Below are 72089 nucleotides of genomic sequence, written 5' to 3'. Positions count from 1 at the left end.
GTGGGCAAGTAAAAAAAAATAATAATTTTTTTTTAAAAAAAGAGAGAACGTAGCCACTTTACCCATTCTCTTCACCTTCCCCCATCGAAGTGAGGGATGAGTTCTCCTCATTATTTTACCTTGTTCTCCACATCCCTGGGTCCCTTCGAAATGAAACAGATTTAATGATAATACTAGAAGGTAAATGGAGCTGGAATAATATTTACTGTATAATCATTTGGGTTCTGTATAAGCGCAGCACTTCCCTTTATCCCAAGAATCTCACTAATTGCTTCCAATCTGAAAATGACCACCAGGCAGACTTATTTTGCTGGAAGGTTCCTTTGCACTTAATTTCAAAAAGAAAAAAAAATAGTATGTGGTGTTTTTAGTTCCTTCTCATTCACTCTCCCCTCCCATTCAATTTTAAGTAGCTGATGTTTTGTTTGGCTCCTGTTTTATTTGCTGTCAAAAGGAATCTGGTGCAAAAACCATTTAAGCATGCCTACAACACATGGAGGGGCTCATTTGACCTCATTATCCTGCAATAAAGAAGGAATCCAGTTTGTTAAATATCACCAAACGCCACACATTTCACATCAGATCATAAGAGCAAGGCTTCAAAAGCTTATCCCAGAAAAGGGCTTAGAAAGATGGAAAGGGTTAAACTTGACTTGCCAGAAGGTGTTCTGACAAACCCAGGAAAAGAGAGATATGTGCACACTCCCTCCCCCTCCTTTAAGAGCAGAGAAACTGAAGAAAAAAGAGATTTATGCTTTTAATTAATGGCAATTAAACCATGCCTGTTGGCTTGGCCTATGGCAATTGTTCCCTGCAAAAAGGGAGGCTGAGCTGGTGACAAGCATTTGAATCTGCTAAGTTCTGTCAAGGGAGCTGACTCTGCAGGCATCAAAACCAAACTAAATCAATAAAAGAATTAAACTTTTATAAATTGCATTTTGACAAGTATCAGATACCGTTAAGCTTTGATATTATGAATTCCTCGGAGGTGCTGCAAACAAGAAGCACCGCAGTTAGAGACTCAAACAATCAAAGAGGCTTGTTAACATGCGCTGTCAAATGCATCAGTGCTATTAATTACTACAAATTAATGTGACTCTCTCTTCCTCTGGTGATTGGAATAATAATCACCCAGATTTGTGGAATGAGTGCAGAGAACATATGCAACCCTGCCAAAAATAATAAGTTCAAAAACAAAACCACACACACACACACACACACGTGCACACACACACACACACACACACACACACGCACACACACACACACAATAGTAGATACTGACAACAATCTTGACGTTCAAAGACTGGATAGATTTCTTGTTGCTAGTGGTGACCTCATTTTACCCCATCTTCCTGGTTCCTGAGATCTTCGGTGATAACAGGAAGAGGCACTTGCCAATGATTATTGGAGCATAAAATAAAATCTTTATTGTGCTTCATTGAGGTGTAGGGGAATTACAGCCCTATCCAAATGGATAGTTTTCTAGGAAATGAACCCAAACAGCATGATTTGGTTACTTCCTCAGATGAATACTTTGCAGGAGGGCTGAAAATTTGAATTAGATGATGCTTTGTCTCTGGCTGTACAGTAGACAGAGTTGTTTCTTTTGGGGGGGGGGATAGGAGCCTTAATTATTCCTAATTAGCATAGTAGGTTTTTACAGTGCTTCCCTTGTTGGGCCATGTTCCATCTCTTCCCAAGACTTCAGCAATATCTTGTCAGATCCACACAGTAACATAAAAGAATGTGATGAAGAATCCTGACTCTCATCTCACCCTAACCCACTCAAATGCCACAGCAGCCCCGAGCTAGACAAATACTCTTGTCATTAAATATAATAATTGGCATTATATATCCATATCTATTCGAAAGGAAATAGGAGAAAGGATGGGTTGATAGGGATGGGTGAAAAGGATGGCATTGGTCAAGATGCATTGTATTCATAAACTGCTTTGATGAATGAAAACTCCTTTGTATAACAGCTTAAAGATAATTTTCACAAAGGCAAATATGTTACAAATTAATTAGCAGTCCCATGTCTTTCAGCTTTCTGAAACATACTTTAGAGCTCATTTTTTATTACTTCAGACATTAGAATACTCTCATTCTCAAAGTCTCTGCCTCCAATGTTTTATTTTACGAAGCAATAGCATATGGCTTCTTCTATCTGAAAAGCTCCCCAAATGTTTAGGCTACTACATTTCTAGATTAACAGAAGAATGAAAAGATCTACAATATGGGAGATCCTTTAGCATAGCAGAGGCTAACAAAGCATCTTCAAAGTTATAGTAGGAATAATGCTAGGTATGCATAGTGTTGGGCTAATTACTATATCTAAGTGTGCTTTTTTTTTTTAACACAGAGAAGAATTATCCTGACACCATCTGGTAGCAGTTTTTCATGTCTGACAAAATTTAAAACTCAGTTTGACGCTTGGCCAGTGATAAATATGCTTAGTATTCCTTGTCACCTTGGCCAACCTCTGACCTTGGATATAACAGGGCATTTGTCTCAAACTGTGGTTACAATATTTTATTGATGTGCCTAATCTATTACCCAGGAGTCACAACCCTTGTGATAGATAGGACATTGGCTTGGGTAGTGACAAGACATTTGGGATGATTCTTACCTCTGTCATTGTCAGGAAATAGATCCTAGCTTGAAGTCTGAACTGAAGTTCACTTTTTGTTGTTGTTAAATTTCAGAGGTTTCTCAAAATCTGTTCAGAAAGAGCATTTGAGGGGAAGGCACAGGGGAAAAAGACACTTCTCAAACCTCCTCAGAAATGTCTGATCAAGTCAAGTTCTCCTGCTTTAACTTCTTTTTTGACCTAGGTGCTTCCTCAGGATTTGCAGAGAGAATTAATTGTTTGGACATTTTTTTCTCTAATTATATGGCAAGATGTTGCATGAGCTCGAGCTTCTGTGTATTTTAGAATTCTTGTTCTCTTGTAGGCATGCTTTATTTCCTCCAAATGCCTGTATAGAGTTGACATCGCTAACGCAACCCTTGTCATTTATTTTTAACTATATAATTTTCTAAAAGAAGAGCACCTGCAATGCCTGTTGCGCAAGATGTGAGCACATGTGGACCTCTCTTACTTTAAAGCTTCCTGGCAGCAAGAGGAGCCAATATGTTTGTTTGAAGTTCTGTAGCTACTCCCATCGAATTTGTCAGCCTTGAAAATTTTAATACTGCTTTCCATTTTTATTAAATTTCACATTAAATAAATGCCTTGTAAAACTGACAACATGCCTTGATAAAAAACAATCCACTTTCTAAGTGGAGGAAGAAAGGAACCTAAAGACCCGTTACATATAAGAAAGAATGTGATTCTCTTTTTTGAGCGTTAATGGACAATACATTTAAGTCCATTTTTCAATAGTTTTGAAGATCATTTACTGATAAACTGTGACGAGTGTTTTTATTGTGCAAAGAGATATTTCTTCCCTACATACTCCTTACATTTTGCCTTTACATTCCTTTTCACTGCTAGTTTAATGCACCCATTTGATGTCAATCAAATTTGCAAGTGTGCACAGGTCTTCTGCATGTGAGGATTTAAGAATATCCAAAATCCTCTTCTATAGAAAAAATAATAGTGGTGGTGATGTAAAGTATTCATAATTTCACACACAGGCAGAAATATCCAGATAGATAGATAGATAGATAGATAGATAGATAGACAGATAGATAGATAGATAGAGGATAGATTTACAGATGCATTTATTTACAAGCATGTATACCTAAATAATCTATGACTGTTGGTTCTCAGAGCATATGTCTTCATTTGAAAAGTGAGTTATCTCTTTTTACTCTACTCATGGAGAAAATGGCAGATGGATGCTGAGCTGTCGATTATTCTTTACTGGGTGGAATGACAGATGAGCACGGGCTTTAATTTAGCCCCTTTGTGTTGGATCCGAGTTTGCAACTTTTGTTGTTTATTACAGTGTTTCAGGTGCACGCAGCACCATATACTTTGTTCAACTTATAATGAGACAAACTGCAAATATAAATGTTGATGGTTTTCTCTATTTATGACACTGCAAATTGTCCCAAGAAGAGATTTGTAGGAGAGAGATTGGATGTTTCATAGATGGATTAGTAACTAATGAAATACACACACACACATACCTATCCTGTTATTGGTTTCAACACAATAAATAGTTGCTAAAATCGACCATACATCTCTTCCATATGACAATATTGTGATTTGGCAAGAAGAAATGACAATTTGTACTTTATGCCACTATTCTTGTGGTACTTTCTTAGGCAAGGCAGTATAGAAGCTGGATGTTACTGTTGAATCTGGTGTACATTTTTGTGATTATTATTTTTACAGTGGTAAAAAATAATGTTGAAGTTGTATTAAAAACATGTTAATATATATATCAAAGGCTGAATTTTGTGGATACATCCTTCATATAATCTTGAGTTACTGAGCAGTTTCTTTCTTTCTTTCTTTCTTTCTTTCTTTCTTTCTTTCTTTCTTTCTTTCTTTCTTTCTTTTTTAGCTGAACAAAAGACCTTTATGATCTGACCTTTTCATGACCCAAATTCTAAGAGGGCCTGAGTTTATTTTTCTTAATTTACTTTTTTATCTGTAAATGGTTGTACATTGGTGTTACAATTTAACACGCCCATTTATATGGACAGTGCATCTTGATTAAGTCATCTGTTCCATCATTCTCCTCTGCCCAGAGGAGTGAGGTTCAAAGCCCGCCCACAAAGCCAGCCCATGTAGGAGAGTCCTTATGATTCTTATCTCTGATTAACTACCAAAAAAGCAATAAGTGGAGTTGTGGCTCAAGGGGCAGGAGCCTTGAATAATAAAGCTCAGGGACAGCATCTGAGTTCAAGCCCTAGGACCAGTGCGAGACACACACACACACACACACACACACACACACACACGCAGATAGGTGATAGATTAGATAAACAGATGTAGATATAGATGTAGATAGATGATACTGGTTGATTCAGTAGCTTTAAAGGTTGGTCTGTACCAGGTGCTGGTGGCTCATGCCTGTAATCCTAGCTATTCGGGAGGCTGAGATCTGAGGATCGTGATTCAGAGCCAGCCTGGGCAAGAAAGTTCATGAGATTCTTATCTCCAATTAACCATCAAAAAACCAGAAGTGGCACTGTGGTTCAAGTGGTAGAGCACTGGGCTTGAGCTGAAGAGCTCAGGGACAGTGCCCAGGCCCAGAATTCAAGCCCCAAGACCTGTATGGCTCGACAGAGAAAAATATTAAAGAAACTTAAATATATTCTCTTATTTGTAAACTTTTATATTTGTATAGCAGATGACCATTATAAAGCCCTTCCTTCTAACATATTAACTAATTCATTCTTCAGGACAGCACTGTGAAGCAGGAAGTAAAGGGTTAAACTTCAGGATTACATCGTTTCAAAGACTCAGTAGCATAAAAAGGGCTAGCTGAAAAGGTAGGACTAAACCTGCCATCCACCCTGGTGTCAACTTCTAAAACAAATGATAGGAATTAGAGACTTTTAGTTTTCATTTGAATGGTAACTAGAAATCTGATCATCTGTTCCATTTTATTCCTATCATAGATTTCATATTTCTTAGCAATGAAATCTCTTCTCCATTTCAAAACCAAAATGTTCTTTCAGGTTTTTTTTGCCTGAATGCTGAATGCTAAAGATATAAAGATCAAATCTGCCATCTAGTAATTTGTCTTCATTGCATCCTTTCTTTCCTTCATCAGCCTATACATTCATAGTTCATCTATGGCTTCTCCTATGATGCTTTTTTGGGTTGACCAAAGCTCAGCTCTGACATCAAGAGCTTAGTCTTTTGCCTTATAACCTCTGTCAGCTCAGACTTTCTGATCTTCTACTCTTTCCAAGGTACTGGTGGCTCATGTCTGTAAATTCCAGCTACTTAGGAGGCTGAGATCTGAGGATCTCAGTTCAAAGCCACCTGGGAAAGGAAAGGTCGTGAGACTCTTACCACTCACTGATCATCAGAAAACCAAAAAAGGAGCTGTGGCTCAAAGTGGTAGGGTGCTAACCTTAAGCAAAACAGCTACAGAACAGTGTCCAGAGCCTTAGTTCCAACCCCAAGACAGGGAAGATAAAATAGTGTAAGGATGAAAAGTAAAAACCTTTATAGTATGCTTGGCACAGGACTTGTTAAGTGGTTTTTATGAATCCTATCTTTTTTTTTTTTTTGCCAGTCCTGGGCTTGAGCTCAGGGCCTGAGCACTGTCCTTGGACTTTCTCAAGGCTAGAGCTCTACCACTTGAGCCTCAGCACCACTTCTGGCTTTTTTCTATGTATGTGGTACCGAGGAATCGAACCCAGGTCTTCATGCATGCTAGGCAAGCACTTTAACCACTAGGCCAAACTCCCGGCCCCTATGAATCCTATCTTATGACTATTATTAATCCTGGCCATCCTGTGAACTCACTCTAGTTTACCAATGTGCCTCTTAAAATTCAGCCTCCAAATGCAAACAAAATATTTCAGATGTAAGCCATATGTTCAGTCATTAATTAATTTGATTAATGTTCCCCTAAGGCTTGTCGGAAGAAAAAGACTTTCAATACAATAAACAAACCATCAGCCTAAGTACTGAGTCAGGTATGTAAATGGAAACAGGAATTTTAAGCTTGGAGCTAGAAGGGACTTGCTTCCTAAGGTGACAGAAGCCTGAATGGCTTGACTGGTACTCAGGTAGCCACATGAGATCCTACACGAAATGGAAGCAAAAGACTTGTTCACAGCACCATGTCCTCCTCTCCTTACTTCAGCCGTGGGTGTTCCCAGACAATGAAATTGAGTGCTGAGACCCAGACAGGAGGATACTGGGAGGCAGGAATCTGTAATCTCGTTGTCAATAGCTGGTATATTGTGGCTATAGTGGCCTACTGTTTTAATATTGTGGCACACTAGGTTGTTTTCAACTGCATTGCCTTCTTCCTGGAATTACCTATTGGAAAAAAAATTCATAGATCCTGCTATTGTTAGGATGCTGTGTTATAGACTAAAACCTTTTTCTTTTGTCAGGTAGGAGCCCAAACAAACAAAATCAATTGCCCAGCTGTTTCCTACTCCCCTCCTCCTGTTATCTCTAGAACGACTAAAAGGTGCCTTCCCATATCTTCATAAAGCTCAAGCACTGGATGGGTAAAAGAAGACATCACATGGCTAGAAGAGGTAGATGCAGAATGATAAAAGAGTAGGTAGATGGAAGAATAAGAGGAGGGATAAATGGATGGATAGATGATATAGTATATCAGTGGATGATTTATAGCCAGATGACACAGTAAAGATTTAAATAGATGAAATGAATAGGTGATATATTAGATAAATAGACATAGATAGATTAGATATACTACGTAGACGATAGGAAAATAGAGTAGATTGATAGATGATAGATAGACAGACAGGAAGTAAGAGATGCTAACATAGACAGATCCAGTTTGATTTTGAGTTCCATTCTTAACTCCTTATGTTGCTCATGAATTCTCTTCCTTTTTGCTTTTGTTTGTTTTGCCAGTCCTGGGGATTGAACTCAGGGCCTTAGCACTATCCTTGGGTTTTCTCAAGGCTATAGCTCTACCACTTGAGTCACACAACACCATTTCTGGCTTTTTCTACAAATGTGGTACTGAGGAATCAAACCTGGGTCATCGTGCATTCTAGGCAAGCACTCGATCACTAGGCCACACTCCTGTGGCCCTCTCTTCATTCTTTAAACTCAGAGCTGCTGCCATGAGAGTTGTCAGCAGTTGGGTGGCCTTGCTAGGTCTTCAGCCCTTGAGAGGCAGTTCTGCAAATCCATCATCACTGGCCTACTTGTCCCCATTCCTTCCTGTCCCACTCTCTCTCAGGATTCTGTGGGAGGTGGACTGTTAACCCCCCTTCCCCCAGAGACCCCATGTTTCTGATGAATGAGAAGCAGACCACAGCTAGGGTCTTTCTAGCTTAATACCATTTATACATAAAGGAAACATCCTACATTTTGTCCTTTGTAAAATGCTATCTGTGAACATAATCCTTTGCAAATCCATTTTTCTAAAATGTCAGGAGCAGGGCTTAGTTTGACAGCTCCGGAGTTATCTTTAAGACAACTGAAGTTGTTGCAATCTTAGAGATGATGATGATGAAGTAAAGTAATAGAGCTGCTGCCTCCTTTGTTTGTTTTAGAAACAGGATCTTGCTATATTGATCTCAGATTTCCCTGGGTTCAAGTGATCCTTCTCACCCTCCCGAGCAGCTAACAGTTTGCAGTGGGATTCAGGTGACAAGAGGGAATCACTTGTTTTAGAATGACACACAAGGTCACTGCTGGTAGAGTCCAGATTTGGGTTCTTTTACTGTTAATCTTGCATTAAAGCCAGTCTTTAAAATTTCTTTTGCGTTGGTCCTGGGGCTTGAACTCAGGACCTGGGTGCTATCCAGTACCATCATTTTGGGTAATTAACTAGAGGTAGGAGTCTCACAGTCTTTCCTACCTGGGCTGGTTTTGAACTGCAATCTTGAGATCCCAGCCTACTGAGTAACTATGACTACAGATGTGAGCCACTGGCTCATTCTTGAAATACATGGGGTAGCTTCTGTTTCCTGTTGGCCAGACTGTGAGGCACCACCATTACTCAATGCATGGTGGGTCCCTTTGTGATGTATCAAGTGGCTCCAGTACTAGCATGGTTTGAATACAGCCTGAACAGAAATCTCAATGAACCAGGCCAGTAGTGGAGGTGTGGTTCAAGTGGCCAAGTGCCAGCCTTGAGTGTGAAACTCAAGTGAGAGCTCAAGGAGCTGCAGTCAAGCTCCAGGGTCAGCATGGAGAGGGGGAATTCAAAAACAAAAACAAAAACTACATTTATAAGTCATCTTTTCCTGATAGTAACCACAAAATTGTGTCAATCTAACTTTCACCATTGGGCCCTATTTCTCCCTTCTAGGACATGCGTACACAACTCTGGGTAACCCAGAGAATGAGAGAGAGGCTCACCTCGCTTGCAGCATGCAGCCTGGAGAGCGGGGTTTCAGCCTGGGCACCAGGCTGTGTCCTGCGGGAGGGTTAAATGTATCCCCACAAAACTCCTCCGTATATTTGAAGACTTCTTCTACTTGCTTTTCCTCCCCAAACCAAACCAAACCTGTTCACGTGGACCAAAAGGACTGTCCCTTAGGAACACAATCCCGCTCTTCATTAATGAGACTCCAGAGGTGGATGAACTGGAAGACTAATTATACCAACTCAAAGTCATTCCCATTAAGGTGTTACCTTAATTGTGCATTTGCATTTGTAAATGTTACTGCGGAGTTTTCGCCTCTTGTTAAAGATTGTTGGACTTCAGTGAGAATGAGAGGAGGGATGTGTATGTGTCTCCAGCTGAGTAAGAGAAAGAGGAGGTATGTGAAATCACAGCATGGCCGCCTCTGATCTTTTTTTGCTCAAGGCTAGAGCTCTACCACTTGAGCCATAGCTTCATTTCTGACTTTCTGGTGGTTAACTGGAGATAAGACTCTCCTTCCCAGGCTGGCTTTGAACCGTGATCCTCAGATCTCAGCCTCCTGAGTAGCTAGGATTAAACAGGTGTGAGCCACCAGCACTCGGCTAGTTTCTGGTCTTTTTACCTTGACAAATAAATATTCACAGTGACAAAATTGAGAAAATATGTGTAAGACTGGTTTTACATGTGACTGACAAGTCAGCCAAATATCAAAGATGACTGAATTCATTATTATTGCGCATGTCTCAGCACTCTGTTGATAAGCTGATGATGCTTGGATGAGCGATGGAGATATACATAATTCATTAGCTATTATATATTTATTACATAACATTAATTTGTCTTTATTTCAGCAAAAGAGCTCATTGTGTTGACACGGCCAAGATTGTAATGTGCGTTCTATTGACATAAATCACATTTCACCAATATTTTATCTTGTCTTTGTAGTTCATATAAAAAGCAGCATTAGCACAGAAAAATATTTTTGACACAGGCAGAAATCTTTTATTTATCACCTGTAATTAGAGGTAGGTATACATGCATGATACGCCATGTATGTATATTAACTATCTGCTTGCAGATTTTTTTTTTGTTTTCTTTTCTTTCTTTCTTTTTTTTGCTAGTGCTGGGGCTTGAACTCTGGCCTGGGGCTTTCTTCAAGGAGGTGCTCTACCACTTGAGCCACTGCACCACTTCTAGCTTTTTCTGTGTATGTAGTTCTGAGAAATGAACCATGCTAGACGAGCACTCTACCACTAGGCCAAACTCCCAGCTGCTTGCAGATATTTCATTGACGTGTAGTCCATTTTCTTTTCTTTTTTTTTTTTTTTGCCAGTCCTGGGCTTGAGCTCAGGGCCTGAGCACTGTCCTTGGACTTTCTCAAGGCTAGAGCTCTACCACTTGAGCCTTAGCACCACTTCCGGCTTTTTTCTATGTATGTGGTACCAAGGAATTAAACCCGGGTCTTCATGCACGCTAGACAAGCACTTTAACCACTAGGCCAAACTCCCAGCCGTGTAGTCCATTTTCTTTTGCCAGTCTCTCTGAGAAGCTCCTCTTCTGAAAAGGAAGTATGAACCAGTCAATTAGTTTTAGCACAAAAAAAAATATGATAAACTTTAACATCAAGAAAGTCACTATTGCTTGTACATGAACATCTTTTTTAAGGAATATCTAAATACACAAGTGTTGTTTTGATTTTTTTTTTCCAGTAACAAGGTTTAAACCAGGTTCTCATGACCACTTGACTTAGTTATTCAACTAGGCCTTTACTAAGTGAGCCGCATTTTCAGCCTGGCTTGTTGGTATATGTTTTGATCCTGGGGTTTGAGTTCAGGGCCTGGGCATTATCCCTGAGCTTTTTTGTGCTCAAGGCTATAGAGCTTTACCACAATGGTGTCGCAGCCCCACTTCTGGCTTTTTGGTGTTTAATTGGAGATAAGAGTCACACAGACTTAACTGCCTGGACTGGCTCTAAACTGGTATCTTAGCACTTTTCCTCTGGGAGTACCTAGAATTCGATGCTCTGGGTGCCAGCCACCAGCACCAAGAGACACATTAGCTTTTTTAAGCTAGGATTGGCACCCAGGAATCACCGGCTCATAGCTCTGACTCGGGCAGTTTTGGTGTTTACTCTACTGTATAGTTCTCATTAATTAGAGGCTTCTTCTTATTTATTTTTTAACTTTTTTGTCAGGCATGGGGGTTGAACTCAGGGTTGAGTGCCATCCCTGAGCTCTTTTGCTTATGGCTAGTGCTGTACCACTTTGAGCCACATAAGAGTCTTATGATCATTATTGCCCAAGCTGACTTTGTACCGTGATCCTCAGATCTCAGCCTCTTGAGTTGCTAGGATTACAGGCGTACGTCACTGGTGTCCGGCCTATTAGAGGGTTCTTCTGTCTTGCTTGGTTATGCTGACTGCAGCCTCCTCGTTTTGCCCTCTCCACACCTCTTGGTTACATCCACACCTGCACCATGAAGCCTGTGAAAATGCAATCTATGATATCCACACATGACATGACAAAAATTCTCAGGGACACATTGCTCAGAACCTGTCCCTGTCCTTAAGTGGTATGTAGCTTCGTAAATCCCTATCTCCATACCATTTCTTCACATGTGAGGTATTTATTATTATTGTGCCAAAACTGGGGATAGAACCTCAAGGCTGAAGTCCTACCACTTGAGAGTCACAGCTCCACTTCTAGCTTTTTGGTACTTTCATTTGGAGACAAGATCTCACAGACTTTCCTGCCCAGCTGGGCTTTGAACCACAATGTCCTTATCTCAGCCTCATGGGTGTCTAGGATTGCTGGTGTGAGCCACCATCCTGCAGCTCGGGGTATTTTTTAAATAGCTATTATTATTTAGATTTGGATGAAAACAGACTCTTTGAATGTACCTGAATGTACATGGGAAGGATCTGCCTGCTTACTGGTAACTCAGTGAGACTTGGAGAAATCACAATCAAGGAGGTCAACTTGACATTTTATCTTTTGGTGTCACTGTGTAAAAGAAAGCAAGAAGGGAGAACCCCTGCCTTTTGCCACCTTGCCAACTTTTGGAAGATTTCAAAGCAACCAAGAAATAACTGATGCTATTGGGAGATTAGATAGGCCAGAAATTAGGGCCATCCAAAGACAAGGAGCAGGGTTCACTGGGGACTGTGTTTGTTGTGACACCAATGGCCGTTTCACTTTCATGATTCTCTGTGAAGATCACCAAAGGGACCGTGGGAAGTATGCAGAAAAGCTAACTGCTGACACCTTGAAGATGGTACTTAAGGGAAAGCAGAGTAGTAATATAATATAGTCGCTCAGCTCCCAGATAGCTTGGGTCAAACCCTCACTCTTACACTTAATAACTCCAGAAAGATGTTTTGACCTCTCTTCTCTTCTTCATCTGTAAAATGAGAACCATTGTGGCCTTAAGCATCTACAGTTGCTGTGAGGTGGCAGCGGGCTTTACTCCACATGGCCTGTCACACGAAGAGCGTTATGTTATGGTGTGGATATGAAGTGGCCCCCAAAGGGCTCGTGTGTGTGGAAAGCTTTGTTCCTATTGTGTGGATCCCATTGTGGAGAAGTAATCGGATCACAAGGACTCCCACCTAATCAGTGATTCATCCACTTAAGGATATATAATTTGATGGCATTATTAGGGGTGATGATAACTTGGGGTGTACATCCTGATGTACTGGATCTTATTTATTTATTTCTTGCCAGTCCTGGACTTGAACTCAGGGCCTGAGCACTGTCTTTGGGCTTTCTCAAGGCTAGAGCTCTACTACTTGAGCCTCAGCACCACTTTCAGCTTTTTTCTATGTATGTGGTACCGAGGAATCGAACCCAGGTCTTCGAGCACGCCAGGCAAGCACTCTACCACTAGGCCAAACTCCTGGCCCGAGTACAGGATCTTATTCCAGCTCCTCTGTGCCTTATTCTCTCGTTTCCTGGCTGCCACGAGTGACTTGGCTTGATGCCGTATCTTTCCTCCCTCTTGCTCTGCTTCACCACAGCTCAATCAGGCAAGGAACTGAAACATCCCTTATATTGTTTCTCTCTTGCATCTTGTCAGAGTAATGAAAAGTCTTGTCTAAAAGGTATTGGCTGTTATTGAATGGCCTGGTCACTGTACCTAAAGGCCATAAAGAAGTACAGATATGAGTTCTTTAAATAATCAGGTGCTTTGTCCTCAGAGAAAGTTCAATTTCTTTCCTAATAGCCATCCCAATACATTCTGGCTTTATTTAGAAAAAAATCAACATAACCCCTTATTTCCTATTTTTTATCTTGACCAAATTTGAACCCTTGGATTTATAGACATAGTACAACTAAAGTTTTCCCACTCATGTATACCCTGGACTTGAAAACGCACTTTTCCCTGTAGCCTATTGTTTTTCAGTGTCATTGGAAAGAACTTACAAAAAAAAATTCATCCAAAGCACCAAGCCTCCCCTAGCAAAGCCAAATTCAATCACACCTCTCTGTGAACAGGAACCCCCTCTCCAGAAAGAAGGGGACAGCCACTCCTCAGCACAGCGTAAATTAGTATCACAGCTGCCAGTTTCATAAGGAAATCAAAAATGAGCCTTTTCAGTTTGTAAACATAAACTTCACAGACCCACGGTGGGAAGGCTAGTGTTCAGTAAGTATTCAGCATTCTCAACACCCACGAAAACCCTCCAGAGTGTTATTTACAGTATTTGTTTCATAGGGAGGAGAATTAACGTTTCAGTGGTTTAGGGAACAAATACACACATGGGAAAGCAAGCAAGCAAGCAAATTATTTAATGATTACTTTAAAAAAATATGTCACTGTGCAGAAAAGTGTTTGGAGAGGCATTCAAGGCCTATGTCACTGGATGACACATCTTCATTATCACTTCAGTAAAAGTGATTCCAGAGGGTAGGAGCACAAACTTCGACTATTTATGCCTTCCGTGTAACACTTCATACAAAAATAATGACTGTAGTCCTCGGAGCCCCACCCCAATATTTTAGAAATCATGGCGTTTTTGCCTGAAAGCTGTGCTTTGCTGGAGCTCAAGCATTTGCTGCAGTGTTTGTACCAGGAATAAGAAATGAACATTTCTTTGCATTTCACCATTTCTGATGATCCATATGCATTTTCCCTATCTCCTTACAGTGGGATGAAACAAGAACATGTCAACAGAAAGATCGTCTTCATTTCACCAAGCTGAAAATTTTCCTCCCCCCCCCTGCCCCTCACAGGACAGCCAAACCTCATGGATGTCTTGAGGGCAGATGAAGGCTTTTCAGATACTTATATGTATCAGCACAGAGACTTTTTTGCCAACACCAGCTGCCGCAACTTTCCCTGACGGAGAAGAATGACAAGCATTACTACCTTGATCATTAAACCAGACTCACGACATCCTCTACCAATTCATCCATGAGAACTTGAAGCCAGCTGGACCCCCCTCAGTGAGGACTTGACTTAATTGGCCAATAAGTGGCTGGAAAAAGGTGCCTGCTATTTGATAAAATTACCAAGTGAGCAAGTGATTACAGTTTGGAAAGGCACCGAGGTAGGCCATAGCTCAGCCCTTTTGGAGAGGGCTAAGTTAATGTCCACTATTAAGAACTGCTGTGAAAAATAGTGGTTTACTTGAAGCTCAGATGGAAAAGAGGCCCCGGGTCAGACTCCACTGAGGGAGGGGCTGAACACAGCACATTTATCATCTCGTTGCCCTCATTGCTGCCTGGGCAATCGTCATACCCAAAGCACTCCATAGTTGCCTGGTTTTCTCTCTCCCTTTCATTTTATTGGCATCAGTAAAAATATTGCCCTAGACAACAAATCCATCTGGAAGAGAAAAAAACAAAACAAAACAAAACTACTTTTTCCTCAACAGCCTCCCACGAGTCTTTTGCATGGGAAGGCTTCAGAATGAAGAATTCAAAGGATTTAGCTATGTGTAGTATTAAATGATTATTCTCTGCCACTGGTGAAGAGATGGATATATTATTGTTTGCATATTTGATGTCTTCATGTTCTCAGCATGGATGAAAACAGCCAAATCACAATCAGAATAATTTCAGAATAATTTAGCCGCTGGCTGAAATTATGGAATTAAAAACAACAATTCTCTATGTTGAAACAAAGGCAGCTTTTCATATCACTGCTGTGACTTTTTTCCCCCTCCCTCTGCCACTAAACATTTAAGCCAAAAGGAAACACACACACACACACACACACACACACACACACACACACACACACACACACAAAACAGAAAACTTTTGACAGATTTAGTTCAAGATTTCAGGTTAACAGACCTGTAACAACACATTGTCACTTGAATTATGGGCGTTAGACAATAATACAGTATTCTTCAAGGGGAAACAAGATGAAAGATCCAGTATACAATATACTCATTACTCTAATACAGAAATCTACCTTAGTTCAAGCATTTTTTGACTAAGCAATGCAATTCTACTAATTACTGTTTTTAGTTGTAGTTTCTTTCTTTCTTTCTTTTCTTTTTTTTGCAAGTCCTGATGCTTGAACTTCAGGCCCTGGGCACTGTCTCTGAGCCTCTTTGTCCTTAATCTAGTGCTCCACCACTTGAGCCACAGCACCACTTGCAGCTTGTTTGAAGTAATTTATTGAAGAGTCTCACAGGGACTTTTCTGACCAGGCTGCCTTTGAACCATGATCCTCAGATCTCAGCCTCCTGAGTAGGTAGGATTACAGATGTGAGCCAACAGTGTCTGGAAGATGTTTTGTTTTGTTTTGTTTTTTGCAATGAGAAAGTTGGAGGATAATTCAAATTCAAGTTTGTACTACAGCCTAAGCAAACAGACACATCTTAAGCCTGCCAGGGGGCTCATAAAATAAATGAATGCATTTGCTTGCAAAAGACAATTGCATTGCTCATGTCCTTTCTGCTCTATTTGCTAACTTTCTTTTGGAAGCATGATGAATGATTCTGATCTTTACTCTTCAAAGTGCCATTTGGGCAGACATGCTGGTGTGCAATGGCAGAAATCTGCACGGGCCATTCTGGTGTCCAGGAGTCGTCTTGCCCAGTGGGAACAGTCATCTCACCTTGGAGTCCTGAGAGCTGCTTTTGTCCAAACTGTTCTACCTGAAATACCCTTCTTGCAGGTTTTAGTCCTGTGTTTTAGGTCACAGAGATCCTCCATGAAAAATAACCATGCTTATTTGCATGCTTAGTTTATGCTTGTAGCTCAAAGATAGCAATTCACTAAAGCTCTATAAAACTCAGGACAGGGTCGGGAGTGTGGCCTAGTGGTAGAGTGCTTGCCTAGTGAGCATGAAGTCCTAGCTTCAATTCCTTGATACCACATACATAGAAAAAGCTGGAATTGATGCTGTGGCTCAAATGGTAGAGGACTAGCCTTAAGCAAAAGTGTTCAAGGACAGTGCCCAGGCCCAGAGTTCGATCCCCAGGACTGGCAAAAAAAATGCCCAGATGCCAGTGGCTCACACTTGTAATTCTAACTTCTCAGGAGGCTGAAATCTGAGGATCCTGGTTTCAAGCCAGCCCACGAAAATGAAACGAAGAGACTCCTATCTGCAATTAACTAGCAAAAAACCAGAAACAGAGGTATGGGCCAAGTGGAAAAGCGTAAGTCTGGGGCCAAAAAAGCTGGGCAAGAATTTGAGGTCCTGAGTTCAAGCCCCAGTACTGGTACACACACACACACATCAGGATATAGTTTATCATGTGTGGCTCTATATTATATGCTTAAGAAACACAAATGGACAAATATTTTATCCAACCATCACTAAAAATATAATGATATAATGTGTTGGTCGCCATCAAGGCAAGCCAGCACATGTCCCCAGCAACACTCATCTGCCAGATAACCAGGGTAGTTTAAGAGCAAATCTAGTATAATTTAATTGCCATGCAGCTCATCACACTCTCAAGATCCTTTGAGTCCCCTGGGGGCCCTGCCCCAGCCTCATTTACTCCTCCTTGAAGTCCTTCCCCACTGTCCCATCCCCCCCATTTGTCCTCTCTGTCCCCAAATGATTTGATTCATCTGATTTTGATCATGTTCTTTCTTCATTATCCTTAATAGTTTCCTCTTCTGAATCATTTCCCCAATTAATTTGAAAGCTCACGCAAGGCAAGGAAGAGACTCCAGAACACCTTCTCCCATCCTTGCTTTCACTGTCTCCACCCCAAACAAGATATAGGATAAAATGTATGTCAAACTGGGGGAGAAAGCCATTCATTTGCATACCAAGAGTGGCTAACATTTACCTAGAGCCTAATTCAGCCAGGCCACATGTTCTGGCATGGAATTTTTCTCATTTATTCCTTCCAGCTACCATGGAGTGTTTTGCTTTGTTTTTATAATGCTGGACAAGACCTAGAGGAGCAAGAATGTGGGGTATACCCAGATGCCAAGCCAGCTCTTCCACCTCAGCTTCTGTTCTTAAGCCTATTGTCTGTTGATTAGCAGCTTCTCAGCACTTCTGTGAATTCGTCCTTACTTAGGTCCTGAATCTTCCAAGGACAAGTGGAAAGTCAAAACTCCTCAGCAAGTATCTGTTGTAAATTGTCTCATTTTCTTCATAGCCATGCGTAATGAGAAAGCAAGTTGTTGCCCACAACACAGCAGCATATAAATCAACATCTCCTTATGAAACCTCAATGGGCATTGATTTTTCTGAATAGGAGACTGGCACCTCCTCACCAAGGGTCTTCTGCTTCTAAAAAAAAAATGTTGTTGTTGTTGTTTTTTTCAGCATGATCTTGATTATCTTCACAAGTTTTTTGATGATCACATTGTTGCTCTAACAGCTGTTTGAAATGGAAATTGCCTTCTGGATAAGAAAGGGGATGGGGGAGGGGAGTTGTTTCCTACTCCTCTCCTTTATTCCTGGAGTATTTCTGCAGAGTTAAATCAGAGAGCACTGGACTGGTACACACATTTTTCTCTTACCCTGAGATCTTTGGGGTGAAAGGGCAACACTGAATTAAGCATTTAGTGTATTCAGAATCTGTGACCCAGAGCTGGTGTCTGAAAGCATCATTGATAATAAGGTTGGAAGCGCATTATACTTTCCTGGTACTTACCTCATGTAGCCTCGGACAATCTACTCCAGGAGTCATAATTATCCCACTAGGAAAACTGTCCCATTGTCTGCTACTTTTTACTGGCAGGAAGTTTTTCTTTCTCTGAATCTGTTCGCAGCAGGGCCTGGTATTCCTCATTTAATTAGAAGCACTTGATAGAAAGAGCCTTTTCCTCATCATTTATGTTATTTTCATTTCAATAATTACATAATAGAATGTCCTCACTTCCAGTAGGCATGTATTTTGTAAGCTGGGACAAAGGACTACCTAAACCATGCCTGGGCTGGTTTTTTTTGGGGGGGGGTATATGACTTTTTGGGGGGGCGTGTGAGTCCTTGGGCTTGAACTAATAATCTGGGCACTGTCCCTGAGCTCTATCTGCTCAAGGCTAGTGCTCTACCACTTGAGCTACAGCTCCACTTCCAGCTTTTCGACTAGTTAATTGTCTTATGGACTTTCCTGCTCAGGCTGGCTTCTAACCAAGATCCTCAGATCTCAGCCTCCTGAGTAACTAGGATTACAGGAATGAGCTACCACGACTGGCTCTCACAACTTCACCTTTTTTTTTTTTGCCAGTCCTGGGCTTGAGCTCAGGGCCTGAGTACTGTCCTTGGACTTTCTCAAGGCTAGAGCTCTACCACTTGAGCCTCAGCACCACTTCCGGCTTTTTTCTATGTATGTGGTACCGAGGAATCGAACCCGGGTCTTCATGCATGCTAGGCAAGCACTTTAACCACTAGGCCAAACTCCCGGCCCGACAACTTCACCTTTTAGATGAATAAAGCAAAGATGTGTTGGTCGTAGCCTATCACATAGAAAATGAGGCTGTCTTTTCTAGGATGGAAACAGATACTAAGTGCTTGGCATGGGGGTGGGAAAGAGGAAATTGTCCCAATATACTGTTCCATCCAGTTGTGGAGGAAATCCTGGAAGGCACCTGCTCAGGGATGGGAGCCTGCTGAGGATTGATGACTGACAACAAGATGCAGGCCTTACTCTCATGGGCCCTATGGTCTAGACTCAGAGAAGAGTGGCTTGGATCAAAGAACTTGACATGTAAGTACATACAATTTTAGAGAGATTTGGTTCAGAGATTCTGATTCTCTAGCTTAGTATAAGGTCTGAAAGTTTAAAAATATATTTTTTTTTTCAGTCATGGAGCTTGAGCCCAGGGCCTGAGCACTGTCCCTGAGCTTTTGGGCTCAAAGTTCTACCACTTTGAGCCACAGCTCCACTGGCAGTTTTTTTCTTGGTTAATTGGAGATAAGAGTCTCACAGGTTTTCTTGACTAGGCTATCTTCCAATTGCGATCCTCAGATCTCAGCCTTCGAAGGAGCTAGGATTACACCGAGGTTGATGGGTTGATGGTCTGCATTTTTGGCATCTTTTGTCAAAATCACTTGAACAGTATTCACTTCCAGATCTCTTAAACTGGACTTCCAAAATATTTCATTTGAAGACCAGATTTGCGGTTGCTTGTTATAAGGTCGCAGTAGAAGAAGCTGGGCCTCTATGGTGGAAGGCACTAGACATTCTGATTTCACTGGAAATCCCCCTCTCCTCTTTAAATGAAATCATGCTGTATTTGTCTTTTTTGTGACTGACATATTTCACAGTATAGGGACCTCAGGATTTGTCCACTCTGCAGCATTTATCAGAACTTTCTTTTTCAAGCTTAGTAATATTTCACTGCATACCACAGCTTTCTCGTGCATTCAGCTGTTGGTGCACACTGTATTTTTTTCATGTTTTGGTACAGTGTGTAATGCAGCTGTGAGGATAGGTGTACAAGAGTCTCGTTAGGACCTTGAAGATTGTCTGAAGATTCTATCTTGAAGAATCTTGTAATGAGGATTATTTATTGTATCCAGAGTCATATTCTCCAGGTGAAAACGTGCAGTGAAGAGAAAGAAAAGGGAAAAGTGAGCTAGGGGCTACTAAGCATTACCACTTGCTTACTGGGCTCTGTGTTCAATATAGACTTGTACAGAATTGTGCAATACAGACTGTGCAGAACTATAGGTGGTACTTGAATACATCTATCTTTTTCTTTTTTATTTAATTTTTATTGGTCATCAGGCTTGAACTCAGGGCCTGGGCACAGTCCTTGAGCTTCTTACGTCAAGATCGGTGCTCTACCACTGTGAGCCACAGCTCCAGTTCTGGTTTTCTGGTGTCCAATTAGAAACAGGAGTCTTATGGGGAGAAAAATCTGCCTGGGCTGGCTTTGAACCACAATCCTCATATCTCAGCCTCCTGAGTAGCTAGAACGGCATGCGTGAGCCACCAGCACTATCTTTGATTTGTAAATCAGCGTCATGTACCCCATCTCAGGAGATGCTGGCTCAGTGGGAGGGGCAGAATCTCTATCTGTCTCCAATGCCACTGAAGAGGACATCAAGGCCAAAACACTCAGGGACTCCCTGCTGCCTCAGTGGCCCCTGAGCAGCAATGGCTTATCTGAAGGCTGTGGCTTACCCACGATTGTAGGTTGAAGTCCCAAGGAAAAGACCCTTGGGTCTGTGCGTAGGGGATTCATGAGAGGATGCTCAACTTCTAACATGTGGAACAACATCTGTGAGGAGGGGGCAGGGTGCAGAAAATGACCTCATCCAGTTTTGCCAGGCACTATGATGCCAAGATGGCTCCTCTCTCTCCCCCCTCCTCTCTGTCTCTCTCTCTGTCTCTCTCTCTGTCTCTCTCTCTCTCCCTCCCTCCCTCCCTCTCTTTCACTCTCTCTCTCTCTCTCTCTCTTTCACTCTCTCTCTCTCTCTCTCTTTCTCTCTCTCTCTCTCTCTCTCTCTCTAGTGGGTCATGGGGCTTGAACTCAGTCTGGGTGTTGTTCCTGAGCTCTTCAGCTCAAGGCTACCACCCTACCCTTGAACCAATTCCCACTTCCCATTTTCTAGAGGTTCATTGAAGATAAGAATCTTAGGTCCTTTTGTGCCCGGGCTGGCTTTGCACCGTAATTTTCAGATCTCAGCCTCCTGAGTAGCTAGGATTACAGGTGTGCCCCGTGGCTCTTCTCCTTTTATGGACTGATTGATTGATTTACTGACTGACTGATTCTTGCATGTTGGGGGGACTGGGGCATGAACTTGTGTCCTCTCATGCTTAGATTTTTTTTCCCCTTCAAGGCTGATACTCTACAACTTCAGCCACACTTCCAACTTGTGGCATTTTTTGGAGATCAGAGTGTCTCAGATTTGTCTGCTTGGGTTGGCTTCAAACTGAGGTTCTCAGAGCTCAGCCTCCTAGATAGCTAGGATGAAAGGCCCTTTGCAGTCACAGGCCTGGGAACAAGCAGAAACAGACTTTTCCTACTGAGCAGTTATTTTCGCCAAGATGTGTGGTGTTGGAGATAAGGGCAAGGATGTGTCTCAGGATATTGAGGTGGCACACAGGGTGTTCTGCCAGGAAACCAAGTAAACGAGTGTATTGCTGGGAAGGACATTTAGGTTTTATCCCTGAAGTACTGTTGACTTTTGTTCTGATTGGTCCAAACTTAAATCCACAATTTTGTGCCATTGGCTACTTTGAAAAGGATTAAAAGTTCATCAGCTGGCAAGATTTGTCAGCAAAACAGTTCTTACTCAGCTGCCAGTTTACCATATAAACCATCTCCAGCCCCCAGAAAAGCAATTCTTATAACAGAACATGGCTTACCTATAGCAGCTTCTTATAAGCTGGGGATGCTTACGTCAAGCAAGCACTTTGACAGAAAAGACTGTCACTCCTACAGTTGTGTGTGTGTGTGTGTGTGTGTGTGTGTGTGTGCGCGCGCGCGCGCGCGCGCGCGCGTGTGTGCGCGCCAGTTCTGAATGCTGTCCCTAAGCTTTGTTTTCACTCAAGGGTACTGATTTATCACTCTACTTTGGGCTTTTTGCTGGTTAATTGGAGATTAGGATCTCACAGACTTTTCTGTCCAGACTATCTTTGAAACATGATCCTCAAATCTCAGCCTCCTGAGTAGCTAAGATTACAGGCGTGAGCCACCCAAGGCCCAGCTAGTCTTAGTAGCCCAGATAGAATGAGTCTGCTGAGTTGCTGCAGCAACTGCTAGAGGAAAAGAATGTCATTTGCAAGGGAATGGGGTAACAAGCCAAAGCCTCCACTGCCACAGTCTTCTGCTCCTTGTCCACCGCCATTCCCTGCATTCTCTCCCTTGTGAGGAGTTGAATGCTAGAGATTGCAACTAGAGGGCGTTTGCATTTCCAGAGATGTTTCAAGCTGCCTCAAGTCCTTTCCCCTCTGATAAATGATGTGCTGAAGACAGGGGCAAGGACAAGGAGGGAAATGGTACCCTGCCTCCTGCTGAGCTTGCTTGTGACCAGCTGAGAGCACATCGAATCCCAAAGCACTGTACTTGAGCTATTTTATATTTGCATCCTTGAGATTTTTCAGGTGTTTTTTTTTTAAAGTGTTCCCTTACATGAGAGGTTAAAAAAAATAGGAGCCAGAAAATAGTCTAAAAGCACATTACCAGGAAATTGTTTCTACTGTGTTTATGACTGTTCTTAATGTTTTATGAATATGCTAAAAAGAAAAAGTGCCAGGGCATATTTCCTTGGGCACTCTAGTTAATTACTTATTCTGAGTGCTTCTACTCCATTCCTTGGCAAAATGTGTTGTGCATTAATTCTGATTATGTACAAAAACCCACCTGCAAGGAAAAACTCTGAATCAGTAATGCTGGTAAAATGAGCAAGCCTCTGGGGGCTCCATTGAGAAGAGGCTACTGGACAGAATTAGAATCTTGTAGCTAAGGCTATTCATAATGTCATTAACATAAAAGCAATTAAATGAGTTTTTAACCTCCAACCCTTTATTGTTATTAATGAACATTAGAAAAACACAGGAGATAAAATTGGTAATTATCTCTGCACCAAGCTATGCAATAATGTGTTTAAATATAAAAACAAAACAAATGATTATTGTTAGTATTTTCAGTAGCAGAAACCCCAGGAGCTGCTCCGTCATATTTAATCACCATGGGCCCACACCAAGAGGGTTAATTAAAAGAGGTTTTTACCTTCTAGGTGCCTGGTTGTTGAGTTTAATATGGAATCAACAAACGGAAATGTAAATTGCAAAATGTCCTAAGCAGTAGCCTAAGGGTTAACCACCTTTACAGACTCGTAGACTGATTCCTTTCTTCTGCTGGACCACAGTCTAAAGCTCCAAAGTCTTACGATTTTTTTCCCTCCTTAAAAATAAAATAAAATATAATTACCATGCAATGTTTTCAAAGCTCAATCCAAGAACAGCGGAGAACTCCAGGCTCATTACTTAAGCATACCATTCCATAAAAAATAATTTAAGCGTTTGGAGAGAAAAAAAAAAGACATGTAGATTTAAAAAGTAATGGCAAATGCAACCTCAGCACTCTGATATTGAAAGAACCTCTAGTTTAATTCTTTTCTTTTATGCAAACTGTAACAGCCTATAAACAAGCGGTGCCAGCCAGAGCTTGTTTACGAGGACACAGCAGTTAATGGATGGTGAAACAGACTGCATCCGACAATAGTTTCCCACTAATTAATTCAGTTTGTGTTTCTTCCGATTGAAAATGTGAATATTACATCGTTTATAATTTGCTCCAAACTAGTTTTGTTTCCAAAGCCCATTTTTTTAAGTGATGTACTCTTCTAATTTGTCTTTGTAGCGGCATTCGGGGCTAAACAATACCATAGAAATGAGATCCTAGAAGTCAGACTTACACAAAACCAGCTATGTGGCAGAGTGGATGCCTTTTGCATTCATTGGATCTTAATTTTTACTTTTTACTCGATCAATATAAAATTAATCATTTTGCCTTTTTTTTTTAAAAAAAAGTATTTTCTAAGATTAAAAGCAATCATGGCAAAACCATTTCAATTTGAATGTTACATTGCAAGATGATTTTGGTCATTTTGACCCCTAGATGATGATAGTCACATTTACTTTCAAAGATTGCCTCTTTCCTTCAGTTCCTTCTGTGCTCAGCATTTTCCTCTGTCCTTCCAAGCCCTTTACGGGGGGACGTGAGGATCAGAATCAGAATGTAGACATGGGAAACAGAGTGAACATCCCGTTTTGATCATACCACCCAAAGTTGCTGGGACTGGGGATGACAGGCCAGCCAGGAATTCCACATACTGAGCTCCTGACAGATGATTAGAGATGACATGGAGAGACCAGAGTGTGAGGGAGGATGAAGAAGGCCTTCCTGTAAGGCCTTTCTCCTCACCTGCCCAGCTCTATGGGTTGGTCTGGGGTGTAGAGAAAGGGGGAGAGGTCGCCTGGCACCATCCCAGCCTCAGGAGCACAGCCGCTCACCCAGGTTTTCTGTTTAGGTCCAGGGTACAAGTTAGGTCAGTGCATGGCTGCCTGGCTTTATTCTTCTGAGTACCATCTGATCATTAATCATTCAAGGAAGAGGCCGTGTACCCTCTTTGTCTGCACAGATTCATCTCTCAGCCACTGCCTAGAACTGAGACTAAGTCACAGCACACTGTGCTAAGCTCCCTAGGATGCAGGAAAATTGGTTCTCAGACAAGGAGTAGAGGTCTTGGCAGGATGGGTGTCTGTTTAGGGAAGATCCACATGCTGGAACTGCAACCAGGGGAAGGAGAAGCAAGTGAATTTTTATTATAAATTTTTTTAAAAAAAAACATTTCTTTTAACACACAGATTTGGAGGTAGGGGAGGGGTGAGTGAAGGCATATTCATTAAGTAACATTTGCATTTTCAAGTTCTATTATTCCTGATCCCTCTGAACAGGCTGCCCTGCTGGTGCCCCTGCCATGTGGCAGACGGAAGCTCAAGGTCAACGTCCGGCTGTTAGCCAGACAATTGGCAACCACAGCCCACTAAACTTTCCTCTTTCTTGTCCCCCTCCCTGGCTATTAACCACCCCCAGGGCACCCGTAGGGGCCGCAAATTTTCTCCTGGCACCTCCTTTGACTGATGAAAATTCTAGAGGCCTGTGAGGTGAATGATGAACAAGCGGAGAGCCATATGCAAAGCCTTTGATGAGCTGACATCAGACAGTTGGGGGGGGGTGGCAGGGTGGCTGCTGAGCTGTCGACCCTTTGATTTTAGTCACTCTGGCTTTCCTGTGTGGCTGCTGCCAGTGGGCCAGCCCAACAGTCGAACAATGGCACAGCCTTTCTCCACTGGAAAAATCATTCTTTGAAGACCTCCAGCTGTCACCTGATAGCTGATGTGGAGAGTATGATTCTGCAGTTGATACCAAAGGAGATCTCTCCCTGACCCATCCCTGACTGCTAGCTGGGCAGGGGAGCTGCTGGCTGAATCACCTTCTGGTCTCCTCCTCTGGCCCCCATCCCAACTCATTTTTCACAAAGCCTCACAAGGATGGATGATAAATATTTTTTACAGACTTCTCTGAGGAAAGAGTGATGTCAATGGCCCATTCCAGATACTCAGGAAATAGGAAAAATGTTGTGAACAGTCCTGTTTAGACGATCTTGATGGCTGTTCAGCTAGTCTGTTTAGAATCCATCTCAATCCAAGTTGCTTAAAAAGAACAAGTAAGATTTTGTATGTGTGTGTGTGTGTGTGTGTGGCCAGGTATGGTGGCTCATGCCTATAATCCTAGCTACTCAGGAGGCTAAGATCTGAGGATCACGGTTCAAAGCCATCCCAGGCACTAAAGAACGTACGACTCTTATCTCCAATAAACTACTTAGAAAAAACCAGAAGTAGTGCTGTGGCTCAAGAGCTGGAGCGCTAGTCTTGAGTATAAACAGACTCAGGGACAGCACCCAGGCCCTGAGTTCAAGCCCCAGGACATGTAAAAGAAAATGGGAAGATGGGTCCTAAGGCACATACAAGTTGACTCTGACAGTCTGCCTAGTTGGAATAGTGGCTCAACAGGACACCTGTACATCTGTAGACTATCTCAGGGAATCAAACTATTTCCGAATACTACCAAGATGTTATTTACCCTTTTCTCTCTCCTGTCATTTGTATAGAAGCATCTTTAAGGCTACGGAGGTGTGATAGTTAGCAGGATGAGTCTTTGGATATTACAGCACTCCCTCCTGCAGGTGTTTGATTTCCTGTGTTTCATACACCTGCAGTGGCCTGAAAATAGCAGGTGAATGTTCCAGTGATAAACTGCATATCATTGTGCCTACTGTGGTAAAATTTTTCTTCTATCTCGATATATCTGGCCCAGAGTGAGAACCCTGCTCTTGTCCGGCATTCTCATACAGCATAGATCACCCACCTATATAGATCACACAACAGTAGTCATGTAGATGCTATCTATGTTATGGTAGTGTTGACGCTCACATAACTATTATTTTACCTAATGATGGCCTCAAGGTATAAAGACAGTGATGCAAGACATTCAAATATGTCTGAAGAGAGACTGTGGTGTCAGTGCTTCCAGCAAGTAGAACAGCCAAATTTCTTGACAACAAAGAGGTAAGTTGAGGTTGCTAAGAGCTCTGGTAAGACCAAACTCTTGTCTATAAAACTATGAAGAAAAGAAAGAAATTTGTGTTGTTTGCTATTGCATCGAACAGGTATGGCCACAGTGTATAAGAAGTACTTAATTAAATGGAAAGAGCATTAATTATAAGGTCTTATACTATCTGAAGTTTCACTCGTGGATCAGTGGAACAGAATACAAGACCCACAAATAAACACACAAACCTACAGCCATCTAATATTTGATAAGGGAGACAAAACCAGAATGGCAAAAGGACAGCCTCTTCATCAAATGGTGTTAGGAAAACTGAACATCCACATACAAAAAAAACAGAAATTGGATCCCCATCTCTTACCTCATATTAACACCAATTGAAAATGGACCAAACACCTCAATGTAAGACCTGAAACCTAGGACAGGAAGTAGCAGGGAAAACATGAGAAGTTCTTGGAACAGGCACGAACTTTCTACGTACAGTTCCGGGACTCAGCAAATCAAAGAAAGAATTGACAAATTGGATTGCATCAAACCAAGAAGGTTTTGCATGGCAAAGCACATAATTAACAAGCTAAAAAGACAGCCTACAGAATAGGAGATCTTTGCCAGCTATATATCAGACATTGGCCTAATGTCCAGAATATACAGAGAGCTTAAGAAACTAAGGCCTCAAAGAATCAATTACCCAATTAATAAATGGGCAGATGAGCTAAATAGAGACATTTCAGGAGAAGTAAAAATGGCCAATAGATACATATAAAGAAACGCTCAATATCTCTGGTTATAAAGGAAATGCGAATCAAAACAACACTGAGATTCCATCTCACCTTAGCTAAAATGGCTATCATCAAGAATGCAAACAGTAACAGATGCTGGGGAGGGTGTTGGGGAAAAGGAATCATAGTACACAGTTGGTAGGAATGTAAACTAATGCAATCTTTCTGGAAGGCAATTTGGAGATTCCTCAAAAACACTAAACATAGAACTACCCTATAACTCAGCAATTCCAATCCTGGCCATTTATCCAAAGGACTACAAACTAAGATACAGTAAAGCCACCAGCACAACCATGTTCATTGCTACTGTACTCATCATCGTCAAGGTATGGAATCCACCCAAATGTCTCTCAGTGGATGAATGGATCAAGAAAGTATGGTCTGTATACACAATGGAATTTTACTCATCCATTAGAAGGGATGATATTACATCATTTGCAACGAAATGGATGGACCTGGAAAAAGTTGTAAGTGAGGTAAGTCAGTCCCAGAGAGACAAAGGACTTATTTTCTCTCACATATGGGAGCTAGAACTAGTTCATGAATGTACAAATAAACACAGGCACAGTTGTATGCAAGTGTACACAAACATATTAACCAGAGTATAGTATTTGGAGGAGATAATTCAAATGGTATACCTCTTTAGACCAACGAACTCACTGTCTAACAAAATGAATACCAGGAAACTTATATTTGAAAGGTGGGGGTTGGAACAGGGTAGAGGGGAGAGGATTGAAAAGAGGAAAATGGGAATGTAGTATACTATACAGTGTATATCCTATGAAGCTAAGAAAATGGAAGGGAGGGGTTAGTTGGAGGAAATGGGGAAAAAGATGAGAGATGTGACGATGACCAAGATGAATTGTACTAATAAACTGATTTGTATGAATGAATGGTAATTCCTTTGTACAACTACTTAAAGATAATAAAAAGTATCTTTAAAAAAGAAGAGCTGCAGATCCCAGGCTTCAAGACCTCAGTCATGCCATTTGCATTTCTATAGATGCACTTAGAGTTAACACACACACACACACACACACACACACACACACACACACACACACACACAAATTTTTGTCTGCCATGAGGCATGAACTCAGGAACTGGGTGCGATCCCTGAGCTCTTTTGCTCAACGCTAGCACTCTACCACGTTGAACCACAGCTCCACTTCCTGCTTTTTCTGTGATTAATTGGAGTATGAGGCTCGCCAACTTTCCTGCTCAGGCTGGCTTCCACTTGAGATCCTCAAACCTCAGCCCCCTGAGAAGTTAGAATTGCAGGTGTGAGCCCCCACTGCCTGGCTTCCTAGCTTTCTTCTGTGTGCCAGGGTGATGGAAATCAGTACCAAACTGGGGTCAATATTCCACCATAGTCACTCTTGTTCGGATGGGCTGCATCATTACATTTTCATTTCCAAGTCTCTTCCCCAATGTGTATTTCTTTTCTGCCTGAACTTGTGGTCAGGTATTTATATGCTATCTTTTTCATAAGTTCTCCATCACCTCTATGTGTTTGAAGAACAGTGCTATTTCTTCATGAGCTGAACCTACCATCTTGACCCACAGTCTAAGCCCCTATCTTCAGAAAGGAGCTAAGGAGCGGATTTGCCAAAGACAGCAATACTAAATCTTTTTAACTTACCAAAGCAGATGGCATCCCCCACACACACCAGGGCCACCCAAAATGCAAAGCACTAATTAGATTTTGGTAAAGATTTTTAATTAGAGCTGAGCAATGCCGCCCTTGGATTGGCGATTGCAAATTAAACAGAACTATTTCGTTTACGTTAATGGTCATGGAGGTTAATTAAAATTTTCCTTTTCGAAATATAGAGCCCAAGTCTCTATGTAATTTAATAGGTTTTATATTCATGCAGAGCAAGAATGGCAGTTTCAATATTTAATTCTTGCTCCATAAACTCTGAAGGCAAAAACATATTCTCCCCAACTTGTGAACTCTCTTTATGCAGGAGAGACAAGTCACGAAGGAAAAGTTGTGAGTTGCTAGGTAACTTGATGCCTGTGGAAAACTCTGATGAAATATATTAAAATCAGATTTCTTGGAGCAGATGGGCAAACTGAAGTGGAAAATAAATTCAAATGATTGATATTGGCTTTTCATGCCCAAACTAAAATCTCCTTGCAGTGAAGGCCTTGCTACAGAGTGTGTCATGTCTTCTCGACGCCATGAAACCATCTGAGCTTCGGGAAGTGAATTACTTTCCAGAAAATGGGAAAGAGCCACGAAGAATGAGCACTGCGGAGTGAAGGAAGGGATTTTAAATGTGGCTGCTTCCCTTGTCTCTTACAGGGTACACCACTTTCCTTGAAGTGAATGGACTTGATCGATGTGGTTTTGCCTTTAAAGCTTCCACATCATAATTAGAAAGAAAAATCAGGGGCTGAGGTGCAGCTCAGTAGTAGTGTGTGCTTAGCATGCATGAGGGCCAGAGTTCAAACCCCAGTGTGAACACACACACACACACACACACACACACACAAATACCAGGTTCTTTAAAAACAGTTGAACTAGGAATTGTATCAGCTAAACCAGAATGCCCTAGTTTTCCATGGTTCAAGCCAGAAGCTCTTAAAAAACAGGAAGGAATAATCATAGTATAATGTAACCATCAAAATATAACTATCAGCTTCACACAGAAATTGAGTTGATAGTAGTTGAGGCTGAGAATGAGTAGAAGTTGTTAGTTATTTCTTCGTGGGGTTTTTTTGGGGGAGGTTGATTTTTGTATGTGACCTTGGGGGAAGAGGGTAAGCATGGTGGGGTTACCCAAAGTCCTGTTCAGGAGCTGGGCGGTGGCTCACACCTGTAATCCTAGGTATTCAGGAGGCTGAGGATGGGGTAGGAAAGTCTATGAGATTCTTATCTCCAATGAACTACAAAGCAAAAGCCAAAAGGAGGGCTGTGGCTCAAGTGGTAGAGTGTTAGCCTTGAACACAAAGAAGCTCAGGGACAGTGCTTAGGTCCTGAGTTCAAGCCTCAGGATCGAAAGAAAGAGAGCAGGAAGGGAGGGAGGGAGGTACAAAGGAAGGAAGGAAGGAAGGAAGGAGGGAGGGAGGGAGGGAGGGAGGGAGGAAAGGAAGGAAGGAAGGAAGGAAGGAAGGAAGGAAGGAAGGAAGGAAGGAAGGAAGGAAGGAAGGCAGGCAGGCAGGCAGGCAGGCAGGCTCCTTCAGGAATCTTTTTCTGAAGGAGAATCTTCCATCATCTTATAACCCCAGAAAGTTACTTTGTAACTCAATTATCTATAAAGCTTTAAGGTGGATGAATTTGCAGAAAAATGATTCAAGCAGAATCTGAGTTGAGTGCTGTGGCATGATCCATAGTCCCAGCAACTAGGAAAGCTGAAGCAGGAGGATCACTTGAGTCCAGGAGTTTGAGACCAGTCTGAACAACATACTGAGACTTTTGTCCCAAACAAGCCAAATCTGGTAGTTAACAGTCTTGAAACAAAGCAGGATACCCAAGTTCCAAGAAATGATATTTCTGGGAAGTGTTAACACCTCTCTAATGACATGTACAGAAAATCCAAATAAACAGAGGAAGAAATGAATTCTACAACTCCACCATACATATGATGGGTTCTCTTCTTATGTCACAATGACAAATTTCCCCATGAGAGTGAGGATGTAGTTCAGTGGTAGGGAACTTACCTGGTATATGCAGTCACAAGGCCTTGAGTTTAATCCCAGAAGCAAAAGCCACTAGATAAATAAATAAATAACACCAAGAAGAAGCACAATAGTTTGCTAAGAAATTGCAGTGAGAAATGGATTGCCACGTGTGGCTACTGACTCCAGCATGTTTATCACTTGTCACTATTTCATTAATTTATCATAGCACCCTACCCTACAGAAGGTGTTTGTTTTGTCTTGCTTCCAAGTTGAGAAAAAAAATCCCCAGGAGCCTAGAAATTGTTTTTAAAACAGAGCCATCGACCAACAAAGATTGTAGAACCATAATCCAGAAGTTCTCCTGCCTGATTTCCAAGACTTGGCTTCTCATGAGGGAGTTTAGGACTCATGGGAGGGGAAGACTCTGGGACCCTGCAACATGGGAGTGTAAATTGGTTTGATTTTTGGCACTATCTATAAAAATGTTAAGTGCCCATGCCAAATGTTTCTTCACAAAATTACCTTAATTTTTGTTTTTACCAGTCCTGGGGCTTGAACTCAGGGCCTGGGCACTGTCCCTGAGCTTCTTTTGCTCAAGGCTACCACTCTACACTCTACCACTTGAGCCACAGCGCTACTTCCGGCTTTTTCTGTGTATGTGATACCAAGGTATTAAAACTCAGGGCTTTGGGGCCAAGAACTTGGCCTAGTGGTTAAAGTGCTTGCCTAGCATGCACGAAGACCCGGGTTTGATTCCTTGGTACCACATATATAGAAAAAGCTGGAAGTGGTGCTGAGGCTCAAGTGGTAGAGTTTTAGCCTTGAGAAAGTCCAAGGACAGTGCTCAGGCCCTGAGCTCAAGCCCAGGACTGGCCAAAAACAAAAAAACAAAAAAACCTCAGGGCTTCATTGCAAACGAGGCGAGCACTCTAACACTAGGCCACATTCCCAGTCCCAAAGTCTGAGTTTTTTGGTTTTTGTTGTTGTTGTTGTTTGGGGGTTGTTTATTTATTTATTGTCAGTCATGGGGCTTGAACTCTGGGCCCAGGAACTCTTCAGCTCAAGGCTGTGCTCTACCACTTCGAAACACAATGCCACTTCCTCTTAAATTTTTTTTAAAATTTTTCTTTCTGTTAAGTGGTGTGTGTGTGTGTGTGTGTGTGTGTGTGTGTGCACCAGTCCTGCAGCTTGAACTCAGGTGTCTCTGCTTTCTCCCTCTCTCTTTTTTTCTTCCTGTGTATGTGGTACCGTGTAATGGAACCCTGGTCTTCATGCATGCTAGACAACCATTCTACCACTAGGCCCAATTCCTGGCCCCATGTGTCTCAGCTTTCTCGCTCAAAGCTAGTGCTCTAGTACTTGAGTCACAGTTCCACTTCTGGATTCTTTATTTATTTATTTATTTTTTGGGGGGGTAATGAATTGAGATTAGAGTCTCACAGACTTTCCTGCCTTGGGCTAGCTTCAAATTGTAATCCTCAGCTTTCACCCTCCTCAGCAGCTAGGATTACAGGCCTGAGCCACCGAAACCCAGCTCTTTTTGTTATCTTTAAGTAGTTGTACAAAGGAATTTCAATTCAACAAATTGGTTTCTAAGAACAATGCATTTTGGTCAATGTCAAATTGTCTGTGTACTAGAGAAAAACTGGAAGTATTCCATTAATAGAAGATTGGTTAGGTGATTTCTGGTTAAAACCATATGATAGGATTTTATGAGTGATAAAAACCATGAGGAAAATCTACACGGACCCATGAAGAGGTATTCTCAATACTGGCCAATAAAAAAATAAGTTGCAAAGCCTGCTGCTGGTAGTATAATCCTAGCTGCTCAAGAGGCTGAGATCTGAAGATCACGGTTCCAAGCCAGCCAAGGTACCAAAAGTCTGTGAGACTCTTATCTCCAACCAACCACGCCCAAACCAGAAGTGGCACTGTGGCTTAAAGTGATGAGTGTAGCCTTGAGCTGAAAAGCTCAGGGATAGTGCTCAAGCCCCATGACTGCCCCCCCTCCCCCCAAAACAAATTAAGTTGCAGGGCTGGGAAGTAACTTAGTGGCAAAGCACTTGTCCAACAAGTACAACATCCTGGGTTTGATCTCCAGTATGAAAGAAAAAGAAAGAAAGAAAGAAAGAAAGAAAGAAAGAAAGAAAGAAAGAAAGAAAGAAAGAAAGAAAAAAAGAAAGAAAGAAAGAAAGGAAGAAAGAAAGAAGGAAAGAGAGAGAGAGAGAGAAAGAGAGAGAGAGAAAGAGAGAGAGAGAGAGAGAGAAATGGAAGGAGGGAAGGAAGGAAGGAAGGAAGGAAGGAAGGAAGGAAGGACCAACAAAAGTTGCAGAAATCTAAGTTGCACAGGAGCAGATGCTTGTGAGCGAGTTGTATGTAGGGGTACAGGCCTGTTTGATGGACAGGAAGTACCTAGAATCAGAGGAGGTAGCATGGAATCTCTAGGGTGCTTGTGGGCGGGGTGGTTGGTTGGTAGGGAAGAGAAGGAAACTTTACTTTTCACTTTGTACCAGTTTCAGCTTATTGAGGTTTCTTTCTTTTTTTTTTTCTTTCTAATAAGCAAGTATGACTTTCATAATGAAAGAGGAAAAAAATTTTAAAGAAAGCCCTTTGAACTTAGAAAATAATGGAAGGGATTTATAACACAAAAATGAAGTGGGTCAGGATCTGTTGGAGAATAAATGGAAGGCAGATGATGATTAAGAAGCTAATGATTGCCAAAGGTCATTTATGTCTTCATGCTAATTGCCCAGGAAGATTCACAGAGAACTTTAGCATGGAGAGAGTGCACCTTGCAGGCAGAAGACCAAATAAAGGGAACTCTTCATGATATTTTGGATAACTTGTGAAACCAAGGCCCAAATACTTTTATATTTTTTCCTCCAATCTCTTCAGTGCCTGGATTCTTCCATGTAATTTTTCTGTTCATGCAAAGCACAAGCAAAAGGCATCTCAGGTAGGAAGAGAATAATAATTCTCTCTCCCACCCCTGCCCCACAAAAAAAATGAAGCTTGGCTATGGAAAACCATTCTATTCTCTGGATACATGGGGGCCACTGTGACAGCTGTGGCCCTTTCTACATAGAGATATTCGCCTGTCGAATCTGCAGAGGCAGATTGCTTTTGCCTGGCTAATCCAGCCATACGCTGGAGAAATGAGCAAAGGACCAAAGCTACCCATATGTGCAACAGATTCCAACAGGAGATGAGTGGCACAGCTCAGCCATTTCAGTGCTTTGCAGCATAATGTCAGCATAGCCATTTGTGTTGAATTCATTTTCTTTGCTGGAAAGCTAAAAGGCATCTCTGCTCAGTCTCTGAGCTAGCTCAAACAACTCAGAGCACTGTTGGGCAGGAAACATGCCTCAGTATAAAATTATGGGCTACCCATCCAATGTGTGCTTTTTTAAAACCAAGATCATTTTCCTTTAGACTTTAGAAGCCATTGCTTGCACTTTGCACTCTCTAATAATAATATTTATTATGTCAGCTAATATATACTGGGATTTATTATGTGCATTAATCTCTTTCTCTCTCTTTGTGCTCAAGGTTAGCACTCGACCACTTTGAGCCACCACACCACTCCTGATTTTCTGGTGGGTAATTGGAGATAGGAGTCTCATGGACTTTCTTGTCCTGGCTGGCTTTGCACCACAATCCTCAGATCTCAGCCTCCTGAGTAGCTAGGATTACAGGCATGAGCGACCAGCACCTGGCTTCATTTTTTTGCTGTGACCACAAAACCAAAATTATTGTTTGCTTAGATAATAATAATAATAATAATAAACTTCCTTTTTCTTTTTTTTTTTGCCAGTCCTGGGCTTGAGCTCAGGGCCTGAGCACTATCCTTTGACTTTCTCAAGGCTAGAGCTCTACCACTTGAGCCTCAGCACCATTTCCAGCTTTTTTTTTTTTCTATGTATGTGGTACTGAGGAGTCGAACCCGGGTCTTCGTGCATGCTAGGCAAGCACTCTACCACTAGGCCAAACTCCCAGTCCCTAAACTTCCTTTTTCTACTCAAATCTAACATTTCAACTATCTACCTGGTAAATCGAATTTTAGGGTCTTGTCCATATAGCATTATTATAGGGACTTCAGTGCACTTGTTTATCAGTGTGGAGAGGTGTCTGTGAGGATTATCTAAGTTTCCGAGTTTCTGAATTAGGAATGATTCTTTTAAATGAGTCGAGCACAGATTTGGACCAATAAGAAACAAACTTGTATGAGTGGGCCATGATTAATAATGAAATGAAACATCTCTTTTCTGCTTCCAGAGGTCTGGGGCCAATGTATGCGGGCCATTTGGAAAATACATCAAATATTGGCTGTTGTTTCAAAGTATATACTGAATAATACAGGGCCTCACTCATTCTTAGAACATTGTCCTCTCTGGGTATGCCATAACTGAATTTACTCTTCTTTAAGATCAACTGCTGCTCACCATAAAATAAGTTATTTGGTCAGGAACGAGAGCTTATATGATGCTGTGGTGGGTAGCATTGGCTGAAGTGTTTCCTATACAAGGTGTGTCTATTCCTGAGGGGAGAAACCATTATCTCCTTCACCGTGATGCAATCACCATTCCCTGAGAACCGTACACCCCCCCAATATCACGACTTTCCTACCCCCAAAGTTGACTCATGGTCTTGTCTGTTATTGGTAGGTTGAGCAGAGAGCAGGGATGGGCCAGCTCAACCTTAATGAGGGAAATCTCCTATCACTGACCATACCTTTAATCTCCAGCCATGACATCATGGTTATCCTATCCTGTTGCTGGGCTACTCTTCAAGCATTTTATATAAATTAATTAAATAAGTCTGCATTATATATCTACGAAGGGGTAGCTACCATCGGTCTCCTTTGATCGATGAGAAAAATGGAAGAGATATGGTTAAGTAAGTTACCTAAACAGGAGAACCCTGATTCAGAGAGCCTCAGCTACGTCCTGAGCCTGGGTATTTGATCGTGGGTACTCTGTGGATTAATAAAGGTAGTGGCCTATCTGTAGGAAGCAGCCAGACAAAAAAACTTGTCTAAACCAAGGGAATCTCCATATCCTCGCAATCTGGTGACCTTATTCTTTTCTTTGATTCCAGCCCTTTCCAGGGCAACTCAATTCAGCTTTCTTATCCTGGAAAGACTCTACTTAGAGATTTCCCCATCCGTGAGAACTCAAATCTCTGGTTCCTTACCTTCCATCTCTAGCCCAACTGACTGTTTCCATCATGAACAGCTTTTGCCTTCTTGTTTGGCAACCCCATCAATCATTACACATATACTTATTATGTGTCATGGTTTATTGCTATCATGCCTGTCCCCCCCTGCACTCAGGCTTTGCAGATCCACCAGATATCTTCTTGCCTTCCTCTCGGATCCTCTCAGCCACCTTTTGCTGTGGCCTCTAGCTTGGCCCAGGTTTAACCTGGTAAGGACTTTGTCTCAGCTGGACAATGAATCATTAGACTGTGTGACCTCAGCAATTCTTTCTCCAACAACTTGAAAAAAATGTGCGCAGGGATTTGTCTGTTTAGTACCCACACCTGCAAATAACCTACATGTTTGAAGAATTCATATCATTTGGAGCAAACTTCGAATAGTGAGAATAAACATGGATAGATAGAGTTGACCTCTTATGTCCAGGTGCACATATGGGCATCAACACCTACTTTGTCCTCCCTGATCTCAGTGCTGAGGCCTGACAGAATGTATTCCCCATTCATAGGGAATTTCATGCAGATTTGTTGCTAAGGGGTGTGTGTGTGTGTGTGTGTGTGTGTGTGTGTGTGTGTGTGTTCCCAAGAAGATGGCTCTTACACTGTATTTCACTCTCACTGAGTGATAGAATGATCTGCCAGAGTCAGATCATCTGGACCTCATCCTCCAGAGTGTAGGACATACCCAGAACTATTAGGGTCAATTCTTTTTTTTTTTTGGCCAGTCCTGGGCCTTGAACTCAGAGCCTGGGCACTGCCCTTGGGCTTTCTCAAGGCTAGAGCCCTACCACTTAAGCCAAAGCACCATTTCTGGCTTTTTGCTATGTATGTGGTACCAACGAAGCACACTTGGGTCTTCGTGCATGCTAGGCAAGCACTCTACCACTAGGCCAAACTCCCAGCCCCATCATTAGTGTCAATTCTTCTCTAGCTGTTATGTGTGGGCCTACAAATCAACAGGTGGAAATAGATGGGTTTCTTTTCCCCATCATTATCAGTGACCCATTTGTGAAATCTCTATTAGGGCAGCTGACCTTGACCACTGAGAGGAACCAGGTCACTGCTTGTCAATGAAGGGACAGTGAGGGACGATGTCTAGACCCAGGATGGAATGGAACATCTCTTAATGACAATTCCAATACGGCAGCAAACTCAGCCTGAAGGGGCAATAGCAACCCACATGCCTTGGGGATGTGGGTTGTTTCTCTGAGCCCCTCCTAGATGCCTCATAGGTTGCTGGAAAACAACTTAGGCCAATTGAGGTATTGACAAAGGGTGAGGGAACCTAGAATGAGTGGTAGGAGATGATTTAATAAAAAGTATCCATGATGGCATTGGGATTAGTAACAGTAGGGACTGGATGTCATGATGTCAACTTTCCTGTATCAAGTCTTGAAGGCTCTGTGAGGAAAAATAAACCAATGTAAGGAGTCAGAGAATAGGAGGGTTAGGCAACTATTTTTAATTTTGTTTTTGTCAGTTGTGGGGCTTGAACTCTGAGCCTGGATGCTGTCCCTGAACACATCACTGTAAGACTAGTGTTCTACCATGTTGAGCCATAGCATCACTTCTGGTTTTCTGGTGGTTAATTGAAGATAAGAGTTTCACAGAATTTTGTGTCAAGGATGGCTTTGAACCACAGTCCTCATATCACCTCACAGCTATAATCCTAGTAACTCACAGGAGGCTGAGATCTGAGGATCATGGTTCAAAGCCAGCCTGGACTGGAAAGCCTATGATAGTCTCATCTCCACTTAACCAGCCCAAAGCCAGAAGTAGAGCTGTGGCTGTAGTGGTAGAGCACTAGCTTTTTTTTGCCAGTCCTGGGGATTGAACTCAGGATCTGAGCACTGTCCTTGGGCTTTCTCAAGGTTAGAGCTCTACCGCTTAAGCCACAGCACCACTTCCAGATTTTTCTATGTATGTGGTACTAAGGAATTGAACCCAGATCTTTGTGTATGCCAGGCAAGCACTCTACCACTAGGCCAAGCTCCTGGCTCCAGTAGAGTACTAGCTTTGAGCACAAAGCTCAGGGACAGTTGCCCAGGTCCTGAGTTCAAGCTCCAGGACAAGCATACACACACACACACACACACACACACACACACACACACACACACACACACACACAGAGTTATCAAGGGATATTTCTCTGATCAGGTAATAACTGACCACATACAAGTCTAATTCTTGGAATTAGATCATTTCAAAGAAGAGGAAGCTGCAAGTCCAGTTCCAAAGCAAGATTGTGCTTGATCCGTTTGGGAAGGCTCTGGTGGCTGGCAGGGCATGGGCAGGGAGACCATGGAAACCACACTGACAAGGAAAGCTATGGCAGCTAAAACCAGGAATGGCTTTGCAGGTGGTACAGTAAGGACTTCTGATTTAATCAGATGTAAGATGTGGAGCCATCTGCAGATTCTGAGAAGGCAGTCTAGATGTATTGCTTTATCCCTGCTGCTCTGTGAAGAGTCTGTGTGTGGCCAACGCTGAGTAGAAAGGTCATTTAAGAGAGTGTGTGGATCTCATTTGAGATGGGCATTCTAGTTGAGTAAAACAAAGATATAGGGGTCGCTCAGTATCAAGTCTTGCATTAAGGATGGTGTTACTACTTTTCCAAGATGATCTTAAGCTACAGTTGAGTAAAAAACAAACAACTTCTTTACATGGTAACAAGTCTTTTCATAAAGCATAACAAAATTCACCAGGCCCAGGAACTGTGAGACTCTTATCTCCAACGAACCACCAAAATGCCAGAAGTAGAGCCTGAGTTCAAGTCCCAGGACTGGCGCCCCTATAAAAAGGGTCCCCAGGGCACCCAGCCCCGGCTTCTGTAAGAAGAATCTGGACAGCACCACTGTGGCTGTGCATGGGGAGGAGATCTTCTGCAAGTCCTGCTACAGCAAGAAGTATGGGCCAAAAGGCTATGGCTACGGGCAGGGCACAGGGACTCTGAGCACCGACAAAGGGGAGTCGCTGGGCATCAAGCATGAGGAAGCCCCTGGCCACAGGCCCACCACTAACCCCAATGCATCCAAGTTTGCCCAGAAGATGGGCGGTTCCGAGCGCTGCCCTCGGTGTAGCCAGGCAGTCTATGCAGCAGAGAAGGTGATTGGTGCCGGGAAGTCCTGGCATAAGTCCTGCTTCCAGTGTGCCAAGTGTGGGAAAGGCCTGGAGTCCACCACCCTGGCAGACAAGGATGGAGAGATCTATTGCAAAGGATGCTATGCTAAAAACTTTGGGCCCAAGGGCTTCCACTTTGGACAAGGAGCTGGAGCCTTGGTCCACTCAGAATGAGGCTGCTGTTGCCCGCTGCACCTGCCCACTCCTGTGCTTCTCATGGCCACCCCTCTCCCAGCAGCCTTGGAGACCCCAGGACCTCTCTCACCCAGCCCTGCCACACTAATGACTTGAACTTGGGCATCTGGCTCCCTTTGGTTTGGGGGTTCTGCCTGAGCTCCCAAGTCACTAAGGAGCTCCCCCTGCCTGTCCTCTGTTACTGCCACTAGTAGGAGACACGTGTCTTTTTAGTCTAAGTGGGACCAGACCCCCTTTCCCCACACTTCACCCCACATACCTCTGCTCTTGGCCTTGTGGGCTCAGTGTTCAACAGCAACTGGCCAGGGCACCACTGAGGCCCACATCTTGAAGCCCAGAGGAGGAACAGCAGCAGTAGGCCAATGGAGAGAAGGAAGCAGGTCCAGGAAGAGGAGGTGGAAGACAGTGGCTTACTGAGTCTTAGGGATTCCCCTGGGGTAGAGGGTAGGCCGCTGCTGTCCCTAAGATTAAGTCTGAGTCCCCCTGGGAGTCACTGTAGAAGGCAGAGATGTGTACAGGCATGGCCTTGCCCTTGCTTCTCTGGCCTGGGTCAGAACTGGGTGGAACTGGTGTTCTCCCATTTAGGACTCAAGGATTCAAATTTGCATGTGGTTCCTGGTTTAGGGAATCCTAGTAAAATACATCCAACGCACATTTGACTTTATTGGTGGTCCAAATCTTAGGGAAGTTGGGGCACTTGCCCTGACCATGGGTCTAGAGGCTGCAGTGGGCAGCTCCTCCCTGCTCCAGTGCAGCCCAAGCCAGTGCTCTGATTGTTTGCTGGATGTGGAGGCAAGCAGAGAGCCTCAGCCTTCTTTCCCTCTGTGCCCACTCCTCACACCTCCCCTTGCACCTCCATCCCTGGGCACCTTTGCTGGCCCTATAGCCTCAGGCTCACTGGAAGAGGAAGGAGCAGTGTTTCCAGTCACTGACAGCACACTGTCTGCAGATGTAGGCTGTGTTCAAGCTGATTTCCCATCTGGTCAATAAAGCTGTGTAGAACAGAAAAAAAAAAAAGGTCCCCAGGTGAATGACTGAAAAATCTTTATCCTTTTCTTAACTTGAACACCTAGACTTTGCTACTTATTTCTTATGAATAATGTCTCCCCGTTGAGAAACACAAGCAATGGGTACTTTTTTGAGAACCACATGCCCGGAGTATACACTTCACCGATGACACAAATCTTTCAGTAAACAGCCGTGACCGCTGTGGTTACTCTGTACAAGGGAAAGGGGCTGAGGAAATTGCCAATCTCTATTAGAAGTTAACCCAGCTCTGATTCAGGAGCCCATACCCCATGCCCACAGCTGATGTGACCCTAAGTAACACTGATGACCTCATCTGATTTTTATGAGCTTTCAGATCCTGAGGATTATGAGAAATGGCCAGCATTAACAAAAAGAGACTTTATTTTTCTAAGCCACATCTGCTTGGAAGAAAATACTTACAGCCATGGTTCTATTTATCTATGGATTGAGGAGAACTAAGTTCAAATGATCCTTTTGCTTTAGGAAGCTCATTTAGTCCAGAGACAAGAGTGGGAAGATACTTCATTCTGAGCTCCTTTGATGATGTCTGTTGCCGTTACCCTGCTGGGTGACTTTTTTTCCCCCCTAGAAATTCATAGTAGTGCCTTATTCGTACTTTAAAAAAAAAAAAACATCAGTGTATTGCATCACAGAAGAAAGAAAAAAAACAGATGTGTGATCTACCCATGAAATAGAGTTGTTGGCCTCACACGAGCTCAGCCTTTTTCTTCTGCTGGCAGCATGCCTGTGCTCATACTGTGTCCAAGAAGCTCATTAATGCTTAGAATAACCAAGGCACAGGGCTGGGCAAGGCAAGAAGGAAACTAAAGTCCCAGAGTGTGCCAACCAAATTGGATCCAGACAAGTCGTAACACTAAGATGTCTCCTACACTCATTTGGCAGAACCTACAGGGATAAAGAAGACCATTCGGATGGACTGGAACGTTGCCCAGTATTTTCCAATGGGTAGATGGCTCATGAGACTGGTGCTCAAGTAAAATACTAGGGGCAAATATAACAGATCACCCAGCTTTCCAATGAAGACTGCTTTGCTGTCTTCTTGGCTTTCCCAGAAGCAAAAGGAAATCTTCACAACTCAAAAGAGTAAAGAAAAAAAAAAGTCTTTCAAGCTTTGGGCATCTTAACTTTGCTTCCCCTTCCTCATCATTTCCATCTTTCTTGGCCACCTTCGCTGTTTTGCTTTGATGAACTTCTGCCACGGGAGTTGGTGGGCTCTGCCTAAATGGCATTTCAGCCTGGATTCCCCAGATGCCTAGCTTCCTTGCCTAGATTAATGTGTCCATGGCATATGGTGCAAATGGCCTGTCATTTGGGCTCAGAATCAGTTTAAAATATGTGCCAGGCTGCTGGCTCCTTTGGCATTCCGCCTGTGGCCCCAGTGTAGAAGGAAGGAGAGCAACATTGTCTGAAAATTATTTTGAGTGAATTTTCTTGTGGAAGAGCCAGATTCTGGCTTCCTGCCTCTGCCTCTATCTCTCTGTGGGTGTCTCTCTTCTCTTCCTCCCTCCGTCTCTCTCCACACACCCTCCCCCTTTCCTGGTATCTAAGCTAAGGAAAGAATTACATGGATCCCCAAATCTTGCTTTCTCTCTCTTCCCCCCCACAAAAAGTGTTCAACCTGTGCTTCTCAAGCATAGTTGCATTTGATTCTCTTTAGAGCGCCCTGTGTAGCTACTAGCTCCATTCTGCAGACAACATTTTGCAAACTAAGGCACTGAGACTTGAAAATGTGGCTGAAGCAGACTACAAAGGAGCGGAGTAAATAGTTCAAGCTGGTCTATCTGACTCCAGGGCCCAAATTGTTTTCCCTCTGCTAAGGCCCTATTGACTTCAGCCCGGATGAATGCATACTAGGTCCACATTCAGGCATCTCTGGAGAGAGGGCGGTGTTTTATGCTATTTTTGAACTAAATCTCACAGTGCAAGGTCTGCATCTCTGTGGGCACTGTCAGCAAGTGCTCGTGGATTCTTCTTACACAAACTCCTCACCACACTTTTCTCTCCATGTGTTTAATGGTGGGTCATTGTGACTGTTTAGTTGCCTGAAGGGTTTCTTACTCTGGATCCCCAGTGATGAGGCAAAGCCTGCTGTCCCTGGCTTAGCTACGCTTGATGTACACTGACCTCTGGATTAGGGGCAGCTGACCTGCAGGCAGAGACGACAGGATGGCAGAGGTTCCTCCAGCTCAATTTGGATTGATGAACCAGAATAATTCTGGCAGCATGACTTATGGAATTGGTCTCGACAGACCCAAATCCTTTCAGAGGTGCTGAGAGAGAGAGAGAGAGAGAGAGAGAGAGAGAGAGAGAGAGAGAGAGAGAGAGAGAGAGAGAGAGAGAGAGAGAGAGAGAGAAGGAGGGAGGGAGAAAGAGGGAGGGAGAGAGAGTTTGAGGGGCATTTTTTTTTTTTTGTCAGCCTCACATCCTCTCTTTCCCTCTGGAGGAATCTGGAAAGCACTGACCTGATCTACTGCCTACATGAGTTACCACAGGGCCCTGCAGTTATTAGTAGAAGCTACTCACAGCTGAGACATTCCTTTCTAGAAAGTAGATTGTGCAAAAATCGCTTCCTTATAGTCCTTGTTCTTTGTTCTACCTGCAGAATTCTATACTTTCTTTAGGGTTCCACAAAGGAATAGCCTCCACACCAGTCTACCCCACTTTTTTTTTGCCCAATTCCTTCCAAGGGTAATAGCAGACAGCCTTTTCTCTAAAATGATATCATTGTCCATTTCTCTACCTGTCAAGTTGCAGGAATGTTAACCCCAGAGAGAGCAGGAGGATGGAGATAAGGGGAAATAAGTGCATGGAGCAGCTGTACACAGGGATGGTTTCACCTATTAAAGACCAATGTCTTTGCCTCCAGCTCATTGTTCTTGCTGGCTTAGCTGGCGCTCTCCCCCTCTAGCCATGCCTACAGCCTAGCAGTTTGCTGATTATTTGGGAGATAGAATCTCTTAGACTTTTCTTCCCCCACGTAGCTTTGATTGGAGACGCTTTTGAGTAACTAGAGTTCAGCTGACTTAAGAGCTAAGTAATGTCTCATGGCCTAACACTTAAGTGTACTGACTAGATACAAATAATTTGAGTGAAGAATAATACTAGCTCTGGTTCCTGCTCACTGGTTCCCATCTCAGGGGTGCTCTGTGCCCAGTTCCCTTTCTTCCTCTGCGCCTTCCAGACACAGCTTTGTATGTATAATTATATGTATTTTGAAAAAGTGTATCAACAGGGACTGGGAGCATAGCCTAGTGGTAGAGTACCTGCCTAACATACACAAAGCCCTCAGTACCACATACACAGAAAAAAGCCAGAAGTGGTGTTGTGGCCCAAGTGGTAGAGTGTTAGTCATGAGAAAGCCCAAGGACAATGCCCAGACCCTGAGTTCTAGCCCAGGATTGGCAAAAAAAAATTTTTTTAAGTGCATCAACAATATATGACATATTGTTAACATGTACTGTTAACAATACTGTTAATATTTGATATGAATTGTTAATGTGCATTTGCAATGGTGCAAGAGGTACTAAGGAAAACACATTCTGTGTGTCATTGTGCTGCTTCTACTCCAACAACTTTCTGAGATGGGAACTCATTTTACAAATGAAGATACATGTTCAGAAAGGTACTGATGAAATGGAGGACAGAGTTCGAATTTAACTCCAGGCTGTCTGAGAACAGAACTCAAGCTCTTAACCACCCTGGCACATGACATAAAATGGTTCTCTGTCTCATTTCCAGCGAGATTAAAGAGACTTAGATGAAAAACCAGTAGCGTGGCTCAATGGGAAGGGTGAGTCAAATACTGGCTTTGAAGCTGACAAGTTATGTGCTGTGCCTGTTGAGTTTGGTTTTCATTGTCTACTTCCTCTAGAATGCCAGCTTCCTTTCAAAGGACAGGGTCTCTGGGGTTTTTGCCCCTCCCCCCTGCCTCCCACCACAGGATATGGAAGATACTTAGCTCTTGATACATAATAAATGCTCAAAAAATACCCACCTGGGAAATAACTGTCTTCAGATTAGGGAACTTAGGTTAAAATGACTTGACCTAGATTATTTTGGAAGGAAATGTAAGAGTCAAGACTAGAACTCAGTCCATCTCATCCCTATCCTGGTATCTTTTTCCTAAGCTCTCATTGTAAGAATAGAGAAAGATAGGGAGAGGACTGAGGAATGATTTGGCTGTGGGGGGAAAAAAAATCACAAAACTGGAAATGAGTACACATAAACAAAATAACTGAATCTTTTTTTTAAAATGACAGCAGGAAAAAGAAGAGAGAAAAACACATCGATGTGGGGAGGTTGTGTTGATTATTTTTTTCAAATTTTTAAGTACCTGAGACTCTGCTGTCAGTTTATCTAGTGAAATAAGATTCATGATCAATGTGTGGAGACGGGAATTTCAGACCTCATTATCCACAAACTGAAGATGAGTCTTTGGCTGTCACTGCGGCATTTGACACGCCAATGCAAACCAAAGGAAAGCTGTCTCCAATGCCTCTTTTAGCTGTGACAGATGTGGCGATGCACGAGTTTGGGGTGCTAATTTTTGGTTGGATGTTAAAATGTGAACATGGCCAGAGATACAGCTCGAATAAACTACGAGCTGAGGCTGAAACCTGAGCAATGTATTCAATACCATAGAACTTTCTTCTCCCATTTCCTACTTTTCTTATCTCCAGATCATCTATCAGTGTGTCTGTTTGTCTGTCTGCCATAGGCTCACCCTTTTCATCTGACTATTGACCACATCCCTCAGTCCCACTTTCCTAAATCGTATATCTTTCTTTTCCTCGCATACACAGAGACACTCAAATTCTCTTCATACCAAAGTCAAGCAGTAAAAACCGGCCAGCAACTTGTGAATTAGTTAGCTGCTGATAGTTACCAAAGCACTTCAAGATAGAGGTTTAAAATGGTGAGTGTTGCTGGGCACTGGTGGCTCACCCTATAATCCTAGCTACTCAGGAATCTGGCAGTTCAAAGCCAGCCCTAGAAGAAAGTCCCTGAGACTCAACACTAAGTAAACATCAAAAAGTTGGAAGTGAAGGCGTGGCTCCAGGGATAGAACATTAGCTCAAGGAGAAGGAAGAAGAGGAGGATGACGAGGAGGAGGAGGAGGAGGAGGAGGAGGAAGAGGAGGAGGAAGAGAAGACTATGATTTAATGCAAACAGGGAACTTGAAGCCACAAACTGAGCTTGTCATTCCAGCACTTGGGGGGCTAAGGCAGGAGGATTACAAATTGGAGGCCAGCCTAGGCTACTGAGACCCCACGTCAAACCCCACTCATTGAGGCAAGGAGGGAGCATTATCAAGGACAAAGTCTCATGCGCTGGCTCCTCTCTCATTCCCTTCAGCATCCTCCCTCTGCTTCTTCCTGTGGTTTTTGCCCCGTTCTCCTACCCACTCCTCTCTATGGTTACCTGTGCACTTTACTTTCTTCACAGGCTTGCTTAATTTGTAGAACAAATGACTGGAAAGGACAATCTGATTGGCTTAGCTCCTAGGTCAAATGCTCCATCAGTTGTGACCATGAGAGGAGGAGGCCAGGGGAACAGAACTTGGGAGGGAAATATTCCCAAAGAAGATGGCGATGTGGGATTGGCAGGCAACTCAAGCCAGGATCCTAGATTCCTTGCTCTTTTCAACTCTCAGTCTTCTCTCATGCAAGGCCTGATCCACTTGGGATAAATCAATCCACTCCACTTTCTGAAACCATCGTTTTCATAGGCTATTTCCCACACCTGCAATGTCCCTGCCCCCTTACACTTCCTGTGCAGCTTTCTTGCTAGATTGCAGCGTTTGTTGTATTTTACCTTATTGCTGGTTCTGGGGCTTGAACTCTGGGTTTGGGCACTGTCCCTGAGCTTCATTTGCTCAATGTTAGCATTCTACCGCTTGAGCCACAACGCCACTTCTGGCTTTTTCTCAGTAGCTTATTGGAGATGAGAGTCTTATGGACACTCTTGCCTGGACTGGTTTCAAACTGTGATCCTCAGATCTCAGCCTCTTGGTTAGCTAGGATTATAGGCATGAGCCACCAGTGCCTGACAGACCATAGCATTTATTAATTTCTTTCTTTCTTGGCATAGTTGGAGTCCTGGTTAAATAAGAGTATTTGTGCATTTATTTAGTGCCTACTATGTGTCAGAGCATAGAAGTGAAGGTGCCCACATGCAGGTGGAGCACAGAAAGAAAGAAGCAATGGAAACAGATGCTGGGGCACCCACATTAGCACACAGGGTCAGGTCCATCTCTCTACATGGGGAGAGACTCAACTGGAACTGTGGCAGGGTGCAGACTTCTGGGAGAAGCAGTTCAAGCAAATCAAGGGGTGTAGACAGATGTGAATAATACAAACTTGGGATGAGTTCTGTTGATGAAGCCTAGCTGGAGGCCAGGGGCAGAAGTGGACTTTAGGAAGGAAATAATCAGAAGTCCAGTGTCAGGCAGAGGGAGTGAGAGAGTGTGTGTGTGTGTGTGTGTGTGTGTGTGTGTGTGTGTGTGTGTGTGTGTGTGGTGGGGGAGAAACTTTTGATTTAAATATTCATGACCTAAGCCAGGCATGGCAGTGCCTGCCTCCGATCTCAGTTACTCAAGAGGACAAGTTTGAAAACAGTTGGAAGAAGACAGCTGGGATAAAGTTAGAAGAATCGATTTCAAAAAGAAAAAACAAAAGGAATTAATTGGAGGACTGGATCAATGGTAGAAAACTTGTATGTGGCCCTGGGTTCTGTTTTCCAGCACATCACACACACACACACACACACACACACACACACACACACACACACACACACACATTCATGACGGGTTAAGTAGGTAAAAAATGAATGAAAATGAATGGAGGAGAAACGCTCCAGTCACGTGCTGGGCCCAGGTAAGTCCCCTGACCCACAGAATCTGTTAGTAAAACATTTGGCTTTTGTTGCTGAAGTGTGTGCATGGGGGGGGGGGCGGGGGTGGTGGCACTAATCCCAGAGCCTTCTCCATGCTAGGCAAGCACTCTACCACTGAGCTACACCCCCAGACTAGATGGTTATTTTATACCATTCTGACTGGCAGTCATTTGTTACAATGACTTAATTTCCTGAAATATTAGAGACTTTTCCTTTGCAAGAGAAGTTCTCATTCCAACACTTTTTGTTCTTAAACTGGGAAGCCTGTTTTGAAGTGAGTTACCGATAAGTAACAGTTTTCAACTATCAAAGGATTTCTGCCAATTCTTTGCAGGGAGCTGTGCCTCAAGCTCTGTCACTGCTATTCCAGGCATCCTGACAGATAGAAAGATCAGTGAACCAGCCACAGGGAAGGCAGAGCAGCCTCGAGGGAAGGAAGCCAGGTCCAGAGCCCAGCACGGTATGGTCCAAGGATGCTGGGGGAAGAGACCAGCATTTGGCCCCACTCAGCCTTTATGTGATCGTGAACAAGTTATTTTTCTAAGCCTCAGTTTCCTCATTTGCTTCATGGGGCTACTCATCTTACCTTCTAGGGCTGTTTTAAGGCTGGTAACTATTAGTAAAAGAAGTCCCAAAGGGTAGTTTCCACCAGAGGATACCACTCCTCCCACGAGACCCACGGTCTATCAGTGAAAAGGATTATTTGGAAAAATAGATCAGAATGCTTTTCATGATTTCTTTTGTGACAGGAAGCAATGTCACGGTTCCATGTCCTTCCTCTTTAGAGCTTTTATTTTCCCCTTTTAGTCCTCTCTGTGTGTAGTCCCTTTGTATATACCTGTTCATGGGGTGATAAGTAAGTTGCTGTTTGAGTGCCATTTCCTGTGAACTGCTTGGAACTTTTGAGAATTCTGATACCATACCAAGACTCATGTGGGGAAGTGGTTCAGCGGCAGAGAACTTGTCTACATGTGCAAGGCCCTGAGTTTGATCCTTAGTGTGCATATGTGCGTACCTTCTTCCACACATACACACATACACACACACATAAAGTACCATGATCAGTGGGTGATTGGTAATGTCTGCTTGGGAGATGTAAGTGGAATTACTACTGTTCACATTTTTTTTTTTTGCTAGTCCTGGGCTTGAGCTCAGGGCCTGAGCACTGTCCTTGGACTTTCTCAAGGATAGAGCTCTACCACTTGAGCTTCAGCACCACTTCCGGCTTTTTTCTATGTATGTGGTACCGAGGAATCGAACCTGGGTTGTCGTGTATGCTAGGCAAGCACTCTACCACTAGGCCAAACTCCCGGCCCTAGTCACATTTTTTAAAATCAGCTATATTCTTATCTTTCTCCTAAACATACTCAGGGTGCTCTCATCTCTTACTCCCCAGAGTAGTCCCTTTTCAAGAAGCCCAGAGCCTAAGGGGAATCCAGGGCTCATATTCCCCAATAGTTTTGTTTGTTTGTTTGTTTTGTTTTGTTTTGTTGGTCATAGGGTTTGAACTCAGGGCCTGGGCACTGTCCCTGAGCTCTTCTACTCAAGGCTACAGCTCTGCCACTTAGAGCTACAGCTGCACTTCCAGTTTTTCTGGTGGTTAATTGGAGATAAGAGTGTCACAGACTTTCCTGCCCAGGCTAGCTTTGAACCATGATCCTCAGATCTCAGTCTCCTGAGTGGCTAGGATTACATGCATGAGCCACCAGCACTCAGTTGTTTTATTTTGTATTTTTCTCTTGATTAGCAGTACTGGGGTTTGAACTCAGGGCCTCTCTCTTGTTAGGCAGTTGCCCTACCACTTGAACCCCATCCTTAGTTATTCCTTAATTCTCTATAAATTAAAAATAAACAAATATTACCAACTCTGCAATGGATGTAAGAGGACCAGTGCAGAGTGAAACATGCAACAGTCCTTACATATATCAACCAATCATAATTCATCTTGTAGAAAATGTAAGGAGATCTGCTTCTCACCTGAGTGCTAGAATGTGTGACCCAAACATGGATGCTTCTAGAAAAACTACAGCCAACATAAGAAAACAATCAATATTTGCCTATGCTCACTTTTACATTTGACCAGGAATGTTGAAAGACATTTAAAGACGTTTCCTCATACTAATTTCATAGGGCCCTATAGCCATCAGAAGACATTTTGGTTTTGACAATATGAAGACTATGCCAGGGCACCTCATTAAAACTTTCTGTACAATAGCCCCCCACCACCCATCAGAAACAATGTCTTCTTCAGGTGAAGTCTCTCCAGTTGCCTCTGAATGGAAACCCTTAAACAACACTGGAGTGTAACTCAGAAGGCTCCTCCCTCAGTTTCCTCTTGGCTTTACATCCTAATGATGTTTGCTATGCTGAGAAGTCACTGGATGAGAAACTCACATCTGGCTTTGTTTCTTCTATTTTCTCCATCTGCAGATGCCATCTAGAAATTTCCTAGAAGGCGCAATTTATCTGAAACCCATTAAATCCCTCCCTTAGCACTTTGCCCAGCCCTTGTGTCCTTCTAGTGTGAAGTGCTTGTTTAGATGCCTTTGTGAAACCAGAGGAGAGATATTTCTTGTCAAAGCAAATTGGAATTTATTGACCTAAAAGTCCTGGTCTTATCACGCCTGTAATCCTAGCTACTCGGGAGGCTGGGATCTGAGGATCCACAAGTCAAAGCCAGTCTGGGCAGAAAAGTCTGTAAGACTCTTCAATCAATCACTAAAAAGCCAGAAGTGGAGCTGTGGCTCAAGTGGTAGAGTACCTGCCTCAAACAAACAAACAAACAAACAAAACAGAACAACAATGTCCATGCCCTGAGTTCAGGTCCCAGCATTACCAGTATAAAACACCACCACCAACAAAACCCACTGATAGTGCTCTGGGAACAACACAGCCAGGCAGAGATGCTGTGGTTCACAGGGTTTGGTCTCTTCTCCCTGGCCTGGCATCCCAGTTGCCACAGGTTTGGTTTGGTTTTGTCAGTCGTGGGACTTGGTCTGGTTCTGGGCGCTGTTCCTGAGCTCTTCAGCTCAAGGTTACTACCCTACCCCTTGAACCACAGCCCAGTTTTCCAGTTTTCTGGTAGTTAATTAGAGATAAGAGTCTCATGGATTTTAGTGCCTGGGTTGGCTTTGAACCACAATCCTCAGATCTCAGCCTCCTGAGTAGCTAGGATTATAGGCGTGGCTACCACACTGGCTAAAATTGTCCCAGGTTTTGACACCTTGTTTTCCTTAGTAAAGTAAGCATTTTCTTTTGGAATTCTGGTCTTATTAATATGATAGCATTATTAGCGTTGACTTCATAACCACATCACCTGGGCCGTAGCTCTACTTCTATGTCAGTTCCTATGGTGCATTGTTTGGCTCCAGGGTCAGCAAGAATAAGAATCTAAGTACTCTTAGCTATTTGCCTTTGATACTGGGTATCTCTTCTAACAGGCTTTGTATAAAGAGATGACCCTTATTGTAGGTGCTTTTTTTGCATGAAAAAATATCCTTTAATGGGGACCAAGACATGTGAAAGGGTATCAATATATGTTAATTAATGCACCTTCTATCTGGAAAATATTATGTAACCCTTTTATTAATTACAATAAAAAATATAAATTAAAAAATATCCTTATTGGTGAGTACCAATTATAATAAGGCAGTTTTAGTGGGGCTTGCTCACGTCAGAGATCCTGACAGCTGCATTTGATTAACCGAGTCAGAGTGTGAAGCAGATTTTCAGACTTGATTGACAGATCCCTTTCAGCACAACCCCTAGATAACTATTAGGAGCAAAGCATCCCATTGAGACATTCTGCCTATAATAGTTCTAATACAGAAATGAATTTGATCAGCAACACACTGAGCTCAGATCACTTCCACAGCAAGAAACAGTGTGCTACCGGGGTCATTTACCACAACCTACTAGGATTCAGCCCAACAATATTTAAAACAGAATTGTATTAGGAAAATTGGATTGGAGGAAGAGGACGGGAAAAAGGAAGAAAAAGAAACATAACTTTTAGGGGCAAGAGGTTGAAATGAAGTTTGATACAATTGTATTTTTATTAGCCTTGATTTTTTTCATCAACACTCTTTCCTACTGCTGCAAATCATGTGTGTGTGTGTGTGTGTGTGTGTGTGTGTGTGTGTGTGTGTGTGTGTGTGTGCCAATCCTGAGGTTTAAATTCAGGGCCTAGGCACTGTCTCTGAGCTTCCTGCTTAAAGATAATGATCTACAACTTGAGCCACACCTCCATTTCTGGCTTTGTAGTGGTTAACTGTGGATATGAGTTTCACAGACTTTGTTGCCTGGGCTGGTTTTGAACCGCAATCCTCAGATCCTAGCCTGCTGAATAGGTAGTATTACAGGCAGGAGCCACTGGTGACCAGATTGTAGTACATTTTTTAAATTATTGTTTAGCAAAAATTTTTTTGCTCCAGTCCTGGGCTTGAGCTCAGGGACTGAGCACTGTCCTTGAACTTTCTCAAGGTTAGAACTCTACAATTGAGCCTCAGCACCATTTTCGGCTCTTTTCCACGTATGTGGTACCGAGGAATCGAACCTGAGTCTTCGTGCATGCTAGGCAAGCACTCTACCACTAAAAACTCCCGGCCCAATTTTGCAAATCTTTTAAATGTTAAGAGTTGAATAGTCATGTTGTGGATACTCAGTTAACATCCCCACATGACAGCATACTTTCTCAGCCCTATACCATTGTTATTACCTGCAAAGACGCTAGTTCTGAGTCAAAATCAATTTACTATGAAGTATCTCCTGTAGTCAGCGGTGGTTACACCAGTGGCAATACTGGCTGATCTCCTGGACTAACCAAGATGAGTCTCATCTTAAAAGATCTCGCAATTAATCACCACAGGCTTTATTGGATGTTACCCTTGAAGTACCTATGTAAGAAATCAAATAACAACTATTTGTTTTTCTGTTTCCAGTAGCTTTGCTAAATTATAAGGGCATGAAAATAATATATGTTTTTTCCTCCAGAAAAAGTCAGAAAACAGAGGCCATGAAAACTAAGAATATTACCTAGAGATAAGAAATATATGCATATTAAAATGGTTTCAGAAAACATATGTCATAAGGTAAGTTGCTTTTTATCATCTAAGCAAAAAGCGGTGGACATTGTTTTTCATGTCAATAAACATGTGTCTATATCATATATTTAAAACTTGGAACTATAATTGTGTCATTCTCTTCATTATTCTTCTTCGGATGAACATTTAGGCTTTTCTGCTTGTATGCCTCCTCTTTTAAAGATAATAGTATAGGGCCGGGAATTTGGCCTAGTGGTTAAAGTGCTTGCCTAGCATGCATGAAGACCCGGGTTCGATTCCTCGGTACCACATACATAGAAAAAAGCCGGAAGTGGTACTGAGGCTCAAGTGGTAGAGCTCTAGCCTTGAGAAAGTCCAAGGACAGTGCTCAGGCCCTGAGCTCAAGCCCAGGACTGGCAATAAATAAATAAATAAATAAAGATAATAGTATAATAACATATCTGTGTATCACTGATCCTCAGATGGTAATGTGACAGATAATGATCTGGAATCCTTTTAAGAAATGGATCTGTGAGGTTCCTCTAAAGATTCTGTTTCACAATGGAGAAAGGCCAGGAGATCTGCATTTTACCAGCAGTAGAGATGAAAATGATGCCAGTGGTCTCCAACCACGCTTTGAGAAATATACATTTCTGCAAAATGGTCTGGTGATTTCCTCCGGAGAAAGTTCTAGAAATAAAGTTTCACATTCTGACAAAAACTTCACAGTACATTTAAACAATCCACCTTATTTGTAGGCATCTTGTTCCTAATAAGAAGATTGGGTCATGCAGATTAAAAATATGTTCCAAGGTAAGAGATTTACAACTGCCTGTTTCATCAAGAGAACAACGCTGTCCATGACCACAACATATGGAAATTGAACAAGGAAGACTCCAAGTTGAATCACAAAAGGAAAGAATTTTTGTCTATTTATCTTTGGTAACTGTAGTTAAAGTACAATATGCACAAAACAGAAGTTGTCTAAATGAGGTTACAAGTTCAATAGGGTGTGTGTGTGTGTGTGTGTGTGTGTGTGTGTGTGTGTGTGTGGTTTTGTTTTGTTTTATGGGTTGGTTTGGGTAGTAACAGGTTTTAAACTCAGGGCTTTGTACTTGTTTGGCTTGCTTGCTTACCTAGTGCTCTGTCACTTAATCCATTCCTCCACCTTGGCTTGGGAGAACTATCACACACCCGCCCACAGTGTCTCCCACGGACATCCTCCTATGTCAGACCACGGAGGATGACAAGTACTGGCCATCAGGGTGGGGCTGGACTTAACAAAAGTTCCCCAAACCCACCCTCATGTACCCAGAATCCAGGTAAAGCACAGAGCGATTATCTTAGCTCAGAAGTCTCCTAGTACCCATATACACCAAGTCACTGCCATCCTGATTTCTAACAGCTATAAATAGTTGGATTTGTTGGATTTTTTTTTTACTAGATTCTATAGATCATTACTTTAACTCTTCATTTAACACTTCATAACCTGGAAGCAGAGATATCTCCTCCCCCAGTAATTTAAAAGCATACACTTTGAATAAGCTGGTGTCCATTTCTGACAGTGAAACTGGATGGCTTTACCTAAAGTGAGCTTTCAGTTGAGGCTCTGAAAGCCTCATGCATATCCAGAATAAGGTGAATAAGGACCTTGAGGGCTACTCTCAAGGTATGTGCCAGGCAACTTGGAAGGCAATACAAGGCCGTGGGGAAAAAGCTTCAGAGCCATCAGGAACTGAGTTCACACAGCCTCATCTCTATTTAGCTTCCATACTAGCTTCATGAAATCAGGTGTCTCTCGAGCTCAGTTCATCCTACACTTGTGAAATAAGGAAAAAGAGCTCATTGAGTTGTTACAAAAATTAAGTGAGATCACAAGTATTAAGTACTTCGTGTAAATGAACATAAATGCTCATGCTCTTTCCCTCTGCAGAGATCAAACTTTGTCCATCAAATTCAGCTTAAATAGCAAAAACTTGAAGAAATGCATTTTTAATGGCAAGTATTGGGCTACTAATTAGCGGGTTGAAAATCATTTGGAAACTAGCTATATGATCCTCAACAATGTACATCTGTTAACTCAGAATTTTTCTCAGAACTAAGAAACAATGCCATTCATCCTTTAGAAACCGGTAAGACTCATGTCTTTCCTACTTTCTACAATGCAGGCTTGACTCTTCAGCAATGACAAGTTTTAATCATGAAACCATTGTCATTTCAGCTTCCTTGTGAGGATCTACAAATGAATGAAATCACTTTGTTTTTGCCAACAAGAGCCCAAAGCATGCAAATGTCTGTGCTTCTGTTGACATTATTGTTTTACTAATGGCCATTACGGGCAATCCATTCACAATGGTCTTTCAAGTTAGACAGCCACATGATGGTGTAACAATCGCATCTTTTCTGTATTTTCACCAGCCTCCATATTAAAACCACTGACAGATTGCTAATGAGCTGATGTTGGAATTACAGAGTAGTCTGTTATCATTTGTCCATTCACAGTTTCCTCACCAGCTCATCTGTGCTTGGAACGCAGCCACCTTGGAATGCACAGGCTGGGACGATTCCCCATTTACACCTTGTGCCTTTGGAGGCCTCTGGGAAAGCCTGGCCTTAATTAAAGAGTTTTTTAACCAAGCATATTGCCAGATTTCCAACACTGTTATTAAACTGCTCTCTTTTGTCAGAAAAAGGTGCTGTTTGTCAGCAGTTTGGAGATTTAGTTATTTAATATGTGTTTCTGTAGTCTGGCAAAATATTTGTGTTTTTAAGCATAACTCAATTAGAATGTTAAACATACACCTACCTGTATGTGCAATAAATTCACGTGGTACACACACTATCAAAAGTCCATCATTAGTCGGGTATGGTGGCTCACACCTGTAATCCCTGCTACTGAGGAGGCTGAGATCTGAGGATTGTGGTTCAAGACCAGTCCAGACACTAAAGACCAAGACATTCTTATCTCCAATCAACCATCAGAAAACCGTCAGTGGCCCTGTGGCTCAAGGGGTAGAGCTGTAGCCTTGAGCTGAAGAGCTTAGGGACAGCACCCAGGCCCAGAGTTCAAGTCCCATGATGGACAAAAAATAATCCTTCATCATCATTCGGATTTACAAAGGTGGAGAGAAAGGTGCAATCAAACACTGTAAGGCCAGATTACGAAGACAAAGTGGTCAGATGGAGACCATTTGGGGGCAGAGATAAAGTACCTGAATTACTTATATAATGAGGGGCATGATGAAGCATTCTTGTTTGATCGGATACGCTTAATCCAGGGAACCGATGCTGCTCCTTAACCTCAAACGTTTAACCTTTAGAGCTTGGTTCTCAGTTAGTATGGGTGTGAATAAGGATTGGTAGGATTAAGGACAGGGGGTCCACAGAGAAGTTTCTGCATGCCCTTTCTCATCCCACCATCCAAATTGAGATGTCCTCAGCTCATTACCCCCAGTTGAGATCACGTGGCAAGAAATCTGAATGATGAAACAAAACATGTCTGGCTGAATACTTTCTGCCCAGAAAAAGGTCCTAGTTCTGCAAATGGCTTCATCTTCTGTCGCCCCAAGGAGGAGACACACAGCTCTGTGAAGTTTTCCCAGCTTAAATGCTGCCCCTCCCCACCAACTTCAGCCTGAGGCCCTCGTGAATGGGCAGGGATCCCAATGCCCACAACTCAACTTCTTGAAAGTCACAGGGTGACCAGGAGTTGTTTTCAAGGGTCCACCCATGACCCTGTGCTGCTGGGGGAGGGTGAGATGATGCATTCGCCACCGGAGAAACGTTAAGACCACCCATCGCTCTGAACTTGCAACTTAGGATTTTAATATTTGATTTAATCTTTGGATTCAGTACCAGCAAATCTGGGGGAAATATGACAACTGATAAGGCAAGATCCTTGCTTTGAAAGAATTTACACACTAGAGAGTTACTGTGCCTGTAGAGAAATCACATGCTCCTCCCAGTGTCACGTGATTGGCATGGCTGCAGGGGAATTCAGAGGAGAATGCCAGGACCAGCAAGGCTGGGTTAGGAAGCTTTCCAGAGGAGGCCAAACCAACTGTGAGCTGGAAGGGCATAAGGAAAAAGTGAGGATTATGGGGAACTTTAAATAGGCTACTTTGGCTAGAGCAAAAGTCTGCGATGGAACATGGGGAAAGCAACATTTCAACCCTTTGTCAAGGCTGTGTATCTATAGTTTAGTTTTGTTTAGTTTACCATTCAATTTAACTCTCCCTCTCTTTGAACTAGGTTTTACTTTTACAACACTTAGGACAGTGGCAAAAATGAGCCGAAAGTAGAAAGAGTTCTCATATTTCCTTTAGTCCCTCAACTCACACAAGCACACACCCAGCCTCCTCAGTTCACAATTCCACCACTGTGGTACACTTACCACAATGGAGAAACCCACACGGACACAGCATTATCACCTCAAATCCATAGATTACATCACATTCGGTGTTGTCTGTTGAGTTTCAACCAATGTACAGCCTAGATCCTTACTCATCAGGAAATATAGCATGTGTGTGTGTGTGTGTGTGTGTGTGTATGTATACATACACACATATATCCACAGGATACAATATCGCTTGTATCCGGTATCACAGGATCATAATTTCATAGCCATAAAAGTTTTCCGTGCTCCCTCTATTCGCCCCTCCTTCCTCCCACTCCATGAACATAATCATCTCGTACTGTATTGAATATCTTATGGTTGATGTTATACAGTATGTAGCCTCTTCAGCCTGGTGCCTTTCACTGAGTTAGTTAAGTTTCATTGTAATAATAATAATTATTATTATTATTATTAAAATTATGTATGGGCTGGGAGCATGGTCTAGTGGTAGAGTGCTTGGCTCAGCATCCACAAATCCCTGGGTTCCCTCCCAGCTCCTCATCTCCACCACATTTTTTCACCTATTTTCCCTCCAGTTCTAAACCCTCCCTATTATCCTCCTGAAGATTTACTCTTGATTACACTATACATAAAGAAAACAGAACCATCAAAAATTAAACAAAAGACTCTAGGTCTTTCTACATTTCAATATCTGTATTTGAGGCAATAAATGTTCCTTGAAAGCAGTGTTTTCACTCCATATCATTGATTTTTTTAGGCATGTGTTTTCAATTTTGTTTCATTTAATGAAAATATTTTAGAATTGTTTTGAACATTTTTCCCCTTGAGCCCATATTTTATATAAAAAAAGTATTGTTTCATCTCCAGGCATTAAACTCAAAGATGTTTATCCCCCTCTCACTCTCTGGCATTTTAAAATCCTTCTTAGATTTTCCATCTCTCTACTTATCCATCTGTTCTTACACACGGACAACTGCACCATATCTCCATGCTTACTCTCTCTTCCAGACTGTATGATTTTTTTTGTTTCTCTCTCATTTCAGTCTGTCTGTCTGTCTTTCTTTCTTACCAGTCCTGGGGTTTGAACTCAGGGCCTGGGCACTGTCCCTGAGCTTCTTTTGCTCAAGGCCAGCTCTCTACCACTTGAGCCACAGCATCACTTCTGGCTTTTTCTGTGTATGTGGTACTGAGAATTGAACCCAGGGCTAATGCACATTAGGCAATCACTCTACCACTAAGCCACATTCCCGGCCGATGTTTGTTTTCTTTTAGTAATTTTTTTCTGGAAATATGAACATGATATCTTATGTGAAAGGAACGACAATATATTGTCCATTCATGATCTGATAATAAGAAGACATAGAAGGGGAAACATTTGCTACTTTGCTGGTTAAATCTCAGTCTTTAAACCAGTCTGTGCAACTAGACTATAAACTTCACAAGTGATACATTTTCTTTTTCTCTCCATCTGCAGTGGGGAAGTGTAGCCAGAAGGAGCTAGAATTGGATGGTTTTCCTTTCTTTGGACTTGTTACACTGTCAGAATTCCAAGAAGTTAGGCTCCAGGTAGAATAATTTTTGCTTGAGGATGTACACTGATAGATTCTGACTCTCCCTGGTAGAAGATGAGATGTTTCCCAGACCTTCACTGTGAGAACTTGGGACAGTTCCAGGAAGCCAAAGTCACACGAGTTCAGGGAGTCCCCTGAAATTCTCTACTCACAGGCTGGCCCACGAAATGCTTGGAGCATTGCAACTTAGATTTCGCTGCCCTGGCACAGATTTCTATGGAGGTTTTCTGCTCCAGGTAATGATTCTGTGTATCTATCTGTGTGTTTCACCAATGTTGAGAGGTTTTCCCCTATAAACTCTGACAGATCACAGATAGAGAGAAAGAGGGAGAGAGAGAGAGAGAGAGAGAGAGAGAGAGAGAGAGAGAGAGAGAGAGAGAGAGAGAGAGATCTGTTGTTTTTTTTCCTTCAGTTTATTCAACTTTTCACTTGTGAGGATGGATGGGCTCCTTCCAATCTCTTTACACGGCAGACAGAAACTAGGAAGTCTATAGTTTCTCTTTCAGGCATCAAGGAGCAAGTTATTGAATGATCATGTGCTAGGTAGTTTCGGGTGTTACCTGGGCTAGACTGAGGGACTCGTGGATGGCTAGTATGGCTTTGCTTCTGGGAGTATCTGACAGGCGTTTCCAGAAAACTATGTGAGACTTAGATTGGTAAGTAAGGAAAATTTACCCTCAGGGTAGATTTTCTCAACACCATCTAATCAGCAGAAGGAACAAATGAGTAGAATTATTTTCTCTCTTCATGAGCAAAAAGTCTTTTCCTACCCTTGAACCCTGAGTCTTGCACCCGCAGCCTCCTGGGCCTCTCTCTTCTCTGGACTTGGGACTATACCATTGGCTTCTTTGGTTTTTAAGCTTTTTTTTTTTTTTTTTTTTTTTGCCAGTCCTGGGCTTGAGCTCAGAGCCTGAGCACTGTCCTTGGACTTTCTCAAGGCTAGAGCTCTACCACTTGAGCCTCAGCACCACTTCTGGCTTTTTGCTATGTATGTGGTACTGAGGAATCGAACCCAGGTCTTTGTGCATGCTAGACAAGCACTCTACCACTAGGCCAAACTCCCAGCCCCTGGTTTTTAAGCTTTTGAGGAGAAACTGAGCCATGTTAGCAGCATCTCTGGGTCTTCAGCATACAAATGGCTGAGAGAAGCAAAGGATGGTTTAATAAAAATAGATGCTGCCTCTAGAGAGGAAAACTGAAAAGCCACATGTCAAAAGTCAAGGAGACCCGAACCCTAAAAAAAAAGAAAAAGAAAAAAAAGTCAAGGAGAGGGCCGGGAGTTTGGCCTACTGGTAGAGTGTTTGCCTAGCATATACGAAGACCTGGGTATAATTCCTCAGTATCGCATACATGGAAAAAGCTGGAAGTGGTGCTCTGGCTCAAGTGGTAGAGCTCTAGCTTTGAGAAAGCTCAAGGACAGTGCTCAGATTCTGAGTTCAAGCCCCAGGACTGGCAAAAAAAAAAAAGTCAAGGAGACAGAAAGAAGTAAAGAATCCAGGCCATCAATGTAATTGGTCTGCCATATTGGTCTTCATTTCTTCACTACATGATGCTGAACAAGGTCCTTAGAAATTGTCATACGAAGGGGGTCTAAACATGAGAAGGGGTATCAATGTAGGAGAAGTAATGCACCTACTACCTGGCAAATGTAACTGTAACCCCTCTGTACATTACCCTGACAATAAAAAAATAAAGTAAAATAAAATAAGGTAATACTTTAAAAAAGGGGGGGTCTACCTGTTAGCATGGTTGCTTATATGAAATGAAATGGCTCAGACAAAGTGCTCAGCATACTATCCAGCCTACGTAGGTAACTACAGCCCCCAGGCACTATGGCAGCTGTACTTCAGCGCCCACAGAATAAGTTAGGATACAAGACAATAATATGTCATTATGTGCTGGTATTTGGGTGACAATGACATGAAAATGGAAGGAGGAGCCTTCAGAAATACATGTCCGTGGGCATGGAGAGTGAAGACACAGGGATGGGAAGATCAGGAAGAAGGCTGGCTTGGGAACAGGTGGTTTACACATGGCCTCCTTCTGGATCTGTGGCCTAGCCTCAGACAGTGTCACGTAAAGGATGAAAACACAGTTGCGCTCAACCACTTTTCTCAGCACAACACACAAGGCAAAGGAGGTAACCATCATCTAAACCAAATCAGGAAATTTGCTATTGCTTTCCATCTTTTCTGGATTAGAGGTGACTGATCTAGTGAAAACCTGGAGAGAAGGCTCCCTATCAGCCTGATGTTCCAAGAGGGTCCCACAGCCCCTTGGGGCAAATACTGTGACACATTTGGCCACAAGCATAGAGAACAGGTGTACTCTTACAAGGACAATAGAACCTGGACTGTATGGGGGCCGTGGGTCAGAGGGATGGAGAACTTTCCCCTCATCTCCTGACTGCAGTCTTTACATCAACTTTCAGCAGTCTAATGGATGTTCTGTTGTACTAAAATAACCCCAAGGAAAATTCTGTGGCCCATTATCTTAAGGAATTGCCAGCCAAACAAAATAGCAAATTTCCTACATCGAGTGATTTAGTGCAGTGAGACGGATAAATAATGAAGGCATTTGTTTATGCCTACTTATAACATTCCTTGTAGGCAAAAAAAGGGGGGGGACACCGTTCTCAGCCTGCAAAGGCAGTCAGTGCAGGCTCATCAAAAAAATATGCATTTGCTTTTGTAGTCAAAGAGTGTACTGTACGTTTGCTCTGCTTCACCTCCTGGCCTAGGCTGCTCTGAAATCCATGGAATTTAAATGAGAGAGTCATTCCAGAGGATCATCACATTTCAAAGGAATGACCCTTTTTGACTGTTGAAAGACTCCCTGGTGTTTGGGGTTCACTCCTAGGTGAGGGGGTATCACGGAGTTCTCCAGAAATGCCATCCCCAGAAAAAGACCTTGAAGAATCTCAACAGAAGTTGTTTACCTTGTCTTTTTGCTTGTTGTGCAAATGTGCTTCAGCTTTGGTGAGAAAATGAGCAGATTTCAAACTCAAAGTTGAAATTCACCACTGCTGTCAAACATCCGAAGCAGAAGAGTTGGCGGTTCTTCCTCGCTGTGGAGTCCCTTCCATCATGAACTCTGTCCCTGAGACACCCTACCCCAGCATCTTCCAAACGGACCCCCAGCTGGCTGGACTCAGCTTCAGGGAATATGGAAACACCATGCCATTTCTCCTAAGGGACTGGTCCGCAGGAGTTACCCCAGGTAAGCTTTGGTGCCAGAACTCCTGATCTTCCTAACAACCAAACTAGCTGCACCGAAACACATTTCTAACCAGTGCTGTCTCTTACGTATTCTTACCAAGTCCTAGATACTACTGTCCTAATGGGTTCACTGCCTCATCCTAGCCCAGATTTGCTGGGGATTTCCTGTCAGATTCACTCTCCTGAAGATCCAATTAAAGAGCCCCCCCCATCTAGGTAGGGGTCTGCTTCTGTTAACTGTCTTCTGTCTTTGGGGCACAGAGCTTTCTGCACTTTCTCAGCCCTTTAACTGAGAATACTCCCCCCTCCCCACCACCTCTTTCACCTGCCAAATTAGGTTTAAAGAGAGGGTGCTTGATTTCTGGATCCCAGGAAGGTGTTAAGTATCTTTGCTGCTGGAAATTCAGCTAGAAAACATTAACACCTACCTCCTGGCTCCAGAGTGGCTGTGAACGTTCCTGCTGCCAGGACTGCTTTCATCCAGGGCCTTTCTCCTAGCCAGACTCCTGCTAGGGCCCTGGGTAGACAAGACAAATCAGATGGGCTCCCTGACAGCCATGGTCCTCGATTGCTGAGCACTAAACCACCCATGCCATCTTGTTACTCACTTCTAAAACACGTGAGATCAGAAGACAGAAAAACTAAGAACATGACATTCAGGAAAAAGAAATCTTGTTTTCCATCACAATAAACATATATGGTATTTTTTGGTAATATGCTGAAGCCCACACCAACAATAAGACAAGCCATTTATTGAGGACTTTCTTCTTATTGTAACCCTGAAAGGCAGATATTATTCTTAAAGGACCTGTGAATGAACAGACTCAGGGACAGTGGACATTCAGTTGCCACTTCCTTCCCCTAACCCCAGCTCCAGATGGACCCCTTAAAACAACTATGTGAGAAGCCTTGGGTCAGTGTAGCTTTGTAGAGAGTATATTGAGGACATTTGCCCAAGACCAAAAAGTAAAAGTTTTAAATTTAAATCACACACCAATTGAGGCCTGGAACTGGTGGTTCGTGACTGTAATGCTAGCTACTTAGAAGGCTGAGATCTGAAGATCCCAAAGCCAGTCAAGCCAGAAAAATCTCCATGAGATTCTTATCTCTAATAAACCACTCAAAACCCGAAAGTGGCCTTGTGGCTCAAGTCGTAGAGTTTTAGCCTTGAACACAAAGAGGCTCAGGGACAGCACCCAGGTCTTGAGTTCAAGGCCCACGACTGACAAAAAAACAACAACTAAGAGCCACACTAAGGCACACCCTATCAGAACACGACACCTTCACCCGATGGCAGGGCATGTCCCCCAACACTCATCGTTCAGTCGTTCTTTCTCTCTCTCCAACGTAGATTGACTAAGTCTTACTATGAGCCAAGCACTGTGCTCCATGTGAATATTTCTGGAAAAAGGGAAACATCAGTCCTATAACTTGATCTGAAGTCATCTATTTACACCCAGTACAGGGGATATAGGAGGTAGGAAGGCAACTTCACCCATGTCAGAAGAGCAATCAGTGCCACTTCTGAAATACGATTTGATGAGGAGCAAGATTCATTATCTTCAAGGGAAATCTGCTTCTCTGAGTGGGTATAGGACCCACTCCCCAAGTTTCTGTTTAAATTACCAACTTCACTGAAAACATGTGTGTGTGGGGGAGTCTCCTGGGGCTTGAAATCAGGGCTTGTCATGCTCACACGACAATCCTAGGGCTTGGACTCGGCCTAGGGACTGTCCCTATGTTGCTTTTTTTCCTCCCTAATCAAGGCTAGTGCTCTACCACTTGAGCCACAGCTCTAGTTCAGGCTTTTTTTTGTTTTTTTGGTAGTTTATTGGAGATAAGAGTCTCAAGGACTTCCCTGCCCGGGCTGATTTCAAACCGTGGTCCTCAGCTCTCAGCCTCCTGAATAGCTAGGATTATAGGTATGAGCCACTGGCTTTGGACAGAGGATAACTCATATCTACAAAAATCCAAGACATTTTATCACAAAGGAGAAATTTGAATCTAGGTTCAAAAAGCCCAAGAATTTAAGCTATGATAGTCAACTCAAATCATTCAGAGAGAGAGAGAGACAGACCGACAGACAGACAAAGAGGGAGATGAGCAAGGGAGTGGATCTCATGTACATCCTGATAAAATACAATATCACCCCAAATCTAACCTGAACTCAAACAGGGAGTTTTAGGCCTAGCCTCTGCCCCACAAGAAATACAGGGACATAGGAAGCATGCTCATTGGTGCTACGATGATGTAATTGTTATTAGGAAAATAATTTAGATGTAACTCAGCATCTAATGAAGGAGTTTCTATATGAAATAAATTGCATGGGGGGAGGGACAGAGAAAAGCTGAGAAAAAAGAGCCTCTAGTTTAAGAAACCAAAAATTAGCAGCCCATTCTATTACATGCAGCTTCTTTGGATTCCCCCATCAAACAAACCAAATAAAAGATGTGTAGACACTTTGAGCCTTCTCATAAATTAGTCATCTAACCATTCTGTCAACTCTGCCATTTAAAAACTTAAATCTACCAACCAAAAGCTTTAGTCTTAAATTTTAAAATATGGAATCGGGGGGAAAGTCTTAAAAGAAGTTATGTCCTTTTTATGAGGTGTTTTAACATTGCATATAACCTTTTCAACTTTAGGAGTGTAATAGCCATTTCCAGAAATATAACAATAGTAATAGTCATTTTTTAAAATGCAATTCAAAAAAAAACAGTTCTATATTATGTGCTTCAAGAGATCTTGCCACTTATGGGGAGAGTTCTTTTCAATTATTTTTATAGCTCATTTGCCTATTATTTGCATTCAGATTCCTCAGTATTGAATCTCCTGCAAGTGAGTCTACCTGAATGTCCCCGGGAACCACGCCCACTCATCCTTCCCCCTATCTTACCACCCAAGCAGGCCCACAGGTCCTTTTTATTACCATTCCTAAGTCTTCCAAATCTACCCTCAGAGCGCTTGGCATGACAGTCTCCCAGTGTCATCCATTTGGCCCATATGTTGGAGCCAAGCCCTGCCAGGGTCTGTGGGAGAGTCCCTTCCATTTGGAATCTCCCCCACCCACCCCCCCACCCCCAGCTCACAGCAAGTGCTCACAGGACAATAGGGCTATGGTGCTTCTCTGCCTCCTTGAACACTCAAGGGGTAACCCTAATGAGCACAAAATATTCATCTCTAATAAGAACATGCTGTCATAATCACCCTCCATGTGATAAATATCCTAGAGGTTTTCTCTTTGTTGGGTTAATGCTTTTCCAGGAGATAATTTAACCAGTTCTCTAAAAAAAAAAAAAAATCACACATTATCAGGCCCCAATATAGTCATATGGTGAGGGTGATTTTTTTTTTAATGTTTTGAATCTTGCTTTAAACAAATCCCATCTAAATAAATGCTCTATTTTTCTTTTTCTTTTTTCTTTTTTCTCTTCTTTTTTGTAGCACCAGAGCTTGCGCCGTGCGTTGTAATCAAGCTCTCCGCTGGCTAACTCCTCATCTAACAGTATGTCTTCCAATTCCGTTTGAGCAAAATTTATCATCCATGAGCAAAGACAGAAAATGTGTGAATGTCTAAAGCTTATGTAAATTAAGAGGCCACGCACACTGGTCCTAAAAATAGTAGATAATTATAGGCATTTCTTCCCCATACAATAATTACAGGCCTCCTGTCATCTTTTTCTATTCCGTATAAGGTCACAGTAGTATTATACAAAATTTACAGTATATTACAAGTTAAAAACACAATAATTAGCAACTGGGCATTTTTGGCACCAGTGATGAATGTTCACAGTAAAAGTTTTTTTTTTTTTTTAAAAAGAGCATTATTTGTTTTATGTGGACATTACACACTTAAATTTAATCATCAACTCCTGCTATCCAATAGGCGATATTCTCTCACTATTATAATGCTATTTGCCAAGTTCACAGTACACCCTTGGGCTGAATTCATCCTTAACGAAGAGACAGGAAGCCAAATCTCTCATCGTCCTCTCAACCAGGTGCACCATATTAGTTTAAATTTAATAATTCTGTTGAACATATTGAATGATAATGAGCAAGCTTAAAGAAAGTACTAAGGATTATTTTGGCCATTACGATCAACGTTTGATTCAGGGAGGAAAGAAAAATAATCCTCTCACTAAATAATATGGGTAGCTCAGAGGTTTGCTTGGTAGGAATTTTTTTTCCCTATTTCTTACCACTCCACATGCTTATTTGTATAATTCATCACTCGAGAGCTATGGATATTGTACTTCACCTGTATTTTTTTAAAAAAGGAAAGCAAAATTGGATTTATCTGTCCTTAGCTCTGATTTTGTTGTTGTTATTGTTGTTCTGTCTTTATTTGTTTTTATTCTTTTGGTGCTAGTACTGGAGCTTGAATACAGAGCCTCTCTTTCTTGCATGGCATTTTTACACAAAGCTGGTACTCTATCACACTGCATCTCTACTTCCAGCTTTGTGCTGGTTAATTGGAGATAGGCATCTTGTGGGCTTTTCTGCCCAGATTGGCTTCGAATGGATCCTCAGATCCCAGCCTCCTGGATAGCTTGGATTACAGGTGTGAGCTCTCAGCGTCTGGCTATCCTCAGCTCTTAATTATTCTCACTAATAGGGACAAAAAGTCCACATAACAGAAATTGACAGGACAGGACTATCATTTCTATTTTGCTTAAAGAAAGAGTCAGAGAAGCATAAAGCACATTGCACCTGCCCTGTTCTGTCAGTGCTGTCAGAAATTGTTTGGGAAGTACAAAGATTTAGAAGGAATGGAGCAAGAGACAGTTGTGGAGGTCCAGAACCCCCTGTAATAACACCTGTCTGAAATTGTCTGGCTCCCCTGGCTTTCTGAGCTGTCTCAATACCACTGTCCATGAAGGCTTTTTTCCCTATTTACTATGTTTCTTTCATTCTTTTTTTTTCTTTTTGCTGGCCCTGGGGCTTAAAATGAGGGCCTGAGCACTTCCTTGGGCTTTCCTCAAGGCTAATGCTCTTGAGCCACAGCACTATATCCGGCTTTTGTTCTCTATGTCTATGGTACTGAGGAATCAAACTGGGGTCTTCATGCATGCTAGTAAGCACTCTACCACTAGGCCAAACTCTAGGCCCTTATTTACTATGTTTCAATCAGTTATGATGCCCAAAAACCAAAATGTTCATCTCTAGTATGCATACTCATAAGTAATTCGGCCAGGCTTGGTAGTAATATGATCTTGTTCCTCCAACTCCATTCCTCCCCCCACCAATAAAAGGGAGTAAAAAGACAGTCATACTGAAATTCAGCTATGTATGAGGAACAAGGAACGAAACAGAGCAACCAGTTGGTTTTGTGTTTAAAGGCAACAGGTTGACTTAATAATTTTCCTCCAGAACCGAATAACAGGAATAGAGAAGAAGAACGTAAATTCTGTACTGGAATTTTCTTGATTCTAATCTTGGTGCTACTATTCAACATAACATTTTGGTAGGGCTGTAGGATTAAAGTTTGAACTCGGGGCATTGTTTGCTAGACAGCTAATCTACCACTTGAAGTATGGTTCCAGTCCTTCTTGCTGTACTCATTAAAATAAGATTTTTCACAGGAGGCTGAGATCTGAGGATTGAAGTTCAAAGCCAGCCCGAGCACTAGAGAATGTGACGACTTTTACTTCCAATTAATCACTAGAAAACAGAAAGTGGGGCTGTGGCCTAGAGTTAGGGCGGCAGCCTTGAGCTGAAGAGCTCAGGGACAACACCCAAGCCCAGAGTTCAAGCCCTATGGCCCATTAAAAAAAAAAAAAATCAGGCCTGAACCCTGATCCTCCTATTTAATTTTCCAGTGTGGCTTAGAAGACAGGTAGGTGCCACTTTGTATTAAATGAGATGGGGAAATTTGATCCTGGCTCACTTTGAACCATGATCATCTGATTTCAGCTTCCCAAGTGTTGAGAATTACAAGAGTAAGCCAGTGTACCCAGCTAGATTTAAGATAGATGGACAGACAGACAGACAGATACACAAGTACCTTTCTTTTAGGTAGTGGAGTTTGAAGTCAAGGCCTCAAGTTCACCAAGCTTTCTTGGCTAGTACTCTTTCACTTGAGCCAAACTCAAGCTCCAATTTTCACTGCTTATTTTGGAGATGGAGTCTCATGAACTTTTCTCGTTGGACTGACATTAAACTTTGACCCTCTAGGTGTCAGCTTCCTGGGTGACTAGTATTACAGGCATAAACCATCAGTGCCTAGCTAGATGTAGCATTTCTATAACCTCAGCTTCTCATGCATAGAATGGAGAAAACAATACTTGTGCTTTAAAAGAACTTCTATGTGGGGCTGGGAGTTTGGCCTAGTGGCAGAGTGCCTGCCTAGCATGTACAAAGACCCGGGTTCGATTCCTCAGTACCACATATACATAGAAAAAGCCAGAAATGGTGCGGTGGCTCAGGGTAGAACACTAGCCTTGAGGAAAGCCCAAGGACAGTGCTCAGGCCTTGAGCTCAAGCCCAGGACTGGCAAATAAAAAAAAAAGAACTTCTATGTCAGATCACCATCCTATGATGAAATGTTCCTGAGCCATTGAGTTACGAGATAATTCCGTTAGAGCTATTACCTTGAGATTCTCATCATAGAAATATCAACCCCACACCCATTAATATGAAGACAATCTCAGAATTTTACCAGTCACTCTTTAAGACAGTGCAATATATGCCTCCTGGTTAAAAGCACAAGCTCTGACATTAGATTAGATGACAATATGCAGGTCTGTCTTCAGATAGGATCTCTGTCCCAAGTCTCTGGCTGCTGTAAGATAGATAGATAGGTAGATAGATAGGTAGATAGATAGATAGGTAATGGATGGATAGATAAATAGATACTGGGTACAGCAAGCACAGCAAGGGCCTCCGGCTTCTCCAGATTATAAATTCCTCAAGCAATCCCTTTTATTTTGTAATGCTCAGAATAGTGCCTGCTGCCTGTTTGCCATTTGCAGTTTAGGAAGGAAGGAGTTGATGTTGGAATCTGATCAACGCAGTAATATAGAATCTATCCAGTATCTGAAATAAAACAACACACTTCCTTATTTCCATAGCTCACTTGGTGCTTGAATATGTGAGATTTGATCTTAGTTGAGCTGACAGCCCTTAAAAGAATTGGTGTTCCTTGCTTAGAGACCCAAGCCCCCGAATGGCTGTCTGATTTCTGCCAAGCATTCTGAGTTGAGCCACCAGGCCCTCATTTGTATGAGAAGTGAGAGTTCAGTTCTAAAGTCAACTTAGATGGGACAAATCTGTTCTTAGGACTTAATGATATAACATTTTATCAGCCACATAAAAACTGAAATATATGTTCATTTGCTCTTTGAGGAGCATTTTTGGATGTGTATGCACATGCTACATCAGCTGCTAACTGGTGGTTCTTTTCTGACACCCTTTCCCAGGAGCATTGCATAGATAAACATACTCTATTTGAACAAGACCAGTGACAGAAAAATTGCTTGCTTGCCTCTAAAGACACTGGAATAATGTGCACCCGGGGAGCAGCCCTGGCTCTGACAGATTTTTTTTCTCCCCCCCAGTGTAAACCATAAAACCCATTTCAATAGCCAGAATAAAGCAGTTTAAAGTGCAGCCCTAGTTAATTACACCCAAAGAGTAATAATAAAATCAACTATTAAATTTTAGAACTTCCTCTTTAAAGTATTAAATATTCGGCAAGTGCAGCACAGTTAAATTTCCCTCAGAACAGTGCTTCCCTTAGTGGCAGAGGGTGGCCTTACCAATTCATAAGCAAACTCTCCTTGTGTTCTAGAGAATATATATATATATATATATATATATATATGTATGTATGTGTGTATATATATATATATATTCCCTGTGGGAAAAATATTTCAAATAAACCCTTTGTTTCTGCTGGATATTTGTGATGTATTAAATAATTAATTGTGCAATAATCCTACTCTTTTTTTTTTCCTGGTCATGGAGCTTGAACTCAGGACCTTGGGCACTGTCCCTGAGCTTTTTCACTCAAGGCTAGTGTTCTACCACTTTGAACCAAAGCTCCATTTCCAGTTTCCTGGTGGTTAATTGGAGATAAGAGGCTCACTGGTTTTTCTGCCTGGGCTGCCTTCAGATCTCAGCCTCCTGAGTAGCTAGGATTGCAGGCATGAGCCACCATTGCCTGGCAGCAAATTTTTTTAATAAGAAGATATAGCCAAATCAGAAATCCAAAACAGCAAAGTCATTTGTGCCCTAATTCTTTTTTTCACATTTTTTATTGTAATTAGTAAAAGGGTTACATGATATTTTCCAGATAGAAGGTGCATTAATTCACATACATTGATACCCTTTCACATGTCTTGGTACCCATTACCCTCCCCCCCACACCCCCCACCCGTCTTGGTTTTCCCCCCCTTCCCTATCCAATTTCAAATAACCAAATACAAATAAATTCAATATATCAGATAACAAAGTGAGATACTATACCAATATGAGATACCAAGGGACAGCAAAGGAGATGAGAGACAACATAGTACATTAAGGACAACAATCATTCGTTATATGGCTTTTGTTTCAATATCCTGGAGGTCCTTTCAATTAGCTTCATACTATATTTGTGCCCTAATTCTATGTTTGGGGTCTTGACTCATGTCTACAGCTCTGATCTTTAAACAGTATAAACTGGCACCAACAGGAGAGGGGCTTGCTGTTTGCCAGAGCAGGGTGAAGGAAATGGTTCTGCAGGAATCAAAGGGGAAGCTGGCACTTTGGCTCCATGCACTGGGCTTGCTTAGGTGGGTGGAAATAGACCTCCTTCTTTGATAACTTCACTTTCAGAAGAAAGAAGAATTGAGTTGCCCAAAGGAAGAAAATTCCATCATTCATCTTCCCCTGTGTGATCTATTCTGCCTCAGTTTCCCATTCACCAAAGGTGGAACTTCCTAAGGCCTTCTGCCTCCTGGGGGAGTCTAGAAGATCACAGAAAGCTTGCTATTGTCTTCAAAGATAGAAGTTCAGCACTGGATTTATGTTGCTGGCAGCTTTAGATAATTGCTATGTCCTCAACTCATGGGACTGTGAGCCTGACAATAGGTTGAACTTCAATCACAAAAAGTCCACCTAGAAACAGCAACAGAAACATCCAAGACAAAGCTACATAAAATGAGGTCCTGGGTAGGAACTTTGTAGACACTGGGCATTTTTCCAATTCTTCTCTAAAGCCAGATGCAAATAAATGCAAGCCCCTGCTCATGAGAGAAACAAAGGTTACAGACACCAGCTGTGTTCTCCCAGGAACTGGACATAGGACTTAGGGCATTTCTAGAGACACAGGAGATGCCTGTGACCCTTTTACATTTCAGGCATGAGCCAGATGTTTAAGTGAGCCATCCAAAACAAGTTCACAGGGATGTGTGTGCTCTTGCTTTATAAAGAGTACAACTGAAACAATACCATGTCCAAGACAATTCCTACAAAAAGAGAAAAGGAAGAGAACTAGCCTTAATTCCATGTATCAAGAGCATTAAATAGATGCCAGGTGTGACAACCTAGAAAGAAAAAGAAAAAAGGTCTTCCTTTCCAGGAATGGATTCAGCTAGTCAGATCCACAAACGTTTTCATTTTTGCCAGGGGCTATACCAAAGCTAGAGACAGGGAATGCACATAGAAGAAATGGTACCTTCATTTAGAGTAATGGAAGGCTTCACAGAGGGGGATTCATTGAACTAACGTTGAGAGGGTGTGAAGGACGAGGAACAAAAGAGGAAGTGTTGTATGAAGAAATTTCACAGTCAAGATGCAGTCTGAAATATCTCAGGTGTCATGCATCTAGAAGGAGTTCTGTATGGCTGTTGGAAGTCTAGGGCGGTAGAATGCTCTAGTCCCTGTGCTTGCTGGAGGGCCAAGGTGTTGTGGGAAGATGCAGAGATTGGATCACCAAAAACCTTGTACTCCAAGGGAAAGTTATTTGAACTTAGTTGTATAAGCAACAGAGAGCTATTAAAAAAAAAAAACTTAAACATGTTGATTCTGAGAAAGATCAGGCCTGTAGCTATACAGGAGGCTGAGATATAAGGATCACAGTTTGAAGCCGGGAAAGTCTTACAAGGCTCTCACTTCCAATGAACCACCAATAAAAAACAGAAGTAGGGCTGTGACTCAGGTGGTAGAGCGCTAGCCTTGAGCAAAAAGAGCTTAGTGTCCCAAGCTCTAGGCCCAGAATTGGCAGCAAAGCAAATGAATTCCTTTCATGAGCCATAACATTATACAGGGTGTAACAGTTTATATATTCTTCTATAGTCTGTTTGCATGCAGAGAAGCTTTTGTCTTGAGTCAGTAATCAAAGCCACAGAAAGGAAATCCAGATAGCCAGTCTGTTATGAATTCATGAGCAAACTCTCTCTGTGTTCATTCTATAGGGTATATAATTTTCCTCATGAAAAAAATTTCAAATAAACTTTTTGTTTCTGCTGGATACTTGTGATCTGTAAAATAACTAATTGAGCAGTAAGTA

The 72089-nt window shown here is 42.4% G+C and overlaps 1 protein-coding gene across 1 annotated transcript; it reads left to right on the top strand.

The window, feature by feature from the left end:
• Nucleotides 1-20399: 20399 nt before the first annotated feature.
• On the top strand, nucleotides 20400-39847 carry LOC150061227 (cysteine and glycine-rich protein 1-like). Its single transcript, XM_090333649.1, has 4 exons — nucleotides 20400-20567; nucleotides 24844-24902; nucleotides 26416-26517; nucleotides 38955-39847. The coding sequence occupies exons 1-4, from the start codon at nucleotides 20400-20402 to the stop codon at nucleotides 39436-39438; spliced, it is 813 nt and encodes a 270-aa protein (XP_090189775.1). The 3' UTR covers nucleotides 39439-39847.
• The last annotated feature ends 32242 nt before the right edge of the window (nucleotides 39848-72089 follow it).

This window comes from Megascapheus bottae, chromosome 6 (genome assembly GCF_031878675.1).
Source record: "Megascapheus bottae isolate mThoBot1 chromosome 6, mThoBot2.hap1, whole genome shotgun sequence".
NCBI lineage: Eukaryota > Metazoa > Chordata > Mammalia > Rodentia > Geomyidae > Megascapheus > Megascapheus bottae.
The sequence above is the reverse complement of the archived record's forward strand: the minus strand, read 5'-3'. Positions and strand labels throughout refer to the sequence as shown.

Coding starts and splice junctions, on each gene's coding strand:
- LOC150061227 (XM_090333649.1), top strand. CDS start 20,400: ATGTACCCCATCTCAGGAGATGCTGGCTCAGTGGGAGGGGCAGAATCT. Junction 20,568..24,843: donor GCTGTGGCTTACCCACGATT/GTAGGTTGAAGT, acceptor CCCTCTGAACAG/GCTGCCCTGCTGGTGCCCCT. Junction 24,903..26,415: donor CTCAAGGTCAACGTCCGGCT/GTTAGCCAGACA, acceptor GATGGCCTCAAG/GTATAAAGACAGTGATGCAA.